This window comes from Ornithodoros turicata, chromosome 1, assembly GCF_037126465.1.
Source record: "Ornithodoros turicata isolate Travis chromosome 1, ASM3712646v1, whole genome shotgun sequence".
NCBI classification, from domain to species: Eukaryota; Metazoa; Arthropoda; class Arachnida; order Ixodida; family Argasidae; genus Ornithodoros; species Ornithodoros turicata.
In genome coordinates this window covers 205027827-205099915 of record NC_088201.1, presented here as the reverse complement: position 1 = coordinate 205099915, position 72089 = coordinate 205027827, and the positions used below count along the sequence as shown (strand labels likewise).

The 72089-nt window shown below is 42.8% G+C and overlaps 1 protein-coding gene across 1 annotated transcript; it reads right to left on the bottom strand.

The window, feature by feature from the left end:
• Window positions 1–61881: 61881 nt before the first annotated feature.
• LOC135393843 (uncharacterized) lies at window positions 61882–64018 on the bottom strand. Its single transcript, XM_064624155.1, has 4 exons — window positions 63989–64018; window positions 62773–62897; window positions 62492–62621; window positions 61882–62034 (listed from the first exon to the last, which is right to left on the bottom strand). Exons 1-4 carry the CDS (start codon window positions 64016–64018, stop codon window positions 61882–61884), a joined length of 438 nt encoding a protein of 145 aa, XP_064480225.1.
• Between the last annotated feature and the right edge of the window lie 8071 nt (window positions 64019–72089).

The following is a 72089-nucleotide window of genomic DNA, read 5'->3' as shown; positions in this document are numbered from 1 at the left end:
CATTAACGCGCTTCGATGATTGTGAACGGCACGCCGCTTTCTACAGGTTGTTTCACCTAAAGTGATAAAAAATTCTAAGTGGCGACGTACTCGCCGGGGGACTGTGGGACTTTCGGCAATTACCTTTTGGAAACTTTTGCCACCATTGAGGAAGGCTCTGGCCAGTTCTTAATTGAGGCAATTTTTTCAATCGAACTTCGAAAATTGTCAAGCAAACCCCAGTTTATTAAAGAAATAGGAAGTCCTCCACGGATAACCGCAGACCCAACAAAACCTATGCACAGTACCGCAAAGAAATAGTCTAAACAATTAGTAGAAAATCGTCTTTAGCCCTACCTGCTTGATTGTAGCAAAGAAGAGCGGACGGAAGTTGCGGGGAGAGTAGGAAGTGTTCCCGCCTCTTGTTTTACATTTCTTTCCCCCGCTTTGACCCTTTATGCTGGTGACAACCGGCTTATCACAAAGCAACAAAGGCCTCGACACAGAGAATGTGTTTAGCGTAGCGTACCGGTACAGCGTCATCGAGCTCGCTTTGATCTTAATCCTGGCGCAGGTGAACTCGAAGCTGCTGCGGCACCGCTTAGTACTCAGCGCGCCTCATGATGAAATGCAATGACCATTGCGTGCGATACACAGGGGTGGCATCCAATGTATTGCTCCGTTGACGAAAGCGTGCTGGGCGAACGCAATGCACCCTGGACAGGTCCTTGTCGCACGTCACAACAAACATCATGGCACACGTAACCTTAAAGATGGCGGCGCCCGTGATCGGCGGCCAAGCCGTTTGTAAACAATGCGGTTGTTGTTTCGCGCAACGTTTTGGACGTCTTTCGATCACGGTAATTATTTTTATCAGATAATCTCGCAGTAAAGCGCGCAGTTTTTGCTCATAATGCCTCTTACTGTTGACGACTTCCAAAGATGCGATGACAACCGCGCGTTAAGACTCACTGAGCCTATGCAATGTACTTAAACTAAGGAGAAATGGGCTACCATGTTGCGGAAGAAGCACCGCATAGTTTACGCTGGCAAAATACGTCCATCTCTTGGCGTTATGACGACGGAAATATGTCGCTAAGAGGCAGAACGGCATGTAAACAAAGTCACATGACCTCAAAATGACGTTTTCTGTGACAGGACAAGATGGCAGTTTTGGCAAAAGATGCGCTTGAGGGTAGTTACAACAATGGCGGGTTTGTGTCACCCCTGTGGTGCGATAGAATAATTTGTCCTCTCCGTACCGTTGCGACAGTCGCGGAGGAGATGAGCATTCGTCTCGCACCGTGAAGGGCATGGGATGGAATTCTAGCCCGTGACCAGTTTATTAGTGCGCTAGCATTAGAAGCGTCGTAGCAAGGAAAGTGTCGGTGTGTCTTGGCGGCGTGCCAGATACGCGGGCGAGTCTGAGCTTGCGGGACTGCAGGGCGCGTATGGGTTATTTGTTTCCTGTCCAGGTTACATCTGTGATGCCCCTGGCCGCTTGCGAAGTGCCGGCGTCTCTATTGGCACCGAGCGCGACATGTAGATGGCGCCTAGGAGCTCCCTGAAGGGTCATGTGACCCGGCGCTTGGGGGATAGCGTAGTATTCTTTACATGCTTTGCATGGTTGAAAGCACGCAAAATGCGCTATTGTAGTGTTCCTCAATGCAATAGCTATGCAAATGAGGAAGGAATAAGTTTGCATAAGTGTCCTCGTGACAAGAAAATTAGGAAGATTTGGCTCATAAGGCTGAGAATGGGAAAAATACCGAAAGACTTCACCCATTATCGTGTGCTCCAAATACTTTTGCGAGGGCGATTTCAAAGCGATGCCCAATGGTAAGTGTATTTCATTACCTTCTTAACGTGTTCTTGTATTTCATCTGTACTAATTCATATGTTTTTCCACACAATATTTGCCAGGCTCAAAGCGCCGCTTCTTGAAAGCGAACGTTCTGCCGTCAGTCAACCTTCCTCGACGCAAGTTCGACAGCGCCGAACGGCCAGTTCTAAGGGCGGCAAGGCACGACAGTAAGAAAATATTTTCGTTTGGACTTCGCTTCGGACGTCGCGTGCACTAGCGGGAGCGTGTCTTTTATCAGCTTTCTTCTAAACGCTTGCAGAAGCCCCATGTTAGCCATTGTCATACAGCGACACTGTTGGTGGGGAAAGTTTGACGTTGTCAAGCAATGGTAAGCCGATATTGATTCCAGTGAGATATGGAAGACCAAATAGAGCGGCATGTGGAAGGCCAATATCAATGTATGTAAACCTTTAGGAACAGTAACGAGCAGTGCAAGCATGGGTCTGCAAGATGCACCAGCAACAAGCAGTCCCAGGCGAAAATCTGGACTGGTCCCAGAATGGTTCCAGTTGAATCTGGACTGGTTCCAGTTGGATGTTTGATGGTCCCGGAATGGTTCCAGTTGAATGTGGATGGTCCCAGCTGGATTCCCAAGTGGGGTGGCTGGTTCCACTTTGGTGACATCAGTGGTACCACTCTGGTCTCAGATGGTTCCAGAAGTTCCAGCTGGAGCCTCACAGGTACCATTTTGTTCCCAGAATGGTCGCTGAGACTCCAAGTTGGGCAGCTTCCCAGCTTCCCCCTTTGAGATTTCATCTTGTCCACACTTGCCATGTTTTGTTTGATCTATTACTCTGATCTATTTTAGCACAGGCATGGTCTCTTTTTATTGCTGTTTATCCAGGTGCGCGCGTCTGCGAATGCTGTAACTCCAATTCGTGCACATCTCATCTGAGGTGAATATCATAACATATTAAGTACGAGAGAAATGTAAAAAAATACATCTCAACAACAACAAAAATTAAGCTAAATACTAGAAGAAAGACAACAACAAAAAAAAGAAAATGTAATTGCAGAGGCTGATGCAATGTGAAGACGCCACGGCAATTCAAACTTCAAACGGCGAGAGCCGAGAGGGAGAGGAGAGAGCGAGAGGCGAGCGACGGAGCGAGAGTGGCAGGTGGCAGTTGGAAGTTAGAACTTCGACGCGTCGCAGCAGGTTGGTTTTGTCTTCAGTAACCGTCGCAAGGATGGTGATGGTGTATCTCCTGGTGCTTGCAGTATTTACGTGTGTTTCAGTGCGCTTTGTAAGACAATGCGATGACAATGGTTCCTGTGCAACACATTGTCGATTTCCCGGAAGAGTTTTGACGCCAAGAAGACGTAAACGGCGTAGAGGCAAGAACGCACTGTGAAACGCCAATCGGACTGCACGTCGCGAATGTTTGCGGGTATGAGTGATGACCGTGATGTTTTGATTACTATTAATTAGATGTTTCATTTTAGAAACTTCGGAGGAACTTGAAGAGAAACAGGATAAGAAGATTCCAAACGTACGGTGAAGAGGAATGTGGTGTATGTCGCGACCTGCATGGAAAACAGGAGTGTTGTGTCATGTTCTCTAAGAAAATACAAGATGTGAGGTGGCCAACGAACGCTCCCTGTGGTCCGTGAGTGCATCGCACAGTCAGGCATATGCTTTCTCTAGACACAGTGAGTGATCAGACTTATACTACATGGTATGTAAATGTAGAGATGTATTGATTATTTCTTTCTGCTCAGTGTATGCTTTTAGCAGAATAAACGGTAATTACTTGAGGAATATGTGCATTTCTACGCATTATTTTCGGTCACGCATTCAGTGGCCCAGCTGCTAAGTGGCCGGATCCCGGACCACTTAGCAGAGGGGACCACTGGATCAATTCCACTGGTTCCACTTCAAGTGGGACCATCGTGAAGCTGGTTCCACTTTCAACTGGTCCCAGTCACTAAGTGGTCCCACACTCAAAGTGGGACCTGTCCAATAAACCACTTTGAAGTGGTCCCACTCCAGTTTTTTGCCTGGGGTACGTTCACACTTGGTCCGACCGTGTTTTTATTCACGCACTTAATGATACGCGTCCTTACAGAATGCTAATATATGTTCAAGCAGCAGCAAGCTCTAGTCAAAAGCTATCAGTCCACGTGCTTTATGGTGTGCCATTGATTTGTAAATTCTTACAGCAGGGGGAGGGGGGGAGGATAGGCGACTTGAACACACATATGCAGCGTGTCATCGTTCCTTGGAAGTCAATGTGCAGAAGAACCAAAACCTGGCAGATGGGGACAGTGCACCGTGGCAAGCTGTTGAAACCAACCTTCAAGGTCCAGATGTGTCATACATAGCAGGTAAATGGATACAGCAGTTATACTAAACAGCTGAATTCTACTGTACGTACCATAGCCTATGCTCACAAGGAAACTGGAATAAATGATTGCTGACTGACCATGGTACAGTCCGTGACTAATACATACACATTTTCTTTCAAGGAGGAGACGTTTATTTTATGCACCTGGGACTCATCAGTGTGTTGAAGTTATGGAGCTAGATCCTAACCAACACACAGTAATACAGGGTGTTCAAAATTAAGCTTTCACTAGCACTTTATAAATAGGCGTACGACAGAAAAACTGGTGCTATTTTTCTGTTCCTTGAGTAAGAAACAGGTGCTACATAATTAGCAGAACCTGTTTCTTACACAAGTAGCGTAAAGTTATCATCCGGTTTCCTGTCATCGCTGTGTTTGCGTAGCGCTCGTGAAAGCTTAATTTTGAACACCCTGTAGAATGCGTCAACGCTGCGTGTAAGTATATCGCTCAGTGGCTTAAACAGCCAGTGTTATAGTGTATTCCTTCATTAATTGTGCCTGTCCCACCTCATTTGTACCAGGCCCACAGGAATCACCAATGATCGAGGTGTCAACATTTCTCGAAAAGATAGCTAGGTCAACAGACGTTGCATGTCAAGCCGACAAAGCCAGTTTAGTAGGCGCTGCTTGCCAAGCCAACACCCTTGAGCGGTCAAATGCTTTGCCTCTAATATCTGTATCCCTCCTAAAAAATGAGCATGAGCTAGTCGCACTTACCTCTCTCCCATGCAAGCAACTGTTTGACAACATTGTACCCCTGTACACAGAACTGCGCATGTCAGCCTCAGAGAAAGGCTTTTCAATTACTGATGAAGATGCAGTCCTTCTAACTTTCATGAAGCTGTACCATAATTTATCTTACAGTGCATTAGCTGTACTATTTCGTGTGCATAGAACAACAGTAGCAAAACTGTATAAATTGTCTATTTCCATCCTATCAGAGATACCGAGTCACGCCATATACTGGCCGCAGAAAGAGGAAGTCCTGAACAATATCACAGCTCATCTTAAGGGCTACACAAAAACACGTGTTGTGTTAGATTGTACAGAAGTTCCTCTGCAGAGACCAATGGACCTGAACTCTAGGATTTTGACCTACAGTCACTATAAGGGCACATACACTTCAAAGATTCTAGGTGGGGAGACTCCAGGAGCCATGATAAGCTTGGTGAGCAGAGGTTACGGTAGAAGATCATCCGATAGCCACATTACAAATGAGAGTGGAGTACTTGCCCTGTGTAAGCCATACGCTGACGCCGTGATGGCAGACAAAGGCTTTTTGATCGACAAAATGTGTGTGGATGCTCGTGTAACGCTGTATCGTCCACCCTTCCTGGGAAGAAAAGCTCAGTTGAGTGAGAAAGATGCTCTACAAAACCAGTCTATTGCATCCGCTCGTGTGCACGTTGAGAATGCGATTCAACGGATGAAAGTTTTTAAGGTCTTGAGGGAGCCCTTTGGTGGTGAAATGCTACCTTACTTTGATAAGATTGTCATAATTATTGCAGGCATTGTGAACTTGTCACGGCCAATCCTTAGTGACGCATACCATATATGATATACTGTTTATTTGGACCAAAAACCCTTGCACATGAAAAAGCCACAAGAACTGTATATGAAATGTATTATATATGTGAATAAATATTGCACAAAAACTACAGCGTCAATAGGTATTTCTGTCCTCGATGAGCTATTGTAACAGATCACCCACAATTATTCATTTTTCAAAGCAGGGTACAAATAAGAACAGAACAGCTGCTTCATCTTCTTCAGCAATTCTTCATACTCAACTTCATTGAAAAGGCACTCAACATTTACGAAACTATCTGCATCCGTACCAACAAAAACGAAGAAGTGACACTTATGTACCGATGTCACACCCATTTGCACATTCATCTGTGTAACATATACATGCTTTGGAGCACGATTTTCAAAGTTTCGAAATGAATTACACAGCTTAGTCGGACATTTGATTCCCAAAAGTACTTTTCCCCCCAAGCAACAGTTGCACGAAAATGCTACTATGCCGTCAGGTGAACAGCCAACTATTGCCAGCTGCTTTGATAGTTGCAGCCCCACAGACCGAACAGTGAGAGTATGTCCCTGTTCCTCCATATGCTTAATGTATTGTTTTTTTGCTTCGGACTCCTTCACAGTTCCGTTTTTCATTGCGCTGCTGCAGAAGGATGATGTGTGTAGCACTTGCGTTCATGACACCCCTGAGGTTATAAGGTCTTGGTTCCTTCTTTAGTTTGCTTGCCTTCGTCAGGCATGTGTGCGCTACACTTGCTGTCACCAGCCTCTACGGTATGAGACCCACAGTTCTGAACTAGCCTGTGCCCTTGTTGATTCCTCGATGTGCTGAAGGTCAGTGTCTGCGTTAAAGTCCGAACAGTGCTGGAGAAGTTGTTCTGCAGTTAAGGTGGCTCCGTGCTTGTGCACCAGATCCATGAGGGTTGGTGGTAGCTGGTCATCTGTGTTAAGGTGATGGTCCAGTAAATGAACTCTGAATATGCTTGTTTTATGAGGGATGTTGTGTGGTTGCAAAGGTGCTCTGCTTCTTCCTCCTGTCTGCCAACTTTTCCTCTGCAGGAACAAAAGTAATACTTGTGAGTGCAGAGCAGAGTCAAAAGCACTTCTTTTACACTCCTTTTCTATGCAGCATTGCCTGCTGATGATATGAAAGGATGATGTAAATAGTAAATGAGTCAATAAACTGCAGAGTATTCTTGTCATCTAGCCGTCCTTGTGCATCAAAATTTGTTTTACAGAGCAGATGCTTTTCTGTTGCCTTGTGCTCTTTCATCGTAGGAGATAGTGTACTCTCAGCCCATGGAAAAGATTGAATTTGTGCAGCATTCCATTGCTGTGCACGAATAGCTCTTACTTGCATGAACTTCCAGCGTTAATTTCCCAACACAACATTCCTTTCGGCTGCAGAGGCGAGTGGGTAAAGGCGGGGCACCTGTATGGAAGATTCTTTACCAGTCTACTCAATGTGTCGGGAGGTGCAGAAAATCTCGGAAACTCTATCTGAAGGTAAATAGCAAACGGCTTGAAACACATGTTAACGGTTTGAAAGGTAGGGTGCATTAGATGTGCGACGTGATATAAAAGCTTAAATCAAGTCCCTGGGAGTTTGTCTCCTATTCTGAAAAAATGAGTACACAGCCCTGGTAGTACATTCTGAAATTAAAGGTCTTTGGTCACTTGGTTTGTGGGTCTTGTGGCGGCATTAAGGTAGACGCGAAAGTATTGTGGAATGTGCCAAAGTACCTGTGGGTTTGGTGGCAATCGGAATGTGTGAATGAATTACATCTATGTTGCACCTATGTCTTAGCGTATCACAGCAGGAGAGAAAACTTACGATAACTTTGATAAATTTACGATAATGGTCCGGAGTGGTACAGAACTGAACACACGGTCCTATAGACTGGGCTTTGGCTATTTGACAATAATTATGCTCGATTAACAGGTGCCATGACAAATCTTACTATCTTCACGCTCTCAACAGTCCTCCTTAAAGTTCCTTATTCGAGGCTGTGGCAAATATCTTATGTTCATGAGCCAGGAAGTAAAAAAGGAAACAGAAACATACCTGGCTAGCACATGCCATGTTTGTAACAGACCGTGGGGCAAACTTCTCTTTCAATGCACTTTTGTGTGGCTTTCTCCACTGCTGTAAAATAGCTGTACATGACAGCATTGGCAGTCGCCTGCGTTCCCTAATGTGCAGTAGCACAGCAATACAGTGTTTGCACGTTTGGGAAAGCCTGAAATGGGATGAAAATTTCTTCAGCAAATATGTCACCAAGGTGTAGTGGAGTGCCTGACATGGCCCAAAAAGTTCGATTCATGCGGTATCCAACATAATAGTCCTCACCCTGCTTTGCACGAATACTTCACTTCTTTCAGGCGTCCATTATCCAGTCGCACATCCACTTCATGTGGTTGGTCTTTCAGTGCAGACGTCCGCAGAACGAAGGCTATTATGAACAGATGGCTCCCCTTGGTCTCTTTTACACTGCATTCAATGACGTGTCCGGATGAAAAGACGTCGTCTCCTTCGATAAGACACCTTCTACGGTCGCCAACATGGTCCATTGTTACCGCTAATGAGACTGAAACTGAGAATATGCCAAAGTATTTACAGTGCACCTCACGTGTACTGTGCACGACACAGCGAGAAATAACAACAGCGTAACTAAACAGTATACATACCAGGAACGGTGTCTGGGTCCGTCTCCATTCTTCAGGTGATCTTTTAACCGACTGGATTCGATAGATTCACTCGATAAAACTCATTCGCACGAAGAAAGACAACAGCGCGAAACGAGAGCAAAAACATGCGATCCCTCAATCTGGTTACCACAAGCAGCCGCTAGAGCGGCGCCTAAGTCTGCGCTCGCCGCCAATTGCGAATGCGCTTTGGCCTCAGCGCTGTGCTTAAATGAGATGGCTCTGCGCTTTTTTGCAACACTTACATGGCACAGGTTTTGATGCGTTAACATTAGGAATGTCAAAATGGAAAACATTGTATGTGCCGTTTGTGTGTGAGGTGTACGAGATTGTGTAGCCTCACCGAGGTAGGGGTATAAATATGCATATAAAGGGCAGATAAGAGGGTAAATGATATGAAATTGAAGTAGTTGAAGGTAATTAAGAGTAGGAGGTAAGGGTAACTAAATGTACGAGGGGCGTTCAAGTCAAACCGGGACTTTTCATTTTTCGCAAAAGTGAAATGAAATTACAGGCGAGAAATTAGTTTTATTTTTCAACGTAATCTCCAGCTGCACTAATCCCCTTGTCCCAGCGTTTCACGAGGGCTTGGATGCCAGCAGCGTAGGAATCCTTACCGGCGCGTAGCAGCCATGATCGGACTGCATTCTTGACCTCATCGTCGCAGCTGAAGTGGCGGCCCCCAAGGAACGCCTTCAGTGGCCCGAAGAGATGGAAATTGCTGGGGGGCGAGGTCTGGACCGTAAGGGGGATGTGGCAGCAACTCCCAGCCAAGTTCCTGTAAGGTGCGTGTCGTGATATGCGCTGTATGCGGGCGTGCATTGTCCTGTAGGAGGAGGACTCCTTTGGTGATGAGGCCCGGCCGCTTTTGCTTCAGCGCCTTATGCACATCCCTGAGAACCTGGCAGTAATACGCACTATTGATCGCACTATATGCACTATTGACATCGAGACATGTTATCCGTCGGTCCTTGAGGATCAGGCGCTCCACAAGTTGGATGTTCTCAGGAACTCTGACACTGGGCTCTGAGCCGCCCCGGGCGGGGTCGTCCGGCACTGATGTACGGCCGTGTCGGAACCGTTTGCACCACTCAAACGCTTTGCTGCGGCTAAGTGTATCGTGGCCATACTGAGCCTGAAGTCTTCTGTGAATTTCAGATGACTTTACGCCTTCATTCACGAGAAACTTCATGACAATTCGCTGTTCGATGTACGCGCTGACCTCGTTGTCGGCCATCTTGTCCAGCACGTGCCTTCTGTTTTGCACATACTTTGGACCACCACGTGGTGAATACGGAGGCCTGTCGCGTGTGAAAATGACGAAAAAGAAGTAGCGCAAGCCATTTGTACACTCAGGAGACAGAAAATCCCGGTTTGAATTGAACGCCCCTCGTAAGTAAACCAAGAGAGTTGAGTTTAAAGGTGATGAATGTAAGGTACATGTAATTAAGAGAAAGATTAAATGAAATTAAATATTACCGAAGGTAACCTCCGGTTACCCTAGGTAATTAAATGTAGCTAAATGTAATTGACGTTAATTGAATGCAAATTTAGAGTAATTAAACCGAGTAAATGTAATTAACAGAAATTCAAGATTACCTCAGGTAATTAAAGGGTACGCGGAAATTTGACAGGTAAATGTCACTTTTTATCTCACCAATTATATGAAGATCGTGCAGAAGTTACTCAAATTAATGATAACTGACAGTGACACTGAGGAGCTATCCCATGGGAAAAAATAGCCGAACATCATGCTTGACGGAGCAACCAGAGCGTCCAGAACATAGCGCGCGGCGAATTTTTCAGCCCAATCGCTTTTTCTACTATTGCTCAAGTCCTTCGCCCCCTCAAGTCCTTCGAGCCCATTTTTATGCTCTCGTAGACGCGAAGTTTTCAACCTCTACCGCCGCTTACACCGATGGCGCATCTCGAAATGGCAAGTCCGCGTCAGCATTTGTCATCCCCGACGAAGGCGTAGTTCAAGGACGTCGCCGTTGGCATTGTACATCATCCACAGCTGCGGAACTCTACGCCATACTTTTCTTTCTGCAGCACATTGTTCCATCCCCCCCCCCCCCCCAGCATTGGGTGGCCTTACTGACTCAGCATCTGCGCTGCAAGCAATTGAAATGTATGGCATACGAGGCTCCTCCGCACCGTTGGTTCTGGATGTGTTAACCGCTTACAAACTTGTCTACGAAGCAGGACATAGACTCGCTCTCCAATGGGTTCCCGCCCATTGCGGTATCGAAGGCAATGAACTGGCGGACAGCGCCGCCGAAGCAGCTCTCTCGTCTCGGACACGGACGCGTATTGCACTGCTGAGAGGCGATCGGCGGTCCATACTTCGAAGCCTTGTGACTCCTCTGGCTACCCGCTAACGGACCGCCGACATACTACTCATACTATCTCACTGTCGTTTGGCGGACTGCCTGCAAATAGTGTAAAATGGACAATGAGAATGCATGGCACAGTCGAACATATTGCTTCACAGTTATATTAATTACACACCTGAAACGACAAAAATCCTGAATGCGAAGAACGATTTGGCTTCAGATCCAGGGCCGCGTCTTCACTCTTTCACATTTGAAACAAGACTGACGAGTGTGCTGGCGGTTTGCAGAAAAGCTTCCAGTTACGGACAGTTGCAATGTCAGGCAGGTTCTTAGAACGACAGCGACTGTTCAAAGCCTTTAAGCAGATTTAGTGCTCGAAATCATGCGGACTACATGTGGCGATGACAACCGCCCGTTACAGTCAAAGCAGACCGAATAAAACTGTGCATGCGCGACAGGCAGTGCTGACTGATGGCATGGTGAACAAACAAGGTCGCGCGAGCGCGTGTTGGCATGTGGTCATCGCTACCGCACCACAGCTGGGCGGATGGAATATGATGACGTAACATCGTAGCATCTCTTGAGCTCCAGGGTTCCAGGATATTTCGGGGGAGATGCTGCTATTTTGATGAGAACGACTGAATCTTGCGTTTGAATCTTGCAACTCGTGCGTTCGGTTGCGCAAGTCGGTTCCCGTGACATATGCGCTACTAAGAACTGTCTCTGTTCGAAATATACGCGGCTCTAGCCCTGAGGCGCTCCCTTCATATCAGCCACTACAAGTTTCGTTACACATGCACATCAGCACATGCCTATAAACCATACCAGCACGTATATAGGGATTCATACAGATAACCTATTATACACATTCAATTTCTCGAAATATTTAACGTCGTCTCTTGTCAGGAAATTTATCAGTATTTATCTTTGATATACAGGTGAATCACTAGTGAATGCAGAGCATAACGGTTTACATTTGCTGAATTGCGATAGCATGCGTTTAATTATCAGCAGGTACATTGGCATCATGAAGCAATATACGGGATGTGTTTATGTTGGTGATCACGATTGGGGCTTGGATGAGTGACTTGGACGTTACCATACCGATGTCAGACTCCTAATTGCTTTAACCGGTGTTACCAGCGTTTCGTGAAAGAACTCTCGCTGCCGAGGGCGAATGTTTTCTTCCTCCCCAGTGGGGTAATGGTCGATCTGAAGCGGATTCGCTTGTTTCGGACCAACTAGTTCCGCAGCGGAGTGCTCCTTGTCGTGTGTCCTTGTCTCAGAATATAAGGATCCTGCTGAAACTCCAATAGAGCACTGAGCAAGAGAGCACGGAGCATTAGTGCGCGTTGGGCGATACGCACAGTCCGGCGGCTCCAGGGAACGGCATCCGCAAAGATCTACATTGCAATGCAATTATTTTTCGCGAATAAGGTCGGTTCCTCCGCGCCAGACTTTCTTGCTTTGTAGCGGAATCGGATGCTGGCTCAAGGTCGAACACTGGTATTCACCATACATAACACAAACATCGTCGTTAGCTAATGTTGGGTGGGACTGGGAGCCTGATAAGCAACTTCTCGTTTCATAACGCGCGAAGAACGCGTCACTTCCCAGTGATTGGTCACCAGATCGCGCACGAGGGCCAATCGCAACGTACATTCACAATCCAAGCAAATGAAAGGATGACCTGACAAACCTCTCCTTATGGCCATCTAGAAAGAAACAAATAACCGTTTGCACGATCCGTCGAGTGACGCGTCAACTAAAAAAAATCGATAATGAACGTCATGTTCAGTTTACTATCCGGTAGGACGACAGTGACGAAATGTTTCCGCACCAGGTTTCCAAGCACGAGTGTGCTAAGGGTTCGGAACGAAAAACCCTTACGCTGTACTCACATTTCCTTGGAATGGATACTTGTGATAACATATGCGGAGCGTCATGCACCCAATGTGAAGTCCCTAAGGAAAAGAGAACATATCATTGTACAGACCGACTTTTTGACGGTCGTTGGAATGCACTTGCTCAACTATGTATGTGGCAGTGAAGAGAAGAGTGGCGTTGCGTGACCGAAACCACTGCCTCGCACCACGGAAAAAAAAAATATAGCGACGTGTGTACGCGTAGAGGATTGTACAGAACAACATAATAATCGCATGTGCGCACGTGACTCGGTGTAGAGTTGCAGGACGTACAGTCGTGGACAACAATTTCCGGAACACGCTCCGGGGCATTCCTTCCTCAGAGTGACAAGCTACACTCTTGAAACAAAGCTTCACTACATAGCACGCTGAAGACCAACCATTGTACAGAGTGATACCTCTATCACTCTTGATTTGTGCAAAGCGCAGGGCGTGCGCCTTTTTCTGACAATTTTGTGACAAGTGTCACGAAAAGGCGTGCGCCTCTGGTTTTCAACAAATCAGGCGAGAGGACGATGTCATTTGGGATGATGGTTGGCTAGGAGCGTGCTATGTGGCGAAGTTCATTTTTAAGAGTGTAGCAGCGAATGGTACCCTGCGGAGTTACAAACAGGTGACTGGAGTACCTAAGCACATGCCTAGAAGTAAGCTTCCGTAACTTCTGCAAGCTTTTGTACAGCACTGTGCGTGCTGTACCACGCATTATGCGTGCTAAACTTACCGAAAATCTAACAAATTAAATCCATGTGCAACAAAGTAAATAGAGTGAGCCAACTTTGCCTGTCAATCTCATGATGACAGTCGCTGAAGAGTTGTCTGCCCGTGCAAATACATTAGCATATCCCCAAGCAGCACAACATCTTGGCCCAATATTGGACCAATATTGGCAATGTCGGCCCTAGATTGGACCAATATTGGTCCAATATTGGGCCAGGATGTTGTGCTGCTTGGGTCGTTGTTGAACTCGCGTTTCGATTTCTGGACCTGTAAGTGCCCCTAGCGGTACCTAGATATTAGAGATGGGTCGAATCCAGAATTTCTCGAATCCGAATCCGAATCCAAGGAAGGTTCTGCGAATCCACGAATTTTTCGAATCCTTTCTTCAAAAAGAGTTTAAAAAGCCAGGGGAAAAAAAAACTATTCTACTGAAAAGTGTTTTGAAGGAAACTTTGATATTTTTATTTAATAAAAAAAACTAATTTCGGGAGAAGACATACCCACCCAGTCAGCACTAATTGTTGCAGTGACATTCCACCAATATTGCAATGAAATATTGATGTTATGTTGCTAATGGCCCCTTTCGTTATGCTGTAACGATGTTACTGAAACAACATTGCAAAAATGTGACATTGGTAAAGACAGGCTTCGCTACTTTGCAACAGTATTACAAAAACAACATTGCTGATGTTGTTACTGATGTTGATGATACTGTATGTTGATGCAACATTGCTAATGACCAGTTATTTTACAGTGTAGCATCGCTACAAAAGCAACACCGGAGAAGCACTGCAGTCTTGATGATGTATGCGCAAGTGAGCACAATATGCTTACATATTCAGTAATAGTCCTGCTCCTGGGCTGACTTCAGGGGAATGGTGCGGACATTCGTTGGAATTGGAAATGAAAGAAAAAACCTACCGCGAAGCCCAGGGAAAACCGCAGACAGCACAGTCAGAATTCGGACCCGTGTTACCTCCCAGCGTTTGCACGGAAGGCGATCATTCTAACAACTATCTCACGCGAGGGCTCAAGGGCTGTGGTCGCACTGACGCTGTGGAAGAACGCCATATCGAGGGTCAGCGCGCATTCACATGTGCGTAAGAATGGATTGTAATTAATTTCACGTTCTAGGTCAGATTAATTTTCTTTGAGATTATGTTGTCCTCGTCTGGATCCTTTTGTCCATAGTAATCTCCCATAGTGCGTCCGCAGTGTTGTCCAGAATATGGTTCTCACAGTCTGAATTAATTCTCCCCGTAATAGTCATACTGACTGTAATGTTCCCTCACATCCCCAGAAATTCTGGACAGCGACGTCTTGCGCCATCTTGTGGCCGCCAAGCGAAACTAGTCAAAAATACAATGGGGAAGTAAGAAAAACTGCTGTATCTGCCGTTCTACGTAACATATCCAATTTTTCCCCGGGATATAGTATCAGGGAGCCCTTCTGTGCCCATTTGAACAGAAATCACCGTTAGGTACCAAATGGCATCGGTTCGCTAGAGGTCGAGCATTTTGGACGGCTAATACATGGAAGGTATAGGAAAAGTGCGCCAACGCGACAACTTTATGAGTTAATATCTCGGGCTGTGATGAAGATATCACACTTTTCCCCGGGATATAGGTTCAGGGGTAAATGGGGAATTAAAATTTATTGTTACCTTTGCGGTTCCCTGGGCCAAAAAAGTCTCAAATGACAGATGTACACGAGAAGATATGTTTGGCTTGACCGCAAAGAGAGAAGGCATAGCGTGCAAGCCGCCTTCAAGGGTTGCTGATGTCGGCTGCTGAGCTTGCGGTATTGGTCGTGGTTTTGTTTTCCTTTTTTTGTGTGTGTGTTTTGTCTAATCCTCTGTTGATGGGCGCATGTATTGACAAATGCCGTAGTTAGTCTCAAGAGATGAGTTACGCTAAGCGACATTGGTGACCGTGCCTGCTCCAAGTTAATTAATTAACTGGGAATTCGTTAACTATTTATTTGATGTCACTTTCTGTTCACTAATTACTCACTTTAATCCGGTAAGTGGAACTTATGTGGACAATCAATGAATGAGTTCATAATGAAGTACTTAATTAACCGATCAGGTAGTTAAAGTAGTAATTAGTCACTTTAATTCGGTAAGTGATACTTACGTGAATAATGAATTAGTTCATAATTACGAATTAATGAATGGGCTACCTATTTAAATTAGTTAACGTAGTTGTCATTCAATTCATTACTAACTGTTCATTAATTGACCTATTCATTAGCTAATTAATCAATTGAGTACCCGCTATTCCGTCACAATCCTTACAAACTATTTGCTAATTACTGAATGAATAATCACGTTACTTATAATTAAGTGGCTAATTAGGTGCCAATAAATTAAATATGTAACTTAGTATCAGCGCACAAATATCAGTTTCGCGTAAGTCTTGCGTCTTCTTTTGCTCGTGTACAATAGCCTGCATAAAGGATTTCATATCTTTTTTTTATTAATTGACCCGCCTGGCAAGCTCATCGCACTTTTGCTCGCTCACATGACGAAAAATGCAACCAGCACAAAACGCTTTCTAGCTGTCTCCAGACGTAAAGAGACAGATAAGCGGCGTCGCTATCACCTTTTGTCTTTCCCATTGAGCTGTGCCTTTAGCAGAGCCCGAGCGCTGATAACAGCGACTGGAACAGAATATCGCAATTCATCATACCCCAATTTTTTCTGCAAGCTTAACTTTCAGAAAACAGCTCTTCAGGCTGCCAACACGCATCTTGTCAGTTTTGCGTTGGAATTGATGAAGTGCTCAGCGGAGTACATTGAATAATGTGGTCATACGCACTAAAATAAACGTACGAAACCATTGCGTTTGGTTATTATTAGAGCTCGCTATTAAACGTTTACACGTCGAAACGTGTAAACGTTTTCTTAAGAAATGCGTTTTGTAACACGTTTCCCAGATTAAACGTTTTCTTAAAACACGTTTAAACGCGTTCTGTTAGCTATACGTTCAACAGCACGTATACGTATTTAAACGTTTTCCCAGGATACGTTTAAACATTGCAGAAGCGGTAACCCAGTGCAGGGATGAAAAATTGGGACGGACGACAAGGCACTAACTAGCAACCACAGTTTACTTAGACGACAAGACACACAATGACACTAAACACAGGCACGGTTCAAACGAACCCGTCAGAAACCAGTAAAAACTTGTTCGGCTGCACCGCTTAATTAACATCGATAACATCGATAAAATTTTTCACCTTATCGGTTAGTGTTACAGACGTGGAACTGACACACTTTTTTTCCTGCTTTCGTAATCTCAAGCGCTTCTAAATACATTAACGCTCCAACCTTCTTTGATCTATGTAACACTGCAGTTTTGTTCCACTCCCCCCCACAGCCACCACAGTTAACCCAAATGCCTTCCCAAGCAGCACAATGTGCTGAAAGTCGAGTGCAATAGGGGTGGACGGTATGTGTCTTATCAATGTTCTTCAGTTCCACGGGTCTTTTCAAGGCCTTCCACATACCCGCCCACCCCCATTGCACTCGACTTTCAGTACATTGTGCTGCTTGGGTTCCCAGTGGAAGGTCCAGACACTTTTGCCGGCTGACGCGCTCCATTAATGTAATGTTAACACACCTTGATGTCTGGCCGATATAGGCCCTCCCACATTTTAGAGGTATACAATAAACAGCTCCCACACAACAATCTACATAAGTATTCACATGGTTGATTTGACATCCAGTTCTTACTTCCTTATTTACATTTTTCATAATGCTAGATAAGTTCCAACCTTTCTTAAAAACCACATCAACACCAAATTTTCCAGACAATTTCTTTAACCGATGCGAGGTATTGTGAACATACTGCACCACTCCGAAATTACGATTTCTTTCATTTTCGTCACTTGAACCCTCTTTCCCGAGCTTAGTTAACATCCTGCCAACCACATCTTGAACAACACCCTCCGGGTATCCCGCCTGCTCTAATCTCATCAATTGGCCCAAACAGCTGTTCAACACCTTATGCACACACGATTTTTTTTAATGCAGCCCCAAGAACATTTTGTGCGACCGCATTTTTTCAAAAGGCATTAGCGGTTTCCGGCACCTTTGTTTGTATTCCCAGCAGATGCCCCTCTCATGACACTCAATTTGAATATCTAAAAACTGAATGACACCTTCCACCAACTCCTCCAAAGTGCACATCAAACCCTTCCCCAGCTTATTAAACAATTCTAACAAAAGAGCGCCATTCACATTCTCCGTGGTCCCTATAAAAAAATCATCGACGTACCTGAATATTTTCTGTGCTCCCAATCCTTCCTTTTCAACCTCCGACAGAACTAAGCGGTCGAACTCCCAGACCAACCAGCCCGGTACCTCGCACTCTTCAGTACGTTTAAAGGTTTTCGTTTGCATAAACATATAGCGGCGCGTATACGTATATAAACGTTTTCCTAGGAAACTTTTATTATTATAAAGAAGTGAACTGCAAATTTTCGTTTTTTTTTTTTCTTTCTTCCTCTAAAGACTACAGCTTACTTTCCTTGAAAGACAGTGCAGGGTATTGTTAAAGTGGCATGTTACTTTGTCCCACTCATTTGTGATCGTCTTACGTTTAATAAAGATCAGTCACAACGAAGGGCGCATTTTATTCCGTTTCTACCGTTGCCACGACCCCGTTCGCAGCGTACACCGAACTCCGCTCCGCGTGCACTCGTGGCATTGGGACTGCTGACACTCCAAAAACGGAGGCTCATCTCATCGACATCGTCCGGCAGAATTACAATTCTGGCTGTTATCCTTTTCACCATCCCAATTTGTTCATAACGGGAGTTGTACGGCTCTTTGTGGGAATTCGCGTCAGTGCATGATGCCGCAAAAGTCGTGCTCATCTCTTTTTTCCCACTCTGGTGCAAGAATGATATCATTCGGGACAGTGATTTCTTTTTAATGCGTAACTGGCAAACGTTCTGGTTTTAGAGTGCAGTAGTGGGAACCACTAGGAAAGAGCAGGCTACGTGCTTCAGGCTAAAGTGGTCGCTCAAGGTCACAATTTTCCGCGTTGGTCTTTTCACCAAAATACTACTCGCGTAAAGAAGATAAATACAGAATGTTTAGTATAATCTGCCCAAAAGATTCAATCGTCATCACCGCCATTACAAGCTGGATAGGTTTTGAACTGCCGTGAAATACGTTGGTTCATAATGAAATGTACGACGAAAATGAACACAAATAGGGTTGCTCAAAAGCCAAATATAAACTGTAGTAATACGCTACTTATAAGACAGTGAGAAAGTGGCCTAGTTGGTAGTTACTGATGGGAACCAAGGACGCGCCAGACATAACGAGGACAACTTCTGTCTCTGTCCCCGTAACGCATGGCGCGTCAATGTTTCCCATTAATAAAGGTAAGAAGTTGCTTAAACAGCTATCCGTTTCGAAAGGCGTTGCGTTTCGTATTAACAAAGCGTTTAAACGCTTCACCTTGACATAACGTTGAAACGCTTCAGTTTAACAGAACGCTTAAACGCTCCAGTTTAACGTTTCACATTAACAAAACGTTTAAACGTTTCGCATTACACAAAACGTTTAAACGTCTCATAAGGAAAGGTTTTCCGGACTATACGTTAATCTAAACGGGTATGAAACGTTTAAACGGAAACGTTTAAACGAAAATCAGAAAAACGTGTTAGATGCCGAGCCCTAGTTATGATCTGTCAATTTAAATTTTCTCCTGTTCGTGCGAAGATGAGAGCGTCAGCAAAGGGTGGCACAGAACGAGGCCTCAGAGGGGCCGGCGTCTGCAAGGGATGTTGAAAAAATATGCGGTCTCCGGTGTGTGGAGATTTTGTCGCGTGTTAAAGAACCCTCAGGTGGGAAAAATTCACCCACAGACCGACCACTGTGGCGTCGATCATGATCACAGTTGTCTCCCGACGCAAGCCGTGAATTACCAAAAATTAGGTATTAGGTAATTCACGGCATTTACCACCACTGACGTTTACATGTTTGTTCATTGTTCTTGCGGACAGATACCAAAGTACCTCCCCCTAATACATTCCATCGTGTAAAGCCAGAAAAGTAAGAAGGAGTAACGTCTCTGCTAGTAATACCCAAAAACCCTGTCCTTTGAAAGCAACGCAGAAATCTGCTTTCAAGATAAGCGCCAAGTCTGTCCTTCAACGCTGGTTATCATCAGGCGGGACGCGCGGTTTTCTGTGATAGTTCAGTCTCACCCTTGCGAATTTTTCCTCCTTTCCTCCCCAACTGCCTGTGTGTAATGTTTCCCTGATTGCGCACGATTTTAGGAGCGCCTGTCCAGATTTACTGGCCAGATTTTCTGGCCATGCTGCAGCACGTGAAACATTGCCTGAGCAACATAATCGTAATGTTTCTAATATGCATTGTCTCAAAATGCTTGGCCAACATTGAACTAGAGGCACTGTGGTAACATTCGATTTGTGCGTGAAACATTGCTGCAACATTTGAACACGTCATCAAAAACAAACTGATAAATGACGTCCCGAATATTTCATTAATTGTTTATTGGTGTATTATTATTGGTGGTATTATTATTGCAGATAGTGCAAGATTGTGCAAACATTGTGTTACCGGAGCACTCGCACCAAGTTGCTCGACAATGTTGCATGCAAAATGTGCAACATTGCAGCAATATGTTTCTTTCGATGTTGCAATGTTTTACACGTTGCCTAGAGGTAACATTTCTATTACACATTGTAACTGCAACGTTTCCTCAATGTACCATGTGCAACATTGCTCTCGCAAGAGAATCACACTGTTAGCTCTACGCATCCTTTGAAATACAGCAGACACATTGATATAATGATAATGCTGCAACGCTGAGATTAGGTAGCTGGTGCACTGTTGTGAGCAATGCTATTTCAATATTGCATTAAAACTGATTGCCAAACACCACATCAGTAATGTAACTGCGACATTTCTTCAGTGTAGCACACGCACATTGCTTCGGAAACACAATCACACTGTTAGCTGTACGCATCTTTTGAAATTCGGCAAAACCATTGAAATACAATATTGCACAAACGTTGAATTTACGTTGCTGATTAAGCGTTTTGGAAGAAATGTAATTGCAACATAGCATTGACATTGCTTGCAAAACATTGCATCAACATTGTAAACGCCACATTATCTGAGTGTAACATATTCAACATTGCTTCAGTAACATCATCGCAATGTTTCAGAATCTTTGCAATCTTTGAGACATAGCATGAACATTGAAACAAGTATATTGCTACAACGACGAATGTCGGCATGAAACATCGCTGCAACACTTCAACGTTGAGGTAACATTGATGTGACACATTTGCAACATCTTGTGCTGTGTGGACATATACTTCTTCCTAAGTGAAACTTACCTAACATGTTGTTCATCGAGTACAGGAAATACATAAACTCAGGTGTCTGAGTTCTCTCCATAAAACTAAGAAACAATAAAAGCAAAACCGCATTACTTTTAAAGTTCTCATATCGGAGCTTTATGTTGTGCTGTTGGCGCTCCACGGGGGCCGCCGGCCAAGCAGGCTTCGAGGCGCCGATTTTAAAAAAAGAAACAAACAAACGTGGTTGGTGGATTCGAAAGATTCCATTCGCTGTTTTGGGCAATATGATTCGGATTAGCGAATCTTGATTCCCTGCCTAGGATTCGAGGATTCGGTTGGCACATCCCTACTAGATATGATTCCCCGCACAGCACGATATTGAAATCGGATAGCCTATTCTAATCTACAACTAGACCAAACTTGCGCCGCTATATTTATTTTGTGACGCTGAGTTTAGTTTATACTGACTTTTCTGTACTTTGGACACTTTTGACTCTTTCGGTATTCTATCGTTTGGTAAGCTCTCACGTTGTGTGGGTTCCAAGCAGGGGTAGGCTGAGATAGTAAGAAGGCATTGTGGAATGCGTACGAAAGACAAGGACGAAGGATGGGGACAACACCGGCGCAACTCACAACTCAGTTGAATGTGACCAAGAAAAAAAAAAGGTGTCGTCCCCGTCCTTCGTCCTTGTCTTTCGTGCGCATTCGATAATGTCTTATATATACCAGCTAGCCCAACATTCTTTTGTTATTGCAGATATAGTAATACTTTGTATTATACGGTCGTAGTCGTAAGCCCGACCTGCTGAGTGTCATAAATGCACTTTATCAGTATTTTTCGTGTCCCAAAAACATCTGAACAGGGACGAGGCCCCTATTATTCCGCTTCCCCAAAATTTTCCCAAAGGGAGTGACCTCCGGGCCAGAGGTTGTCGGAAGCCTCCCCGAATTCCTTCCAGTTCAGGGTCCGTAAGGATGTGTGCAAGCCCTTTTTCGTATGAAATAGTGCGTCCAGTCCAGTCAGCGTTGTACGCGGTCACGCTTTTGAACGGCCCACATTTTATGGTCCACACTGTGATCGATTTCATTAGCGCTATCTCACCATAATCAGAAATGCCATGTACTATAGTGGACAACCCCTTTGAGAACATGGTAAAAAGTAAGCACCTGAAATAAAACGTGATGGGAGAATGACTGCCTCGACAATTAATGCACAAATTGCACATATATTTCTCCTTCTCTTTTCCTTTCTTTCTCCCCAAGTTATGCATCGATGTATAACTAGTATTACCCCTGCAACACACACACGCATTCGTATTATGTATTGTAATACCGATTTCATGGAAGTATTATGTATTCGTATTATAATACAAAATGTCAGTATTACTGCCCACTCCTGCACGCAAGCAAGCAATATTACAGTGGGTTTCCGCAACATAAACGTCCAACTAACAAGGAACTTAAAGCGTCTGAAAGGTGGCCGTTAACGAAAAGACACTGAGTAACGGTGGCAGGATCGAACCCACTTACTAAACCTGCTCGATTACTGGTCAGTTGTGGGGAACCTGAGAGGGGGTGGGTTAGCCGAGTTTTCGTCAAATACCCTCTTGCAGATCATTGCTTGCACTTTGGTAGGCATACACTTTGTGATTTTCATAATTCTTTCTTCAGACTCTGCAATTTGCTTCGCTAACCTAAGACCCATCAGTTCAAAGAGACGAGCTCGTACTTGCCTTCTGTATGGTGTAAGCATCAAAAGTGTAGCGAAACATGATATCCTTCATGCATTTTTCAAATAGCCTGGTTGCCAAGAAACTGGCCTTAGCATTCGTGATGACGCCTACAAAGAAAACACAGAGTTCAGTCGACCCGTAGTAGGGATTCGTCCAGAGCGAAGCAAAAACATCAGTGCAGGAACCGCCGATATTAACAACGAACGAATCTTCTACTGTGCACTGTCCTTATCAATGGCAATGTGCACTAAGAAAGTAATAAAGATAGAATTCAATAGATAAGATAGAAAAAGATAGAACAATTGTTCCCTGGGGGGCTGAGCTGGCCCTGTAACCACAATTTTTTTTTTCTCATGTAGAACTGTAGTGGCAGAAACAGTTATTACAACAATTTTACTGCACTAACTGGAAAATATCATTTTCGGTGTATAGAAGGTCTACTTCAAATTACTATGCTACAAAGGTCGCTCTACTCCACACAGGGGAAGTCAAAAGCATATCACACGCCCCGCACACACACAATTTTGTTTTATTGTCGCCATATTTTAGAATACACGCATAATTTGACAAAGGGCATGCCGTGTCAAACAGTCCAAGGAAATAGTGAAATATATAATTAAGGGCATTGTTAGGTTAAGGTCATTGTTAAAGCAGAAAAAGAGAGGAAAAGAAACAAAACAAGGCGAAGTGAAATCATTTTCATTCTATAGTTATCATCCTCGCCACACGAAAGTGGCCATTCCCTACAGTCAAGCTCTTCGGTATAGGAGAATCTACTCGAATGACGACGATCTGCACATAAATTTAAAACAACTGCAACGAACCTTTGTCGGTCGTCAGTATCCACCCGATCTATAGTTCAAGACGCTCTCAACAGAGCTCGCAAAGCAAATGGCCTCAGCTTACTCGAGAAAAGAAAAAAAAACTCAGAAAGTAATAGTAGTACTGTGTCTGCCGTGGGAGACCAGGGATGAGTACGTTCTATGGACCCCTGGGCCCTGCCCTGAGCCCTGTGCGTATTTTTCCCCGCGCGGCGCGTGTGCGGAGGGTTGTCTGCGCTCTTATCGGCGAGGGGAGGGCTGCGTGCGCGTTTACCCTCTCACATTTTTCAATCTGTGCCGACTTGAATCGCAATTTTTTCCCGCTACAACAGGTGTGCGGTGGGCGGTTTACATGCAAAGGATAGCCATACACAAAGTACAAGTGAAAATATATTTATTAAAGTCATTAATGTCAGGAATCATGTTATGACTCTGCGTGAAGGAGAAAAACTTAGCAAAAAATATGATGCAATAGCATTGAAGGGGTATCACAATTTTTTATTAGTGATAATCACGCAAGTTTTCAATTAAGCAGAAGGAGTAGCACATTTTAATCAAAGAAGATATTTTTAATCAATACGATTACAATGAAATTTAAAAGTTTTATTATAAAAAGTCTAACATGACCACCATAGTGGAGCTTTCATTACAAGTGCCGATAGATGTAGTTAATTGTGGACAGCAGAGAACCTGGAAGACCACGGGACACGAATGACACGAACACAAGAGGAAGTAAAATCTATAACATTACATTTAACCAAACAACAGAGGAGGAGAATAATCTATCATTTTAACTATCATAAAATCATCCTCGTAACTTAATCTAGTCGAACCCCATACAATTTTCATTCTAAGAGACGCTACAAACCTTACTTTGTTTTATGAATCCAACACAGAAAATATATTAAAAAATGAACTTCACCGCATAGCACGCTCCTAGCCATCAACCAGCTCTAATAATATCTGCCCTGATTTGTTGAAGACGAGAGGCGTACACCTGTTTTGTGACAGTTATGAATATTTTCGAGCGCAACAGGGAAGATAAGTTGATTATTCCAAACATTACACAATTAATCAATTTCTTATTAAGTAAACAGCATAGACATACGGAAATAATGAGAAACAAAACGATCAACAGCTAATAGGGAACCAAAACCCATCACGTAAACAAGAGGTGCACAAAGGATTAATAATTGAAAAAGAATCTATCAAAATGATAAACATGCACGGATGAATAGCAGAGAAACACTTTGAACGGCACATGATGAATAATTTAATACAGCACAGAGCTAACGCTGAATAGCAGAGAAACACTCTAAACGGCGCATCTGTCAACGTGTAAACAACAGACAGGAAAATATTATTGAAACAAGATTAACAGCTAATAGAGAGCCAAAATCCAACATGTAAACAAGAGGTACACAAAAGATAAATAGTTGAAGAACAATCTATCAAAACGAGAAACACGCACGCACTTAACACTGAATTGCAGAGAAACACTCTAAACGGCGCATCTGCCAACGTGTAAACAACAGACACATGCAGGAAAATAATTGAAAAACAATCTATCAAAACGAGAAACATGCACGGATGAATAGCAGAGAAACACTCTAAACGGCGCATCTAGCCAACGTGTAAACAACATGCAGGAAAATAATTGAAAAAGAACCTAACAAAACGAGAAACATGCACAGATGAATAGCAGGGAAACACTTTGAACGGCACACCATCCACACGTAAACAATAGGTACATGCAATGAAATAATGAGAAATACAATCAACAGCTAATAGAGAACCAAACAAATGCACCAAAGCAAACAAGAGGTACACAAAAGAAAATAATTGAAAAAACAATCTATCAAAACGATAAACATGCACGGATGAATAGCAGAGAAACGCTTTAAACGATGCATCTGCCAACATGTAAACAACACATAGGAAAATAATAGCGAAACAAACTATCAAACATTACAAATTCAAATGGAAATAATATATCTTTTGAACTATCATAAAATTATCCTTGCGACCTAACAATATACAATTTTCATCCTACTCAGGCACTATAAACATTACCTTGGCGGAGGTATCCAAACACGCAGTACAGACAAGCTTTACACAGTACAACCAGACTCGACCCCGGTGGGGTCACTCTCTCCCTCTATACATCCCAAAAGCAAAGAAACCGTATATACTTTGTCAATCTATGGGGTGCGGAAACCCTCTCTCTTTTTCACATTCTTTCCTCCAAAAGGAAGTATTCTTAGGACCGATGTACAGAGACGATTTTTTTTTATTGATCGCAAATAGACATTGGAATTATTCGATTCTCAAGAACACAATAAGGATTCTATCAGCAAACAATAGCACGCAGCTTTGGAAATTTCGCTGCACAGCCGTAGCTCAGAATAGAAGAAACCGCCTGATGCACCCTAGACTCTCCATGGTGACTCAACTGGTGACAGACTACTTAGAACACAGACTGTTTTTGTTGGGTGAGCAGGAGTTCTTGCGACAGTGGTCCTGCCGCCACGTTGCTCTTCACAACGGACGTGTACGACTAACGGGCCTCATCTATACATAGTATAGTTCTCTTTGTTAGGCAACCACAACTTAATGCACTTCTGGTACGTACCTTGCATTTTTTGTATACTGGAACTGGAGAAGGTAAATGACAGTCAGGCTTTGAACATTTCGTAGACAAGTGAAATAAATATTCTATTCAGCAAAAATCTAAGAATAGACTTTTATGTCAGTGCAAACTGGTTTTAGAGAAACATTATCTAAGCAAATGAGACATATTATCGACGCAAACAATACTCAACCAAAGCGAGAAACGATGCATTTTAATGTATTTCAGATCTGACACAACTATTATGCATACATTATTCTCAACTCACAAAATATCAATCGAGTGAATATCTGAAGCTAAAAGAGAAAGTCAAATTTATTCAATGATAGAAACAATACTCATTCGAAAACGATAATCAAATTTAATTACATCGTTTTATGATAACTTTACAATAGTAATTTCTACACGCAGAAGCCGCAAACAACTCATCTGAAATGCAAATTAATGTAAAAGTTTGCTACAGCGAAAATCAACGCACACAACTTAAAAATACTTTCCCAACTAGTAGAATATTTTTATTAATATCAATCGAGCGATCATCTGAAGCAAACTCAAAGCAGTAATTAATTTAGGGAAACACTTTCTGACCAAGCAGGGCGATACATCACAGGAACACATCTTTTTCATTCAGAGCCCACTAAAATATATATATATATATATATATAAAATAAAAAAGTGAGAGAGGGAAGCTGAGCTCCCATGCACTTTTGCCAAGGTTACGCCCCGCAGGGAGAAGGGGGATCCCACAATGGTGGTGGTCAAAGTCATAAACTAACTCCAACAACTCAAGCCGGGAATTGAGGGTTCTTCTAGGTTTTTCTCGCTCATCACATCTTTTATTGTAAATTGACTTTCATAAGTCTCACGTCAGGTGGAACATTCTAAATGCGATAACATAATAAATTTTTAATAAATAAAATTAGCATCGATATGATTTAATTAAGTGTCGAGGCACACTGCAAAACAGAACACAGAATTGCTATACATTGAAGAGATGGACGGATTTTGTACTCGTTACCATATGTCATGGGAGTACCTGATAAAAAGTTGCTTCGAAAAGGAGGAGCATGGAAACGATTCAATTATCGCTGCATTTCAATACGTTCTAGACATGGTCGTATTCGGAGATATGGTGCAAATTATGGAATTCAAGATGCGAGAACTTGTATGCCGAACCTACAATAGTTATAAAAATCAATAAGAGACTGTGCAAGTTCATCGCGACAAAGTGCAAGTTGCTGAAGCAATACAAACACGGCGACATCATATCTCCTGCGTTAATCAACGCTGGATTCAAGCGCCCAATAATCAGAATAAACTACTTGATGTCTTCGGAATTCATCAGTCAAGACAACAAACGAAAACTTGGAAAACAGAGTTTGGAATAGAACTGTAATTTATCGAAATAAACAAGTGTATAACTGAAATAATAAATGTATTCTTTGTCATCATTGTAATGTATTCTACACATCGCAACGAAAACAGCTTATGATTAGATTGAAGATTGCTAAGGAGACGTTTATTCCACACTATGTACAAGGATCTTCGCATGGAATCAGCGCTGGTAATAAAAGAGATTTTACACGACCACACTCTATACAACACCAACACCCGCACATGCTGTAGAAGAATCGCTAATAGAAATTTAGAGACATTTACACCAATCTTTGTTTACAAAAGAGGATCACTAATATTTTGCGAAAGCTTATTTTATGAATTAAATTGCACAGTGTATATATTTTCTCAGACGATTGGACAGTTGACATTTACTATATTGAAAGGAATCTATTATCAAATGACGCGCAGGCGGAGTCTACAATTCTAATCATCATAACCTGCGGCACACAGTTCCAATAAGATTTTGGGAGAATCGAATCACACAACTGTCATCAGAAGTGTTTAACCAATGAAGATGAGCACTATGCATAAGATATGTAATTATAATAAGTAAATATTCCTTTTGCAAACTTAACCAAAGCAGCACACATAAACGTTGCTCCAATTAACAGAATGTACTCGAGGTTTTTCATTAGCCATACTGAAAAAACTATGAGTCTATTCATTGTGTCGCGGCATATGAGGCACTACAAATGGGAAGGGCATACTTTAATTTTAGAAGATTTTAGCTCATAATGAAACAAAACGCAAACTCCAACACCAAAGGCTCTTGTTTAAATTTTCAAAGTCAAAACTGTACGCTCTTTCTTACAAAGTATATCTTCAAAGTCAACGTTTAAAGGCGGCGGGACGGATGTTACTGCACAGACAGCGGCAGGTCACTCAGATTGTAGGCTGTACGCTAACCCTATCTGTTCACGCAGGTGATAACGCGTAGTAAAGAGCATCGAAGGCGTCGTGGAGCGAGATATGGCATCATCAGGGAACTAACGCCCACACTTTTGATCTGGATACGTTTCCACAGCAAGTTTTTCCGCCAGGGCATCAAAAGTCAACGTTTAAAGGCGGCGGGACGGATGTCACTGCACAGACAGCGGCAGGTCACTCAGATTGTAGGCTGTACGGTAACCCTATCTGTTCAAGCAGGTGAGACTGTTTTTCTTATTGTATTTCTTAAGCCTGCCGCTGTCTGTTTGTATAAATCGAAAAATGTCCCTCAGTGACGATGTTTGCCTGGCATGTCACATGCCTATCCACGCGGATACAATTATGATTAAGTGCATAGTATGCAAGTTTGAGTATCACCTTGGGGAGTGCTCTGATATCCCAGAGGGAATATCAAGGTCTCGAAGGATAACGTTGAGCGAAAAATGGCAATGTAAGACTTATAAATCTGGCCTGGGCAAGTCCGCAAATGCTACGAGTGTGGAAGTTAATCGATTGGATTATTCCAACCAAACCATTCGGGATCAGTTATCACAAATCATGGGTACTCTGGCAGTATTGGCACCCATCAAGGAAAAGGTCGATGAGCTTGTATTGATGAAAGATACTGTAAATGGAATTGAAAAATCCGTGCAGATGCTTTCAGACAAGTACGATGTGATTCTTGAGAAGATTGGAGGTCAGCAGAAAGAAATTTCTGAAGTTAAGCAAAGGGTTGTCAAACTGGAATCCAGTTTAGGCAAGATAGAAGAGCTGGATACTATAAAAGCAGATTTAAATAAGTTGGAACAATACGGCAGATCAAATAACCTTGAGGTTCATGGCATTCCTGGGACACAACATGAGGATCTTCTTGAAAAAATTGGAACCATTCCAGTAAAGCTGGGCATACCTAAACCTGATAAGGATCGAGTTGAGGCTATACATCGCGTGCCTTCTAAGAAAGGGAAAACGCGTTATGTGATTGTGAGATTTGTTAACAGGAGCGATAAAATGCAGTGGTTAAAAAATAAACGTAAACTGCGTGAAGAAACAGATAATCAGATAAAAAAAAAACATTTCTGTTTGCTTGTGTCAGATTTTCATGAATGAAAATCTGACACAAGCAAACAGAATGTTTTTTGTTTTTTTTTTCAAGCAAGGGCTCGAGCGAAAACCTTGCAATATAAATTTGTGTGGACTAAAGAAGGAGTTACTTATGTCAGGAAAGTTGAAGGAGCTAAGGCTCTGAGGATAACGACAGAAAATGAACTTTTAAACATTAAATAATGCTGAATCAATCCTTTTCATCCATGAGTGAATGGTGGTCTAATATTGTGGCCAATCAAGATTCAGCATCCTGTATTGCTGTTGTACATACCAATGTTCGAAGTATAAAATTGCACTCAGATGAACTAATAGTGTTATTAAAATACTTCTTAAATGAGATTGGTGTGCTGGTACTTACTGAAACGAATACATGTGATGAGGAAGTGACTATGTATAGCCTTGAGAATTTTGAACCTATTTGGTATAATAGAAGAGATCGAAGAGGTGGAGGAATTTTGGGACTGATAAATAAAAAATGGAATGTTACGGTAAAGCGTGTTGCGTTTTCGTGCACTGAAGCTTTATTAATAGACCTGAAACAAGACCGAAGATCGGTAACTGTGCTTGCAATATACAGACCTCCACAGTCCTCCACTCAAGACTTTATTTTTGAGCTTTCTCAGTGGCTTGAACTTAACAAACAACGTACTGTGTTTATTGTTGGTGACATCAATATTGATACTAGGAAAAACAACAGTACTGTAAATGAATATTTGAATGACATGTCGCAGTTTGGGATGTATCCCGCAATCAGTGATGTTACTAGAGAAGAAGTATACAGTGGAAATGTTACTGCTATATGTATTGATCATATTAACGTACAGCATGCTAATGGGCATTGCACTGGAAGTGTTATTAGGAAAAGAGTTGCCGATCAGTATTTTGTTACTCTTGTTATGACGGACAATGTACCGTGTCGAAAAAACGATGAAGAAAAATAACACTGAACAATGGAAAAGTGGACAGATTGATAAGGGACACCAACTGGATTGAAATACAGAATTTAAGGGATCCTGCTGTTATGTATATCCAAATCGTAGATACGTTTAGGAATATATACAGGCTTGCCGAGGAGAAAGTTTTAGTTAAAAAACGGAAGCCACAGAATGTATGGGTAAACAAATAAATAGAAGAGTTGATAAAAGAACGGCAAAAGGCATGGGCTGAGTACAAGAATCAGCATGGAGATCCACAGAAAAAACAGGCTTACAGGATTTTAAGAAATAAGGTTAATTCCCTGGTCAGGCTCGCGAAAATAAATTATTTCTGGAATAAATTTGCCGAATCCAAGGATCCGGCACGACAGTGGAATTTAGTCAATCAATTAATGGGTTGTAACACTAAGCTAAGTGTGGATTAAACTATTCTAAAAAACTTTGGCCAAGCTGAGAACGTACCTAACTTGGCCAGTGAATTTAATATGAAATATCTGGAATCTATTCATCAGTTGTGTGACAATATAAAATCAGATCATACAGGTGTGAACAGAACGTCGATTAGTAATTCAATACATTTTCCTGAAATAACTCGGGAAGATATTTTGCACATAGTGAAACGTACGAAAAATAATAAAGCTGTTGGTTATGATGGCATTAGATCTCGTGATATTAAAGAATACGTTTGTGTCCTTTTAGAATGTCTATTTCACTTGTTCGATGATATTTTCAAAACTGGTAAGATACCTGATGGTCTTAAAACAGCAGTAATAAGACCCATTTACAAGAAAGGGCCTAAAGATCATATTTTAAGTTATAGACCTGTGTCTGTTTTGCCAACCCTATGTTATATAATGGAGAAGTATGTCAGTAAAATAGTTGCTGATTTCTTGGAAAAAATGGGAATACTTAGTGATTCTCAATATGGATTTCGGCCTAAGAAAAGTTCAACAATTCATCTGTTAGAAGGCTTTAATGATGATCTAAATAGATTTTTGGATCGTGGATGGGTTGCTATCTCTCTTTTTATAGATTTCTCAAGGGCATTTGAAACGATAAATCATGAAATTTTGCTGAGTATGTTATATTCTGTTGGAATAAGAGGAAATATATATGATTGGTTTAGAAATTATTTAGAAAACAGATGTCAATCCGTGAAAATTTACAACTTTTTTAGTCCTAAGTTTCTTTTGTCACATGGTGTCCCGCAAGGCTCTGTGCTTGGGCCGCTCTTATTTATTATATATGCTAATGAAATTTCCAAGGTACCGTTGCAGGGGACATTATATCAGTTTGCTGATGATACAGCGCTAGTGGTTGCAAATCATAGTTATGAAAAAGCAGTGAGTGTTATTAAAGGTGATCTACAAAAATTAATGGAATGGTACAGACAAAATCAAATCGCGATGAATGTAGAAAAAACTAAGGTGGTGGTCTTTAGACATCCGCGAAAAATATTTAAGGAATTACCCATAAAAATGCATGGTGATTTTTGTAATTGTACTAATTGCCCCCTGATTGAGAATGTGGATAGTATAAAGTACCTTGGAATGTACCTAGACTATAATATGAAATGGCATACGCAAGTTGATAAGGTCTGTAAGAAACTCCGCTCCGTTTCGGCACAATTGTACTTCATTAAAAGAAATGCACCATTCAGTATTAGATCTATCTATTTTGCGCTGGGTATGTCTTCATTAAACTATGGAATAACATTATATGGGAATTGCGCGCAATACTTAAAAAATAAAATAGAGTCTGTGCATAAGAAAATGTTACGAAACATTGTCCCCTACAACGGTTATAATGATGCAGCTCGGAGTATATATGTAGAGTCGGGAATATTAAAGTTTAGCGATTTATTTAAATATAATATTTTATGCAAATATTACTTTTCAACTCTTTTTAAGATACTGGAAGAAAGAGGCATAGCGTTAAGATCTGGTACACATTATAAAATTCCCTTTTGTAAAACAGAATACGGCAAATGTGCTAGGAACTATATCGTTCCCCATGAATTTAACAAACTATCGGATGAACTCAAAAAGCTGAAATCTATCTCTAGTGTCAAAAAAGAAATAAAAAGGAGGCTGTTGTACATGTAAAACACTCCTAGCGTTAGCATGTATGTTCCCTACAGTAAGTTTAAGTTTTGAGTTGTGGATTAAGCTAGTAGTTAGTTTGTATGATAGTAGTAGTATATAGTAATGGTATGTAGTTGTAGTGGTGTGGTTGTAGTAGTGGTGCATGTTAGTACTCTATTTGTGTTATATAATTCATTTTGTATGTTAGCTTGTTGTTCATATGACCTGTATCTTCCTATTTATTTATTTTTAGTTATGTCAGAAGAATCTGGCAAAGAGTATTAAGTATGGTGCTGTTGTCTGCAACCTGCAAACAAGCCGTTTGGCTTAAGCAGGTGTTTTTGACTTGTAAAAAACTGTGATGAAAAATAAATTGTTATTATTATTATTATTACATTTTTTAATATATAGATTAAAAAGCTGTCTATATATTCACATATTGTATACAAGATATTTGTTTGTACTTTAATTGCTAAAATTTATCAGATCACATTCCGGAGCAGTGGTGACTGTCACACATCAGTAAGTGTTTAATTAAAATTTGAACTACTGCCGCAATTTACGAACTGAGTTGTAGAAAGTGTAATTTCACAGCTTTAGCTGGCTCACTTTGATACGCGATGGTTTTAAGAACTCTTTCACGATGACAAAGAATTTAATCGAGTGTATTGATATTTTCTATGTACTCTATAACGTAATGTGAATTCTCCATGTCGCGGATAGTAAAAGTTACGAATATTTTTCGAACAAAATTTACTTAAAACTCGAAGAAATGGTCATCCGCGTCGTCGAACCCGTTTCCGGAAAAAAGCAACACACTCGCGTGGGGTGCCACGTTAACGCGTCGGGCGCCGAATCGCGTTCGGTTTCGGAAGGGTGTCCGGGAAACGCTGCCCGGCGTGTTGCCGAAACGCATTCGCCGACGCGAATGACAATTTCTTCGAGTTTTAAGTAAATTTTGTTCGAAAAATGTTCGTAACTTTTACTATCAGCGACATGGAGAATTCACATTACGTTATAGGGTACATAGAAAATATCAATACACTCGATTAAATTCTTTGTCATCGTGAAAGAGTTCTTAAAACCATCGCGCATCAAAGTGAGCCAGCTAAAGCTGTGAAATTACACTTCCTACAACTCAGTTCGTAAATTGCGGCAGTAGTTCAAATTTTAATTAAACACTTACTGATGCGTGATAGTCACCACTGCTACGGAATGTGATCTGATAAATTTTAGCAAATAATGTACAAACAAATATCTTGTATACAATATCTGACTATATAGACAGCTTTTTAATCTACATATTAAAAAAATTGTAAGAAAGAGCGTACAGTTTTGACTTTGAAAATTTAAACAAGAACCTTTGGTGTTGGAGTTTGCATTTTGTTTCATTATGAGCCAAAATCTTCAAAAATTAAAGTATGCCCTTCCCATTTGTAGTGCCTCATATGCCGCGACACAATGAATAGACTCATGGTTTTTTCAGTATGGCTAATGAAAAACCTCGAGTACATTCTGTGAATTGGAGCTACGTTTATGTGTGCTGCTTTGGTTAACTTTGCAAAAGGAATATTTACTTATTATAATTACATATATTATGCATAGTGCTCATCTTCATTGGTTAAACATTTCTGATGACAGTTGTGTGATTCAATTCTCCCAAAATCTTATTGGAACTGTGTGCCGCATGTTATGATGATTAGAATGGTAGACTCCGCCTGCGCGTCATTTGATAATAGATTCCTTTCAATATAGTATTGTCAACTGTCCAATCGTCTGAGAAAATATATACACTGTGCAATTTAATTCATAAAATAAGCTTTCGCAAAATATTAGTGATCCTCTTTTGTAAACAAAGATTGATGTAAATGCCTCTAAATTTCTATTAGCGATTCTTCTACAGCATGTGCGGGTGTTGGTGTTGTATAGAGTGTGGTCGTGTAAAATATTTTATTACCAGCGCTGATTCCATGGGAAGATCCTCGTACATAGTGTGGAATAAACGTCTCCTTAGCAATCTTTAATCTAATCATAGCTGTTTTCATTGCGATGTGTAGAATACATTACAATGATGACAAAGAATACATTTATTATTTCAGTTATACACTTGTTTATTTCGATAAATTACAGTTCTATTCCAAACTCTGAATTTTTCGTTTGTTGTCTTGACTGATGAATTCCGAAGACATCAAGTAGTTTATTCTGATTATTGGGCGCTTGAATCCAGCGTTGATTAACGCAGGTGATATGATGTCGCCGTGTTTGTAGTGCTTCAACAACTTGCACTTTGTCGCGATGAACTTGCACAGTCTCTTATTGATGTTTCCTTTCTTTGTATGAAGATTCTTAAATGGCGTACAAGAGAGTATTAGATGAAAATCGTCCGGTGGTCCACCGCAATTGATATGTTTGTTGAGTTTCAATAAGTGATGATACATCAGACCTTGCACGACAATATTGAACTTCTGTTCATTCGACATCATTGTCTGGTAGAATAAAATAAATGTGTAGAGGCTCTAGTGGAATATATCACGTGATAAGATTTTTATGTACTTTTCATTTGAACCGTTAGGCGTAATTTCAAGAAATCCGTAATGAATCGTGCGATATAAACTGCTTGTATATGATAATTTGATCTGATTGCTTTCTTGATTAATGCAATGCCCATTGCAATGATTACAATTACGTTTGTCTAGTGTATTTCAATTCTTCGTTAGCAAACCTCAAAAACTCCACCATCAATCCCAGTGGTCCTTCCGATGTTGACGTGCAAATATTTTTATAACTATTGTAGATTCGGCATACAAATTCTCGCATCTTGAATTCCATAATTTGCACCATATCTCCGAATACGACCATGTCTAGAACGTATTGAAATGCAGCGATAATTGAATCGTTTCCATGCTCCTCTTTTCGAAGCAGCTTTTTATCAGGTCCTCCCATGACATATGATAACGAGTACAAAATCCGTCCATCTCTTCAATGTATAGCAATTGTCTGTTCTGTTTTGTAGTGTGCCTCGACACTTAATTAAATCATATCGGTGCTAATTTATTATGTTATCGCGTTTAGAATGTTCCACCTGACGTGAGAATTATGAAAGCCAATTTACAAAAAAGACGTGATGAGCGAGAAAAACCTAGAAGAACCCTCAATTTCCGGCTTGAGTTGTTGGAGTTAGTTTATGAATTTGACCACGACCATTGTGGGATCCCCCTTCTCCCTGCTGGGCGTAACCTTGGCAAAAGTGCATGGGAGCTCAGCTTCCCTCTCTCACTTTTTTATTTATATATATATATATATATTTTTAGTGGGCTCTGAATGAAAAAGATGTGTTCCTGTGATGTATCGCCCTGCTTGGTCAGAAAGTGTTTTCCTAAGTTAATTACTGCTTTGAGTTTATTTCAGACGATCGCCCGATTGATATTAATAAAAATATTCTACTAGTTGGGAAAGTATTTTTAAGTTGTGTGCGTTGATTTTCGCTGTAGCAAACTTTTACATTAATTTGCATTTGAGATGAGTTGTTTGCGGCTTCTGCGTGTAGAAATTACTATTGTAAAGTTATCATAAAACGATGTAATTAAATTTGATTCTTGTTTTCGAATGAGTATTGTTTCTATCATTGAATAAATTTGACTTTCTCTTTTTGCTTCAGATATTCACTCGATTAATATTTTATGAGTTGAGAATAATGTATGCATAATAGTTGTGTCAGATCTGAAATACATTAAAATGCATCGTTTCTCGTTTTGGTTGAGTATTGTTTGCGTCGATAATATTTCTCATTTGCTTAGATAATGTTTCTCTAAAACCAGTTTGCACTGACATAAAAGTCTATTCTTAGATTTTTGCTGAATAGAATATTTATTTCACTTGTCTACGAAATGTTCAAAGCCTGACTGTCATTTACCTTCTCCAGTTCCAGTATACAAAAAATGCAAGGTACGTACCAGAAGTGCATTAAGTTGTGGTTGCCTAACAAAGAGAACTATACTATGTATAGATGAGGCCCGTTAGTCGTACACGTCCGTTGTGAAGAGCAACGTGGCGGCAGGACCACTGTCGCAAGAACTCCTGCTCACCCAACAAAAACAGTCTGTGTTCTAAGTAGTCTGTCACCAGTTGAGTCACCATGGAGAGTCTAGGGTGCATCAGGCGGTTTCTTCTATTCTAAGCTACGGCTGTGCAGCGAAATTTCCAAAGCAGCGTGCTATTGTTTGCTGATAGAATTCTTATTGTGTTCTTGAGAATCGAATAATTCCAATGTCTATTTGCGATCAATAAAAAAACAATTCGTCTCTGTACACCGGTCCTAAGAATATTTCCTTTTGGAGGAAAGAATGTGAAAAAGAGAGAGGGTTTCCGCACCCCATAGATTGACAAAGTATATACGGTTTCTTTGCTTTTGGGTGTATAGAGGGAGAGAGTGACCCCACCGGGGTCGAGTTTGGTTGTACTGTGTAAAGCTTGTCTGTACTGCGTGTTTGGATACCTCCGCCAAGGTAATGTTTATAGTGCCTGAGTAGGATGAAAAGGTATATTGTTAGGTCGCAAGGATGATTTTATGATAGTTCAAAAGATATATTATTTCCATTTCAATTTGTAATGTTTGATAGTTTGTTTCGCTATTATTTTCCTGTGTATTGTTTACATGTTGGCAGATGCATCGTTCAAAGCGTTTCTCTGCTATTCATCCGTGCATGTTTATCGTTTTGATAGATTGTTTTTTTTAATTATTTTCTTGTGTGTACCTCTTGTTTGCTTTGGTGCATTTGTTTGGTTCTCTATTAGCTGTTGATTGTATTTCTCATTATTTCATTGCATGTACCTATTGTTTACGTGTGGATGGTGTGCCGTTCAAAGTGTTTCTCTGCTATTCATCTGTGCATGTTTCTCGTTTTGTTAGGTTCTTTTTCAATTATTTTCCTGCGTGTTGTTTACACGTTGGCTAGATGGGCCGTTTAGAGTGTTTCTCTGCTATTCATCCGTGCGTGTTTCTCGTTTTGATAGATTGTTTTTCAATTATTTTCCTGCATGTGTCTGTTGTTTACACGTTGGCAGATGCGCCGTTTAGAGTGTTTCTCTGCTATTCAGTGTTAAGTGCGTGCGTGTTTTTCGTTTTGATAGATTGTTCTTCAACTATTTATCCTTTGTGTACCTCTTGTTTACATGTTGGATTTTGGCTCTCTATTAGCTGTTGATCTTGTTTCAATAATATTTTCCTGTCTGTTGTTTACACGTTGACAGATGCGCCGTTTAGAGTGTTTCTCTGCTATTCATCCGTGCATGTTTCTCGTTTTGATAGATTGTTTTTCAATTATTTTCTTGCATGTGTCTGTTGTTTACACGTTGCCAGATGCGCCGTTTAGAGTGTTTCTCTGCTATTCAGTGTTAAGTGCGTGCGTGTTTTTCGTTTTGATAGATTGTTCTTCAACTATTTATCCTTTGTGTACCTCTTGTTTACATGTTGGATTTTGGCTCTCTATTAGCTATTGATCTTGTTTCAATAATATTTTCCTGTCTGTTGTTTACACGTTGACAGATGCGCCGTTTAGAGTGTTTCTCTGCTATTCATCCCTGCATGTTTCTCGTTTTCATAGATTGTTTTTCAATTATTTTCCTGCATGTGTCTGTTGTTTACACGTTGCCAGATGCGCCGTTTAGAGTGTTTCTCTGCTATTCAGTGTTAAGTGCGTGCGTGTTTTTCGTTTTGATAGATTGTTCTTCAACTATTTATCCTTTGTGCACCTCTTGTTTACATGTTGGATTTTGGCTCTTTGTTAGCTGTTGATCTTGTTTCAATAATATTTTCCTGTCTGTTGTTTACACGTTGACAGATGCGCCGTTTAGAGTGTTTCTCTGCTATTCAGCGTTAGCTCTGTGCTGTATTAAATTATTCATCATGTGCCGTTCAAAGTGTTTCTCTGCTATTCATCCGTGCATGTTTATCATTTTGATAGATTCTTTTTCCATTATTAATCCTTTGTGTACCTCTTGTTTACGTGATGGGTTTTGGTTCTCCATTAGCTGTTGATCGTTTTGTTTCTCATTATTTCCGTATGTATATGCTGTTTACTTAATAAGAAATTGATTAATTGTGTAATGTTTGGAATAATCAACTTATCTTCCCTATTGCGCTCGAAAATGTTCATAACTGTCACAAAACAGGTGTACGCCTCCCGCCCCAATTCAACATTGCAGATTAAGATGGCTTCTATGGCTGCACGCAGAGAAGCCATCTTAATCTGTAATTTTGAATTTCAAACACGTCTAGTGTCATTTACTTGTTTCTTTAATGGCTTTTTTTCCCTCATTATAATTCGCTGGCTTGCACTGTGGTATTAAGGAGTGCTCAGTCACCCTCCCAGCTGTATATCGCTCGCTGGGCGACCCCTGGTTTGCCAATTCCGAACGATGCGCAGCTACCCAGAGCTGACGAGCCGCAAACACGGCGAAACATGTGTCCTCTGGAGCTGTCGCATCGTTCCATGAGTATCTGTTTCTCTGCGTGCAGCCATAGAAGCCATCTTAATCTGTAATTTTGAATTTCAAACACGTCTAGTGTCATTTACTTTTTTCTTTAATGGCTTTTTCCCTCATTATAATTCACTGGCTTGCACTGTGGCATTGAGGAGTGCTCAGTCACCCTCCCAGGTGTATATCGCTCGCTGGGCGACCCCTGGTTTGCCAATTCCGAGCGATGCGCAGCTACCCAGAGCTAACGAGCCGCAAACACGGCGAAACATGTGTCCTCTGTTGCTGTCGCGTCGTTCCATGAGTATGTGTATATATATATATATATATATATATATATATATATGTAATGCTCCTTCCCGAAGGAACCCAACACTCAAACTGTCTAATCTTCTTTCTTGCTCGTGGCCCCGCCCTCTCGTCTTCCTCGTTGGCACCTTACATAGGCCTCTGGGGTCTGGCGTAATCACTCCTGGGATTGTATTTCAGAATATTGCTGATAGAGGCAATGTGGAATCGGTCGTCTTCCGGAAGTCTGTACCCAACAGTCTTTAGTACCCCCTGCTTCGAGGCGGTTTGGACCACCGTGAATGGTGCCTGTGGCGGCGCCTTGTCCAGTGTGCCTTTATGAATGAGGACGAGGTCGCCCACGACTATGTCTGGAATGCGGTTGCTGTGACGGCGATCGAAGTGCTCCTGCATAGCCTGTCTGTATCGATGAATCTGTGAAGGGGTCCTGCGTTTCTCGTTCAGACAGACGTTTTCGGCGATGCCCAGCAGTCGGCCGGCCTGCAGGATAGGTGAAACACCGTACATTGCAAAATGTAGGGAGCAACCGATTGCTTGGTTGTATTAGCGGTTGTGGTGGTGCGTAGCCGCTTCCAAGCAGGTCTTCCGTCCTCCGGGGAAGTCTGGATAGAGCTGAACGAATTGCTTCGCGTCCCGAATCGCGCGTTCAGCCATGCCGTTTGCCGCGGGGAGGTACGGGGATGTGAACTTCAGCTGGATGCCCTTCTGTTGAGCCCATGTCGCGAGGCGTTTGCTTGTGAACGCAGGGCCGTTGTCACAAACGATCACCTTTGTGTTCTTGAAGACATCCCTTGTGAGCATCGTGATGGCACTGACTGAGTCTTCCCCCCCTGGGCGGGTGTTGACTATGCGGGTGTGTTCATCGATGGCTAGTAGGAACGCTTGAGTTTTCGTTACGATGTCGGATTTCTTCCTGAGCTCGGCAAAATCAAGATGTATTACTTCGAATGGCCGGGATGAATGGTCTGGCAAGATCATCCGGTCAGCTCTTGGGGTGTACTTGGCCTTCATTTTTTGGCACATGTCGCAGGAGGAGTTGTACTCCTTGACGTCACTCTTCATTTTCGGCCACGTAAAGCATTGACAGAGCTTGTGGTAGGTCCTCGCAATGCTGTCATGTCCACCAGAGTCTCGGCTATCGTGGTACAGGGAGAGAACCTCTTGCCCGAGGGTGGGGGGAACAAGGTAACGGTTGCCTCTCAGTTCCATCTCTTGGGTGCCCTCCCACAGGCGCGGGTCGGAGATGGACGCGGCGGAAAAGTGCTCGAGCCCTAGACGAGACAGTGCGTCCACGTCGACCATAGTCTTACCCGGCTTGTAGTGGACTTGGATGTCGAACTGTTGCAGCTCACAAGCCCATCTGGCAAGTCGTCCAACAAGGTTTGCAGTTCGCAGAATGTTGGTAACGGGTTGATGGTCGGTATAGAGCTTGAAAGTGCGCCCGTCCAGGAATGGTATAAAGTATCTTGTCGCTTTAACTACTGCCAGCAGCTCCTTTTCCGCTGTCGCGTAGTTGAGCTTGGCCGTGCTAAAGGTGTACGTATAGTATCCAATAACCGTCAATTGCTGTGGGGATGGACGGCTGATGTCCCGTTGGTAGACAACCACACCGGTGCCAAAATGGGAAGCATCCGTGTATAGCTCAAAGGGCAGTCTGAAATCGGGTAGGTCTAAAATCGGGTTGGAGGATATTGCTTCAACTAGGTCTTGGTATGCAGACTCGCACTCCTCGGTCCATAAGAACGGTTTTTGTTTCTGCAACAGGGCCGTGAGGAACTTCGTTCGTGAAGCGTAACCCTGAAGGAAGGCACGGAAGTGCCCTGCGAGGCCGAGAAACACTCTTAGCGAGTGCACATCGTCCGGCTTTCGCATGTTCCTGGTCTTGTGTACGGATTCCTCCTTGGTGGTCTTGGTTTTGCCATCGATTAGCCGTCCAAGGAATGCTACAGTACGTTGGAGGCAGACGCTCTTTTTCACGTTGATCTGGAGGTTCGCTTGAATTAATGCTTGCAGAACAAGGTGGAGGTGTTCCAGAATTCCTGCTGTGACCGTGAGTATCGTCCCAGTAGAGATTCAGTTTGAGGCGCTTCATGTCTGGGCGTGATAGCAAAACGTCGTAGTCCACGTCGTAAATGACTAGGGCGTGGGTGGTGATAGTGTGGCCGGAGACCGTTATAGAGACAACAGCCCATGTGTTGAAGGTTTTCGAGGCACCGTCAAAGCCCTTGACGTTTATTGGTCGGCCAGATGATATTAAGTGTGGCTGGAGCAGGTGATGGTTAACAAAGGTGCTGGAGGAACCGATGTCGACCAGTGCACGGGCCGGTGCACCGTTTAGGAATACGTCAATGTAAATTAACTTCGTTGTAGTGAGGTAAACAGTTTCGCATTGTGTGTTCAGGTAGAAACCAACACCCTGTTTTATTGGTTTTTTTACGTCTCATTGCCAAAATGGCCGTCTACTGCAGCTGTCGTTCTGTGGTCGGGCGCGGTCGGCATCTGCCTTCCCCGCGTCGCTTGATTGTTTGTAAAACCGTACTTTTGGCGTGGTAGCTGCGGGGCTAAATCTTGGCCAGGTTCGTTAGCGCCGATGTCTTGCAGGCATTGCAGAAGAGCCTCGGGATGCTTTGTTCCCTTTTATCCTCACCATGTGCTGTACATTTCTTGGAAGTCTTTATTAGACTTTATTCAGCTTCACAGTCCCTTTCTTTCCAGCAGACTCGACGTCAGTGTTGAGTTTGTCTGCCACGTACTGGAGGAGAGTCGGCTGGTCTGGGCGGTTGCTGAGGTCGAAGACCTCCTCGCCGACGTTGCAGCACCGTGCTCGCGGCACCTCCGGCAAGCTCTCTAAGAAAATGTCTACCCACATTTCAAATGATTAGAACTGTCGACTGCGCCAATTGTAATGTTCCTTCCCGAAGGAACCCAACACTCAAACTGTCCAATCTTCTTTCTTGCTCGTGGCCCCGCCCTCTCGTCTTCCTCGTTGGCACCTTACAATATACATGTCGTACTTTGCGAGATAAAAGCACTCAACAGATGCTGAGTAAACCGCAGATGTCACAGACTTCAGCGCTACAGTCAATCCCATTGGTAGCCGTAAGTGCAGTGACGCAGAGCTGCATGAGTTTCAGTATTCACAGTACCCATGTCTACACTTCTATTCCTCTCGTGGTTGTAAAACGCATTGGTACCAAGAAGCTTCTGTTACGTTGATGTATGATGACGGTGCTGCAACCACTCTCACTGATTTGTGGGGAATGACCTCATTTTGCCCATAAGACTGACCACAGAACACAGGAACTGCACTGGGGCTTTGTCTATCTTGCAGCGTAATTGTTCACCGGTGGAGAGCATTATGCAGGGCAGTCTGGCAGTGATATGACTTATGTGTAGTTCTGTGGCAATTCTCTGTATGCAATAAAATTATGGTCCGTTAAATGTTACGCGTAAAATTACAGTATCTGTGGAATGTGTAGAAACGTGCGTTGTTACTAGAAGTTACCTGGCTGCAGAAACCAACATCCAGATCCAGATGTAATAATGGTGTAGCCAGATGATGTATGCAACCAGCTCATCTTTTTCTTCTTTTTCTTTTTTAGTGGTTGATTAATGTGTTGTCGCATGACTGCATTGATCCTGTGCTCTGACCGTACTCCACGGATCCCTTAACGAGCTGGACTCTCGCCCCTTCTCTCTCACAAAATTGCTTGATCCCTGGCCGCATATAGCACACCAACGCTCTGCCCTCAGAGCTCTCTTCACCTTTCTGGATACCATAAGACATCGATCCTTATTGTGAAGGGGCTCATTATATCCTTCCCCGCATCACCACCAGCAATGGGGTAGAGTATCGCCCCTGGCGATGAAACTCACCATTTATCATCTCATAATAAAGTTGTTGTTGTTGATATTGTGAACCAGCGGAAGTGAGGTGTAAAGATATCTCTGATAATTACACTTTCACTGCCTATTTGTACTGTGCAATGTGTTGTACCTTTTCCCCTTTATTTCTTTCTTGTGTGCTGCACGCCTTCCGCCTTTTTGGCGTACCGGTCGACTCTTCATCTGGCTACAAGACTTCCTTACGAACCGAACTGTCGCTGTCCGTACGTCCCAAGGCCGAAGCCCTAATCATTCTGTTCATCAAGGCGTCCCCCAAGGAAGCATTCTGAGGCATTCTGCCGGCCACCACCACACTTTAATGTGGTGGTGGCCGCCTACAATCGGTAATTCCTCCCAAAGTGTCGGTTTCCGTGTACGCAGATGACGTCGCCCTTTGGGCAGTAGGAAAATCACGCCCAGCCATTCGCTCCGCTTGCAGCTGGCTTTAAATAATGTCCATACGTACGTCACTCAACTTGGGATGGATCTTCCGCCCGAAAAGTGCGTCGAGCTTCCTTTCACAAGCGAGGCTATAATAAATTTCCGTTTTCAGAAGAAGCAACCAAGAAGCTTCAGTCTGTACGTTTCCGTCGCTTCCTTGGTGTTGTACTCGAGTCGGACGTGCGCTCGGCTTGCCGCCATATTAAGCACCTTCAAACCGAAGTGCAGCGATGGCTCCCTGCAATTCAACATATTTCTGGCTCAGGATGGAGCTGTGATCAGCGCTCCCTTCTCGCAGTTCACGCGGCGTTGGTGAGGGCGATCGGGCTTTACAGCCTTCCCATCCTGCACAGGATCTCATCATTATAAGTACCCTTCGGACCCTGTTTGCTCGAAGCCTTCGTCGCTGCCTTCGAGTTCCAAGAATAGCTGAAACACTGCAAGTCCTGGCTGAAGCTGGTGAACTCCCGGTTGAGGTTCTACGCGAACGTGACACGGCTCGGCACTTCTTACTTTTGCGTGCTCACATTCCCTGTCACCCGCTCCTCAGAAAAATTCGATACCGCCCTGAATGCGACATCTATCGAGTAGCGCAGAGGACACGCCAGGGTCTCACAGGCTTCGTAGCTAAGAACGTCATATCACAGGAAACCCTCTGGTCTCTGCCGGTAAAACCGACCTTCGTAAGCCTTCCGAACTTTCTGGAAAGAAAATATCGCGTCCCCGCTGAAGTCCTTCGAGCCCATTTTTATGCTCTGGTATACGAGGAATTTTCAACGTCTACAGCAGCATATACAGATGGCGCATCCAGAAACAGCAGGTCCGCCTCGGCATTTGTCACCCCATCCGAAGGAGTAGTGCAAGGACGACGCACTTCGCATCCAACCTCATCAACGGCTGCGGAACTCTATGGCATCCTTATCTTTCTGCAGCACATCGTTGATTTTACCCCACGGGAATGGGCAGTCTTTACCGACTCAAAATGTGCACTGCAAGCTATTTAAAATTCTGTCATACGAGCCTCATCCGCACCCCTAGTCACGGATGTGTTGATGGCTTACAACCATGTGTACGAAGCTGGCCACAGTCGGTTCTCGAGTGGGTACCAGCCCACATCATTGCTCATTGTGGTGTCGTGGGGAATGAGCAGGCAGACAGCGCTGCAGAAGTAGATCTCTCGCATTGGAAGCGGACGAGCATTGTACTGCTGAGAGGAAACCATCGTTCCATTCTTCGACGACTCGTGACACCCCTGGTTTCCCGCGAATGGACAACGGACATTCTCTGCCCCCCCCCCCCCCCATCTATGCTGAGCAGAGTTGATCCAACACTCGCTTTTCACATGTCACGAAAGACCTCTCGTCAATATGCTACGTTAACTCCTCGAATGCGACTCGATGTGGCTTTTACTGCTCAGTGGCGTTACCGCTTGAGCCAAGTTGACTCTCCCAGATACTGTCACTGCGGTGCTCTAGAAGATCTGCAGGGCATTCTTCTTCATTGGCCACACTACCAACCTACCCGAACCGCATTCTCCGGGTCTCTTCGTCAGCTGGACTCTCGCCCCTTCTCCCTATCAAAATTGCTTGGTCAATGGCCGAATTCAGCCCAACAACCCTCTGCGCTGAAATCTCTTTTTATCTTTGTGGACACAATCGTGTGGTGGCGCGACTACCGAGAAGAAGATGCGCGAGAGCACGATTCTACTCTGGCGTGTACCAGTTGTTGTTTGAGTTCTTTGCCTGTTGCAGCCATGTCTGTTACCTGCTCAGTCTTCTATTAAAGAGGTTTGTTGAACCCATCCTACGGTTATCTCCACTGGCGACGAGCGAAGGACTTCACGGAAGGTGCTGGGGGATGAGTTTCGAGTTATTTCAACCGGAGCACGTTCGGACGATGGTCTTCGGCGCTTTCGCAGCCTTGGAACGTTTGATCCTGACAAGGAAGATTGGAACCTCTATGAGATCAGGTCTCAATCTGCTATACGTCCCTAGTGAAAAGACCCCTCAGGTCTAATGTGTTATGGGACTGAGAGGTCCTCTCAGCCTGAGAGGGCCTCTCAGGCTGGTGAACCTCTCAGACTGACAGGACCTCTCATGACCTCTCAGAAGCTAATGCCCAGATCTGACATCGGAACATCAATGTTCAATTTCGCCGTCTACGCTGCACCTGTCGTCGGAGCGGTAGAATCATACAGTGCTATGATACACCAGAGATAGATACAGACAAGTACATGTCACAAAACTCCACATATATTGAGTTCCTTCGATTGTACAGATACACTCAAGGTATGCACACTGCTATCAGATTATCGAACAGTTATTGCAAATGCCTTGCAGAATTATGAATATATAATATTTGTTGAAGGATCGCTCGCAAGAAACTACACGAAACGGTAAATAGCAGCAACAGAAACTAGATTTAGCACTTACATGTCTACGAAAGCATACAGTCATCACCAACACATACTGTCGTATTCCACAAAGCGTGAACTCATGGGACACATATTCGCAGTGTCCGTACAGCGGCGATGAAAAATATTCTTGAGGAACTCTGCTTCTCTGTGATCAACTTCGTCTGTTTTACGTATACTTGGGGACTCGCGATGCACCGTCTAGTTTCCCTTGCTTGCGTAAGACGCCAACTAACTGGCGAGATTGGGTTCTCTCCACCTGTGGCTTCGTACGAGAATCATCTGTATGAAATACAATTTCAAAATGTCACTGTAAGTCAGTGTGTAGGCATCGAAATATATAACATACCGTTTGGCACAAAGCGCCGTTGGTAACCTAACGTGGTTGGTAATCTTCGTATCGGCGCTCATAATGCGTGTCTGCGAACAGTGGTAAAAGCGTAAAGTGAACAGGAATGCATGTCACTTACAAAAGCATATTTGACACATCGTGTACATACCTCAAAAACAGTTAGAGTCCCGAAGACAAAATGCAAATTACTTGAGATCAACGGCCGACGTCCTCACACTTCAACGTTTCAAAACAGACTGATTTAACCGCTGGCGACTGGCCGAAACGCGAAACGCTTCCACTTACGTGCAGTGCAATAATGCACGGATTGCAAGAACAATAGCTTCAAGGGGGAACGGCAATACAAGGTTATCACGACACGTGTTCCTTGGAGGAATAATGCACAAACATGTGAAATCTTGCGAACTATTTTCCAAAGCGGACGAGGTAGCATGTCCCGCGGCGCGGAAAACATATAGCAACTTGCTCTGGGAGGTGTTGCAAGACGCACTGTCGCAAAGCTGTCTGAGAGGTCCCCCAAACCCCTCAGGGCTACATGAATGATTCTACAACGTCTTCCAGATGTTCTCTAAAGGTCCTCTGAGACCCCTTTGTGCTGCCTGAAAGGTCCTACCAGACATTTCAGAAGTGCTAAAGGGTCCTACCAGACCTTTCAAGATTTCTTGAAAGGTCCTCTCAGACCTCTCAGGAAATTTTGAGAGGTATCTTAGAGACATTTTCGATAGGGACGTGTGGCTCTCGGGAATGTCAAATACGTTCATCGGGAATCTAAGCCATTAAAGTTGTCACTCACGCCTAATTCTTACGTACGTACCTACAGTGTGTATGCGGTACCATGGCGTCCGTGGCGTGGTGTATTTGGCGTTGCCAAATACAACTCATTCGCACGATTGTAATGTCCTTAAAGGAGCCTAAATACTGTTCCTGGAACGTCAAACGCCGTGCATTCGAGATATGTGCGCAGTGCACGACTTCGCAAACGGCAAGTGAATGCAGCGTTGTTGACCCGTAACGATACGAGAGTGAAGTCTTGCAATCAAACAAACAATGGACTTGCTTTATCAAAGATAACTGCAATTCCTAGAACAATATATTTTTCGTATGTCGGCATACCATAGCTGGGTTGAGAGTACGTGACGTTGATGGTGCTCTTCGCCAGTTAGCCGCAGAGCCGGCAACGCGAAAGCATAATTGCACGAATGGTAACCGCAGAGGTGGTATCAACAACGTGTCTCGACATCTGCAAAGCATCCCACAAATTAAAAAAAAAAACACCGCAACCAAGAAGCCTACGTCGATCGAGCAGACGCTCCTTGCAGGGCTGGCGTCTACAGGGGGGGGGGGGGGGATTGCCTCCCCCAGACATCCGGCGAGTGGCGCAAAAATGACGGCCGGATGGCTGGGAGTTCACGCTGTTTAGAGTCCCACAAACCGATAACAGTAATCTGTCGTCTGTAAAGCTCTGCTGCATTGTTTGCCGGTCACAAGTGTGGTCTTTGCAAGGCATATATTGACGCATTGTGTACAATCATATCCTTTCAATGGAATACAATAAATAAGAGGTTCCATGGATGCCGCATGGTAGCTTTTCATTCATTCCGTTGTGCCGTGTTTCGTTTCGTTGCGTTATGTGCTTAGAGATCACCCTCGGAACTCACGGCGAAAGAAGTTGTGTGGTACGAGCGGGGGGAGGGGGCGCGAATCTCGGAGTGCGCCCCCCCCCCCCCCAGGACCACAAAGTAGACGCCGGCCCTGGCTCCCTGCCACCATGGCCAGTCGACATTCCCGTATACTCTGTAGAGAGGGAGGGATGTCTTGAAAGAACACTGATATCACTTACGTCAGTGGTATACACCTGCAGAGCCACTGCCGTCATGAAAATGGAGGCCTCCATGCCTGTTTTGGAATGGTACGTTAACGAATGTTTAAAATATGGGGCAGTTTTCCGGAAATGAATGGTGCTTTCAGACAGAGTTTGATATATATATATATATGTAATATATGTATAATATATATATATATATATGTAATGCTCCTTCCCGAAGGAACCCAACACTCAAACTGTCTAATCTTCTTTCTTGCTCGTGGCCCCGCCCTCTCGTCTTCCTCGTTGGCACCTTACATAGGCCTCTGGGGTCTGGCGTAATCACTCCTGGGATTGTATTTCAGAATATTGCTGATAGAGGCAATGTGGAATCGGTCGTCTTCCGGAAGTCTGTACCCAACAGTCTTTAGTACCCCCTGCTTCGAGGCGGTTTGGACCACCGTGAATGGTGCCTGTGGCGGCGCCTTGTCCAGTGTGCCTTTATGAATGAGGACGAGGTCGCCCACGACTATGTCTGGAATGCGGTTGCTGTGACGGCGATCGAAGTGCTCCTGCATAGCCTGTCTGTATCGATGAATCTGTGAAGGGGTCCTGCGTTTCTCGTTCAGACAGACGTTTTCGGCGATGCCCAGCAGTCGGCCGGCCTGCAGGATAGGTGAAACACCGTACATTGCAAAATGTAGGGAGCAACCGATTGCTTGGTTGTATTAGCGGTTGTGGTGGTGCGTAGCCGCTTCCAAGCAGGTCTTCCGTCCTCCGGGGAAGTCTGGATAGAGCTGAACGAATTGCTTCGCGTCCCGAATCGCGCGTTCAGCCATGCCGTTTGCCGCGGGGTGGTACGGGGATGTGAACTTCAGCTGGATGCCCTTCTGTTGAGCCCATGTCGCGAGGCGTTTGCTTGTGAACGCAGGGCCGTTGTCACAAACGATCACCTTTGTGTTCTTGAAGACATCCCTTGTGAGCATCGTGATGGCACTGACTGAGTCTTCCCCCCCTGGGCGGGTGTTGACTATGCGGGTGTGTTGGATGCTGCCTGCTGCCTCCATGCCTGTTTTGGAATGGTACGTTAACGAATGTTTAAAATATGGGGCAGTTTTCCGGAAATGAATGGTGCTTTCAGACAGAGTTTGATATGAGCTTCCAGAATATTGTTACAGTTTAAAAAGGTGGAGGTACCCCCGGAGCTGACCATTTAAAGGGGCCGTAAACAGGTCCAAAAGGTGCACATTTCTTTGTGTTATATTATTGGAACTTAGGCAGTGAAAACTCCTTGCAATTACTAACGCTCAAAAACAAAAGGCGCTTGCATACGGATGAAATATTCACTGCACTCTTTCGCATTTTAGCTCCGCCCCGCGCTCTAACTTTACGTCATTTTGACGTAGCGCTTTCCTCACCAATTACGATGGAGTGTTCCACGTATGATTTTATTTCAAATGCGGAATTCGACTAGATGAACGTGAATCCTCTTCTATTCAAAATCTAAACAGTTACAGCCTCAAACTGAGAAAGAAATGCGTTTAATTTAAGTATCATACGCGCACTACGTTTTCTGGGCAGTAGCACGAAGCACACCACGAGCGCGAATGAATATCCGGGACTACAGTTCCGGAATCTTAGGTAGGTGCGCGATGGAACATCTTCGTCATCTTCGAATGGTTCCGACAACTGGGCTGCCGTACTTTGGTTTGAGCCACGCGGCATCGCGTCACCAGCTCGCGTGGTACAGTGGATAGCGTGCTGGCCATGTCACGTCGTGACTGGGAGGAACCCGGGTTCGAATCGCGTCATGTGATAGCAGCCCAGCTGTTGACGTTTGCGCCAGCCGGGGATGTTGAAGATGTCATGACGTTGAATTGCGGAACCACGGAGCGCAAAACGTCGTTTCACACAAACAAACTGAGCGCTCCGACTCACAGCTGATAACGAAGTATGTTTATTGGCTGGTAATTTGAAACGTCATGTGCGCAGCTCGGCCCCCCGATTGGACGGCAAAACGCTACGTAGCCATGTGACGTATGCGCTGTGGAGAGAGGCTCGCTGGTTCTTTGAAAGCTGTTCTACGGGTCAATGAGCTGGCACGAGCCGAACGAAATGTATATTTGGGTATTATGAGCTGCGTTCTTTCATGGGGTATCATTATTTCAGAAATTTTTGGTGGCCTGTTTACGGCCCCTTTAAGTAAGATTACATCATGACTGCATCGCGATCCTTGTGACCTTGTTTGTTAGGGAGGTTCTTTCTTGTTCTCGTCTTTGTTGCATTAAATATACTTCATCATGTACTGACAACATCGATTTCTGGTATGACCATCTTACACATTTATCTGCCGGAACTGGGACGGAGTGTCGAAGCTTTGATGTACTTACTGAACTTTCCCCCGCAAATCTGGAATGGCTCTATGCCTGGCTTCGCAGTCTCTCCGGGTAGACCATGGACCAGGAACAGAAGAAAATATGGAAGCGCGGTCATATTGATTGCGAGACACGTACAGCACTGAAGAACGCAGTTGCGAAAATCTACTGCCGTATCCTCATGGAAATACAAGTATTATTGAGGAGTGGCTTTGTTTAAACATCTGCGATGTATGTTAGCCGAATTCGCCCAAGGTTTCATACGTCATCGATGCACCTTGTACCACATAAATATAAAGGAATGATACAGCTTGCACAGGCACCGTTAGTACCTTCAATTTTGCTTTTATATGATGCCCTTGGCGCACTGTCAACAAGAAGAAGGAAGGAGGAAAAGGGGTCTCCAGTAGCGCACACGAAGCCTCGTCCCGCCTTGTCTGGGACACATTTGAGGAAGCAGAAGCAGAAACAGCTGGGCCGGTTGCTACATATTCTTTGCACGTGATGGAACCAACATACGGACTAATACAATAAAGAACACGAATAGTCACGATTTCCAATCATTGGCTTCACACCTCTTCAACCACATACAGGGGTCGCAGAAAACGTGTCATTGAATTTTAATAAAAAAACTACGCCACCTAGAATCATGCGGTCAACGGCATTTGTTCTTACTAGGTTTTTGCCAGATCCTGATGTGCATGTCATGTAACCTGAGTTTAATTCTGTAAATTTTTGCGAACTGAACTCGGAAATTTGCCATGTAAAGGTCACTTCTTTAGCCCGCCAATGTGATGAGCGTGCCGAATTTACTCAGATTAATGATAATTGACAGTAATATTGAGGAGCTATCTTATCGAAAAAAATCGCCGAACATCATGCTCTACGGAGCTCGCATAGGATAGCGCGCAACGAATTTTTCAGCGAAATCATTGTCAGTCCGACGAAACTGACAAACAACTGACAACTGCAAAGTGATGATGATGATGATAATGAATCGTGTTTTAATGGCGCAGCGGTAACTAATATACACAAAGTAACTGAAGAACAGTTCATCGCCTAATTGTCGAAGATTGGAAAGACCACATATCTCCCCCGAATCACAGCGCGCAGAGAACTGCCAAACCTTGTCACTTAAATATGCGACCTGTGGTTGGAAGTTGCGACTATTCGTGTTCTTTAGTCTATTCGGCAGTATGTTCGTTCTCTCGCCTACAAAAGACATTTAAGTAAGTTCTGTCAACTCAAGTTGTTCTGATATACAAATCGATGTCGATCGTTCAGATTCTAGGCTGATCACTCAAACTCAATGAAACCCACTCAAGCGGTGTGCTTTGACATTTAAAGGGACTATCGCATCCGGGTACATACGTATGAGACCTATATGTTAATGATCGTAACCTCTTCACAGTCAACTTGGCCAAGTTTCTCCTGCGCAAACAGCTTACATATTAAATAAGTTTAAAAGATTAGCACTCCCTCTGCAGCTAACGCCATGATTACGTCAGCCAGGCAAACGAATGTGGATAGCAGCGCAGGCGATTGTCTTCGAACTCTGCTTGACGTTCGCATGGCAATATACTAAGTGAAAAGCCCTCGGTAAATACGCTGACTTTGACTTATCAGGGTGAGTTCCGACGTGACCGTGTTGGGTGGAACACGGTGTTCCCCTCCTGGCTGTACGAATAAGACCGACGTTAGCCAGAAAGAAACATTCCACAACCCGATGAGATATTCCACGACCAGACCTCCCTGTCCCCACGTATTCTCGCTCGCCCACCCGCGTCTCGCTCCCCCAGTTGCCAAGGCTACCAAGGCCCCTCCAGCCGCTCTCTGGTTGGTCTTCTTCGTTCCAAAGGGGGCTCACTGATTGGCCTTGCCTGGGTGATGTTTCCAGAAAGGGAATTCCCGAGTACTCTCAATAGGTGTCTTCTGCGCTTGTCATGTGTTACATCAAATAGCGCAAGAACAACGCCAGCAAATTCGCGTCAGATTTTCGGCGTTATTATCAGTGGTGGAAGCGTAGCAAAAAGGCACTATAGTTTCGGAATCGACCGGGACGGATGCGATAGTCCCTTTAAGCCGACTTACACCGCTACGCACTTAAACATGATTACGGTTATTGTACCACCCACAGAGCAAAGAAGCGTATTCCAAGCATTTTTCGACAATTTGTAGGCCATCCAAGGCGGTATGAGTCGCTTTACTCCTAATGCGCGGCAAAATCAACCTGTAACGCTTCACGAGATGAAAGTTGTGCACCGAAAGAAATGCGCTGCCTATTTGTGCTTCGCAAGCCAATACACCTGTGTCTTTGTCTCGTGTCTGTTTGCTCTCGCACTCACCTCATTCGCCAATCCTCTCGCCAGTATCGCTTTGTCTGCCCGCCGGATGCGGCGTTTACAGTTTGTCTGATATGAACGCTTGCGAACGGAAGCTAAAATGCGCCGCAGTATGGTTGACGGAATTTTTACAACTTGTCGACTTAGCGTTCAGGCGATATCCCAGTCAAGTACGACTGAAACGAAGAGGCATGGAAGGGGTCGGGCGGGTCGTTTGCATTCGAAAAATGTAGAGAAATTTACGCTGTGCCGGTCGCATCAGTTACGTCGAGTACGTCGTTGACACGCTCAAGGTAAACAAATATGTATGTTATTTTTTAGTGGTGTACCTAAAAGTAGTGAATGTCAAAGAGCAATCAACACATTAGAATGGTTATGTGTTGAAGTGTAATGTTAGTGCTGTCTATGAATCGTTCTGCATATAACAGAGAAGACATTTTCATTGCCAGATTCTCTTTGTGGACACTATGATTATTCTTAAAGGGATCGAAAAGTGAATATAAACCTATTGAAACTTTATGTTCAGAGAAAAGCTTTAACCTTCTAAACTTCAAATGTCTAAGGATTCCGCTGAAATCGCTGTAGTTTTTCTTCAATCCAATTTTCGATGATTGCATGTCCAATGACCTTGTAGGAAACCGTCCTCACCAGTAGCTGAACGTGCCGGGAACACGGATTGGTTAGTGAAATTTACATGTATCATGAGAAGCACTTGTGTAACCCGAAACAAGCGCTGTTTTTTCGTCGTGCAGGTGTTCATGTGGAAAATGCAAGCCGATGGATACTGCGGACGAGTGTTTGTGCTGCCGAGAGGTAGAGAATGCGTGTAAAAAGCAAACAGACAATTGCATCACAAACAACGAATATTTCGAAATACTGTGCCCTGACACCGAAGTCCTGCAAGTGTATTTTACATACATCTGAGAAACCGAAGAGTAAGACAACATACGCGGCAGCACCCGTCTTTACGCGCTACTTCAACAGGAAACTGAACGGAAAACCCTTATTTCAGCGGGAAATTCCGTTATATCGCCTATCGGCAATTCACAAGTTGGATATGGGGTGGTCTGAGAAAGCACCATAGAAAGATCCTGCCTGCCTGCGTCGTGCATGCTGTTAGGGATGCTTTCCCATCAGATGTCTATCAGGGCTTTGTACCTGTACCTGCAGACTTGTAGAAATGTATATATTGATGAGAGCAAATTTTCATTTCTTGCTTGTTGCAACTTTTTTTTTTTTTTTTTTTCAGTCACAGAATATTATAATTATTAGTTTGCTCCTGGACGGTTAAGTAACCTGAGGGCATATCTGTATTTGTAGATTATACTCGTGTCTGGTATATATGGGGAGTAAATGAAATAATTTACATCAGTGGTAGTACAGCTGAACTGTGTTCATAACCTGTTAGATACTTGATACTGACCAGGTTTCCAAATGCCAATTACTCTTTGAACTGAAATTGGGATTTAACACTTAACTCTGTTTCGCTAAAGGGGTACTTGTAACTGATTCACTATCATGTCACCAACTAACATTTGTAAAGAAAGACTTGAGCGCTGACTTCATGTATTAGCAACCCTTGATCTCGGTTCAAAGTTAACTACGCAGCATTGGTGTGGGCAATAGTACTCCAAAATGACTAAATAATTTATTATGCAGTAACAGGCACTCTCTATCTTTGCAATTTTATTTAACATGGAATACATTGACACTTTTCCACACGCAGTAAAGCCACCCCATAACCAAATTAGCCCGAAGAGTGTCTGTGAATGGGAATGGCTGTACCCATGTACTTTTCTGCGTAAGTTATCTGTTCTGAAGTTCTCTGTTACCGTGATTGAGATGTACTTTTGTAAAGTAATTTTGACAGCCCTGCAAATAGAAACTGGCTTCAGTGTACACAACAGACGTGTCAGAACATTTAAGTGAAATATAATATAAGAGCAGAAGCAATGTTTTGTCACAACTCAAACTATATTTTTCGACAGGGATTGCACTGTAACTCTTTTTACATATGTTACCTTATTATGTGCACTAAATGCTGCATTCAGTATATCGGAGAAACCTCGAACACCATGAGGGAAAGGTTTTACGGCCATAAATCCGATATTGTGAATAACCATCCTACACCCGTGTGTGCACATTTTAACCTTCCTGGACACGCTTTGGGTAGAGACCTCAAAATCGTTATCCTTGAATCGGGTTATAACAGCGACATGAAGCGCAAAAATCGAGAATCCTTTTTAATAGCGAAATTCCAGTCTCTGAAGCCTCACGGTTTGAACATCCACGCAGGCCCACTACAATTTTTTAACCCGTAAATATCATTTCTCGCATAAAATAAAATAAAGTAATGATAAACACACACACACACACAAACTGTAAAACAACTCTCCATTTTTCTTTCCAGATTCTCTTCGTTTGACTCTCTCCTGAGACCACCTCTGTCTTCACGTTCTCACGGTACACTGGTCACCTTTGTACTCCGCACGTGTGTCCTCATTCCGTCGCCATAACCCCCCTTTTTATCCTTAATTCCTGGAACGTCACCTACATGCGTTCTCGTTTCCTGTGTAATCCCTTGGACACGCGTTATGTTGCGCTTCTGATACCCCTGCGTTTGTATTTATGTTCTTTTCATTTTTACTTGTATTTGCATCCTTTCCACCACCCTGTTACCCTCTCATGCCAAAACTCCCCCGTCAACTGTACATATGTTCCTGTACCATGCTCATATTTTTGTAACCTGAAGAAGTGCAGTCTCGTGCACGAAAGTCCTGTTACCATGTGTAAATAAATAAGTTGCTCCTACCGTTTAATATCACTCTTTTATATTTTTCTTCTTTATTGTCCAGGGATTTAGGAGACAGAATAGGACTTTCTGCCCTCTGATGTTTTGACGTACTTGAGAGTTGTAAAACCTGAAACAAAATAAACAAGAGAAGTATAAACAGTTTTGCCTTCTTTTGAGTTTAACAAGCAAGTTATATTTACCATTTGTGTGCTTTTGTATTATCTGTTGATGGAAAGAGTACAGGAACAATAATGCAGCACATAGATCCAACAATGACCTGTCATCTTGATGAAGATGAGAACTTTTCTTCTAGTGCGCTAATTGTGACAAAAGAAATATACAATGAAAGTTGTACAAAAGCAGCAAATCTCCGTCGACTAAAATTTTAGATATGTGGATGTTACCACATCGTGTAGTTTCCGTCCAAAAGTATGACTACCCGACACTTTTCACTCGTGGCAGGGTGCAGAGGAAAACTATTTGAAGTTATGATTTGTGGCAACAAAAAGATTTGGCATGTTGACAAGGACTGTATAGCACATCAACACAGATGAGGGGGCAAACACAGTAGACAGCATGATGGCTGCTAACTCACAATTGAAGACTTATTCAACAGAACATTTGAATTTCAATTTGAATTTCAATTTATTTAAACTTTACAATGCTTAATGAGTAATACAATTCATACAGATGGAAGACCCAGAGGGAAAAGTATCCCGGTTAAAGGGTCTTCCGTGTGACATACAAAGATTAGAGCCATGAAAACAAATGCAAAGGTAAAAAACAATACACAAGCATAATACACGAAATACATAAAAACATAATACATGAAAACAATGCAAAAATGAAAAACAATGCACAAAAATGATACACATGTAATAGCAAGGCACGCATTAGACACAGCTGCACATCTTTGTGCCCCAAATCAGTAATATTACCATATGTAATATATAGTTAAATTAATCTTGATATATTTTTGACAGCAAAAAATATTTCGCTAGTTTTTTAAATTCAAAAACAATTTTGACGCTTTTTATGTTTGGTGGTATGCTATTCCATTCATTTACACTTCGAAACAAAAAAGTTAGTTTCCCGTAGTTAGCAAGGTAAATATAAATGGTAGCGAAGGCGGGAAAAAATACGAAATCTGTGTTAGCAACCCTGCGCCCTTCATGATACACATGCGAGCGTGGTTGTTGAGGGGCAAACTACGAAGGTAAACAAAAATAATTTAATCGGAGGCGCGAATAATGTGTGTACTAATGCAATATGCATGTTTTAATATAGCAATTCGCGCAATCTGCCAGTAATACGTAAGATTATAGACAGAGCCGAGTACGCTTCCGGTTCCTGTCCCTCTCCATGTTGTTAGCTACGAGTTTGCCGTACGTTGACTGCGCACTTTGTGACTGTTCATAGCCGTTTTCTTCTACATCGTCATCTTTTCAGTTTGAAACCACCAAGTCCAACATGGGACATTCCTCGGAGGAATGCCACGTTTCAGGACAGTAGCCAGCTGTTGCTTTATTTGAGTGTCAAGAATGTGGACAGTACTGACTTTGGAGCTGTCGGTTCCTCTTCCTGCCTTTGCGACGTTTGTGGGTGCGTGTGAGGAAGCCTTCAAAGCCAACGTCAAGACATTCCTCACCTCCCAAGGGGTCAGGTCCAAGCTGTGTGAAGTGTTGGACACACTTGTGCCAAAGACATTGAGTTTGTGTTCTCCATCGGTGTATGATGACCTATTTCACTTTTTTCTGAGGGTACGACTGTTCCGGTTTGCACGACAAAGGAATGAGGAAGTACGAAGTAGTACGTTACGTCTGAAGGCACTGCAGCAGGCAGCGAGACTAAGTTCGTAATTTCTGCACGTTGTTGTGATGTAACCAGAAGTTGTCTTTCCATGCAAAAGGATATGCATGGTTCTGTTGTCTATCCAGTGCTTTCAGTTGTGACCTCGATTACACATGATGTCTTGTAATTCTTTCGTTCCTGTGTAGCATACGATTTGTCAAAGTGCACTTTTGCACATAGCTCCATACCGTGTTATTTGTATTTTGACAGCCATGCAGAGTTCAGTAGTCTGTGCCTATTATTTATATATTTAGTGTGTGTATACCTGTGTACATAGATACCTAGCATACATTTTCTATTTTGAATCTTCAGCAGATTGCATATTCTTTGATATGTATTAAGTGTATACCTGTGTAAATAGATCCCTAGCATGTAATTTTATATTTTGAATCCTGCGCTGACTTCAGTAGTTGTGTGCACAACCGCCAGTGTGTAGGCGCAGTTATGTGCAGGGCTAAGCACCTTGTGCAGCTTGAAAATCTACACCACATGGCAAAATGTGCACAAAATAGCAGAAGCACAGAACATTGTCGATGCTTTGACATGCCTTTAATACAAAAATGCTGTTGTAATCAAAGTAGAAGTAGTCATCAGCAGGGTGTGTACACACTGAACAAGGTTGTCACTGCTGGAAGCTGATATTATTGTGGCTGTTTTGCAAGATAAAGTATCACAAACTTCTAAACTGAGCTAATAGACTTGTGCCTTCTTATTCCCCCATAGCATTCGTTACAATGCCAAAAACTGCGGGCAGACATAGCACCACACAGTATGGAAATATGTTCACTTCCACCTTCTTTGTACCAGAGATATGTGGAAAGTTCCAGATGTGCATGAGGACAGCTATAGCACCATGCATTGGACATTAAGGTCCTGGGCCCCACCTGTGTTTGCTGGAATTTGTACATTATCCTTTCGTGCTTATTCAGTACATGGACTGTCATACTGGTTATTTTGCACATTATTCTGTCGTGGGTATTTATGATGAAAGATGAAAGAAAAGTCACTGTGTTCCAGCCTCAGAACATCAATTGTCTCATGTGGGTATTTATACTGTTTACAACGGCATGGCGAATTTACCTGTGAGAAAAGAAAGAAAGCCCCCACTTGGTCTACTGTGTCCTTCGTTGCACGCATGTCGCTAGTGTTGATTCTTCTCTGTTTACAAATTATTTATGAGTTTTTGCTCTTGGATTTGCTTTCAACAGCGATTGTGATATTCCGCAGCTCGACATCGCGATGGAGGGAACGCGCAGCGCGAGCGCCCGGCCCGGGCTATACGTAATGGTGACGTACCAGGTGACGTCATTATGACGGAATTTGCAGTTTGCCCCGCAACGGATGCATGTCCGCTGACGGTCTTTATCACGAGCGCCCTTGAAGACGTGGTGGCCAATGCTTCGCTACCATTTATATGTACCTTGTAGTTAGTCTTAACGGTAGGGAAGTTAAAGACACCTTCAGCCCCTGCTCTCGTGTGGTGAACAGCTCGAAGTTCATCGTAGTTCATGGCTACAGAAAGGAGGTGTCCGCTCAAAATGCCAAATGTTATATGTAATATGTGTTGAGATATTATTTGTTTAATAGCTTGTATCTGGTGATCGCGCATAATTGAAGCAACAGAAGACAAGTATGGTAATCGAAACATAATCCTTATAGCACGATTCTGAACAGTTTCCAGTGCACGTAAATGGGTGTTGTAAGTGAGGCCCCAGACGCTTGCACAATAAGAAAAATGTGAGTGCACAAAAGCGTAGTAAAGATTTAAAACAATGGACTCAGGAAAGAAGTGTCGAGTTCTAGTAAGAACGCTAATACCATAAGAGGTTTTTGCGTATGATGCTTCGAATATGGGACTGAAAACGCAAATGATGGTCGAAAAGCACGCCAAGAAATTTGACCTCTTTGCTAAACTGAATAGGGGCGTCGTGAATGGACAACGTAGGGCAAAAATCCAGGCTACGCTGAGGGCTGTGGAATATCATGGAAACAGTCTTTGTAGCGTTTAATTTTAGACCATTTACATGGCACCATCCAATCAAGTTGTCAATGTCGGATTGAAGATCTGAAACCATTTGCATGACGTCTCGGCCAGTGATGAGCAGAGTAGTGTCGTCAGCAAACAAAAAACATGTGAAGGATGAATGCATAAGGGGAGATCATTTATATCAACGAGGAAGAGAAGTGGGCCCAATGTAGAACCTTGTGGGACACCAGCATGTAACACAGCAGGGGATGAAGTACTATCTTTAAATTTGACAACCTGTATTCTGTCTTGCAAAAAACTGTGTATAAGTGTTAGAGCTGGACCGCAAATTCCATAAGCTGTTAATTTGGAAAGGAGTAATGTGTGATGCACGCAATCAAATGATTTAGAAAAATCAACAAAAACCGAGAGGGCTATGCCTCCGCTGTCCAACGAATACTTAATTCTATCGCAAAAATTAATCAGGGCAGTTTCAGTCGAGTACTTGTTACGAAATCCGTGTTGATTGCTGCATAGTATATTAAATTTTTCGAGATACTTAACAAGGCGGCTGTAGAGTAACCGTTGGAAAATCTTACTAATCGCCGGCAAGATAGAAATCGGCCGATAGTTATTTACATCAGAGCTGTTACCCTTTTTAAATAGAGGAATAATTACGGCATGTTTCAGAGCCTTAGGAAACGTGCCGTGTTTGAAAGAAAGATTGATAATGTGTACGAGAACAGGGGAGATAACGTCACGAACAAGTTTCAGATTTGCCACAGTTATGCGATCGTAACCTTCGGAAACGTTACGGAGCGATGATATCACACGCGACACTTCCAACAGGCACGTCCCAAGCAGCACAATGTACTGAAAGTCGAGTGCAATAGGGGTGGACGGTATGTGTCTTATCTATGTTCCTTAGTTTCACGAGTCTGTTCAAGGCCTTCCACCTACCCAGCCACCCCTATTGCACCCGACTTTCAGTACATTTTGCTGCTTGGGGTAGGTTGTAGGAAGAAAGACTGAGATACACGCGGTAGGGAACAGGAGCAAAATGTGACTGAGGTGATTGTGATATATCTGTTAAATTCCTAACGGTAGAAATGAAGTGATTACCGAAAGCAGATGGCGATGTCATGTGAATCATGATTAGTTACACCATTGGAAGTAATCTTATCAGGAAATGACTGACGGCTCTGTCTATTAAGGAAGGAATTGACGATTTTCCACTTATCTTTGACGTTTGTGCAAGATGCAAATCTTGAATGAAAATACTGTCTTTCAGCACTGTGTAGTACTCTGGATAAATGTTTGGAATACAGCATATATCTCGCTCGCAAGTTAATATTAAATGGGTTACTCTTAAGTTTCCTACTGAGATTATGCTTCTGCTGCATTGATATAAGGATGCCACGGGTAATGCACGGATTTCGGCCATGCAAGTACTTATTCCTAGATAAAGTCGTGGTTGTGTTACGATCAATAGCATGAATAAGACAAGCAGAAAAAGTGTTATATGCTTCATCAACGTGCTCACACCTTATAAATGGTGGTCCAATCGACACCGGCTACGTCACAAACAAAGCGCTCCGAATTAAAACGCACGAAGGAACCCCTATCATTGCCACAGAGTCTGGACTTGAAAGTGGCAGATACGGCATAATGTTCTTTGGTGTCAATTTCAATAACCTCAGCATGTGACAGTAAACAGTCTCTGACCCATATGTGGTCTATTAGAGTAGATGTACTGCATGTTACTCTGGTAGGGGACGTAATCGCGCATGTAAAACCGTAACTAGTAAGGCAACTAGAAAAGGCTACAGTAGTAGGTGAAATAGTATCTAATAAGTTTATATTAATACCACCAGTAAGTACAACACACTTATTTTCCAAACTCAACTTGTGTAACAACATATCTAAAGAACCAGTGAATTGGGTGACACTTACAGATGGGGAACGATATAACATTTCTATGCGCACCGGTCAAACAGCTCTTATCAACTTCAACCCATACGCTTTCACAACATGGAATATCTAAGACAATATCATTGCGGACAATATACTGTATTTGTGAAGCAATAAAGAGGCTTACTCCACCACCGACATTAGTGCCAGATTGATCAGGGCAAACATGCTCAGAAACATAGTTTGTGTACTGGTAAAGGGAGGACTCATCGCTATTTAACCAATCTTCGCTGATTGCAACAAGAGAGTACGGCGATGGCCTGCAGCACAAAAAATCGTCTATGTCATGAAAGTGTCGTCTTAAACTTCTCGCATTAAAGTGCATTAAAGAAAATTCCATCAACGCAAAAGGGGAACAAAACAGAACACAACCTTAGTCACCAGTTCGCAGCAAAGGGCCTATCTTCGCAATATCTGCTTCGCGTCTGATTCGGAGGGCTGAACTCTCCGTCGAAAATCGTGCTTTAATCTGGACCTGATCCTAACTTACAGAAAAGAATGAGAGAATATTACTCCACCTTGTAGTTATAAAACATGGATCTTCCATGCTTTGGGGCTTCGATCACGATGTGCTTCCCATCTACAGCACCAACGCAGTTTGGTAATGCCCACCTCTCCTCAAAATGCTGGGCGGACTGTACCCACACCTCTGGTGTAGGGTTCTGTAACATACCAAGCATTGGCTTGAATATAACACTACCTATATGGTGGCAATGGCAACGTGAAAGTCAGTCCTTCAGTACAGAAAGATGAACAGCAAGAAAGGCATTTGCTTTTCTGCAAACTCCTGCACTCCTGTCTGACTCTGTTCGTAAGTAGGGATTGCATTATGTGGTAATACACGGCATGAGATCATCAGATATGGTACTCGACAGGTGAACCACATGGGCTGTCAAGACAATGCTAAACAGATACTATGATAGCTACTCCATAATTTTTCAACACTGCAAGACTGTCATTCCAAACTAGGTTGTTGCCATCTTACAGCTACACCGTTGAAGAAAAAAAAGTAGAATGAGGTAGTGAACAAAAGGCAATATAGCTTTGAATGGCTGCACAATGTTTATGAGTACATCTGCATTTACAAGAAGCAGCATGCAAGTATGATTTGCAACTTACAGGCAGGTAGACGGGCATTAGTTCCTCCCACAAGGCCGTGCATGTTTCATAAACAATCATCTTGATTGTTGTGGATCCTATGCGGAAGCTGTATGCCACACTACTGAGATAGCTTCCATGCGCAAGATACCTGAAATTACAAAGTTAAATTCACACTGATCGGTGGGCAGTACAGTTAGCAAATGAGCACTCTGTTAAACCAGCATAGGAGCAATTAACCGCAGTCATTTTTTTAAGCATGAAAGGAAGAGCCGCTTTTGAGTAAACAGGACAAAACTTACCTCAGAGTGATGGCCAATCGATGTGCTGGTTCCAGAGCTGGACGGCCATGGGGATGCTTCTGCAGCCTGTGTCTGATGAGGTTCAACAAATAGTCAAACTGCTCAGGAGGTACAAGGACATATCTCTGCACGTTGTTGTGATGTCACCAGAAGGTTTCTTTCCATGCGAAAGGATATGCATGGTTCTGTTGTCTATCCAGTGTTTTCAGTTGTAACCTAGATTACACATGATCTCTTGTAATTCTTTCATTCCTGTGTAGCATGCGATTTGGCGTACATTTTCTATTTTGAATCTACAGCAGTTTGCCTATTCTTTGATACGTATTAAGTGTATACCTGTGTACATAGATCCCTAGCACGTAATTTTATATTTTGAATCCTGCACTGAGTTCAGTAGTTGTGTGCACAGCCGCCAGTATGTAGGCGCAGTTATGTGCAGGGCTAAGCACTTTGTGCAGATTGAAAATCTACACCACATGGCAAAATGTGCACAAAATAGCAGAAGCACGGAACATTGTCGATGCTTTGACATGCCTTTAATACAAAAATGCTGTTGTAATCAAAGTAGAAGTAGTCATCAGCAGGGTGTGTACACACTGACCAAGGTTGTCATTGCTGGAATCTGATATTATTGTGGCTGTTTTGCAAGATAAAGTATCACAGACTTCCAAACTGAGCTAATAGACTTGTGCCTTCTAATTCCCCCATAGCATTCGTTACAATAAACTGTGGGCAGACATAGCACCACACAGTATGCAAATATCATATAATATGATCTTCAGGTGCAAATATGATGAAAGGTGGCAGTCACTGAAAAGCTGTAGGACTCGAACCCAGCGGAACTGTTCCAGCCTCAGAACATCAGTTCTCTCAAGTTCAAATATGTTCACTTCCACCTTCTTTGTACGAGAGATATGTGGAAAGTTCCAGATCTGCATGAGGAGAGCTATAGCAGCATGCATTGGACATTAAGGTCCTGGGCCCCACCTGTGTTTGCTGGAATTTGTACATTATACTTTCGTGCTTATTCAGTACATGGACTGTCATACTGGTTATTTTGCACATTATTCTGTCGTGGGTATTTATGATGAAAGATGGAAATCACTGAAAAGTCACTGTGTTCCAGCCTCAGAACATCAATTGTCTCATGTGATTATTGATACGGTTTACAACAGCATGGTGAATTTACCTGTGATAAAAGAAAGAAAGCCCCCACCTGGTCTCCTGTGTCCTTTGTTGCACGCATGTCGCTAGTGTTCATTCTTCCCTGTTTACAAATTGTTTATCAGTTTTTGCTCTTGGATTCGCTTTCAACCATAGCTCGGCGCAATCATGATCGCAATGCCTTATCAAAGCCTGATGATCGCGATCAGGAGTTCGATCACGAAGCACTGGCAAGGCTGCCGCGATCATGATCGCGCCGAGCTATGCTTTCAACAGAGATTGTGATATTCCGCGGCTCGACATCGCGACGGAAGAAACGCGCAGCGCGAGCGCACGGCAGCGCTATAGGTAATGGTGACGTACCAGGTGACGTCATTATGACGCAATTTGTAGTTTGCCCCGCAACGGATGGATGGCGCTGACGGACTTTATCATGGCCGCCCTTGAAGACGTTGTAGCCAATGCAAGCTTCGCTACCACCTTGGCCTGTCTGCTGAAGAACCTGATGTTGGAAATCCCTCCATTGCGTCTCCTTTGGCTGACTGTGTGCCCTCTGAGACGGTAGGTTTTTGAGACTGGAGCTCTAATTATTTCATATGCCTCATGTTTTCCATTTGAGATTTCCCATGAGTTTCAGTACGTGCGAGGAGCGAGGATGTTAAATGAATTGCTAATGTGGCCTGTCACAATGAGAACATACTTAAAAACAAAATAATGCACTGCTGGCGTTCGCACAATTACAACGAATGCGACTGTGGGGCTGGAATTTAATATCCTTTTGGTAGCTTCGTGAGCACCAGCTAATATAACCACTGTAGAGAAAAATCAGCATGCAACCAGAATTAAACACAAAAAAAGATTAAATAGCAGAGGGATTTTTCTGGTTCATTCATTGGTGCTGCACGAACTAAACGCCTCTGCTCAACATAAAATGTGTCTGCATTGTGTATTGAAAACAAATTCTGTATACCCGCATGTCATGAAGAAAGTGTTCAATTGTGTTCTTGTGGTCAGTGTACTGTACCTATACAGATTCTGAGATTTCTTTTTTAAATTCTGTATTGGCACCACAAAGCAGCTGTGGCTGTGAGCACCGAATATTCGTGGGCAGACAGAGACTGTTTCATCTTGCTAAATGTTTCCCCTGTGTTCATGTTGCATGCTAACCGTTTCACATTTCTATTGATTCAGATTCAGATTCAGATTTTATTTATGCACAATAAACAATGCATACACAAAATACCAACTAGATTGCGAGGTCAAAGCCTGTAAATGCAATCCATCTAACACAACACAAAAATGAGATAATACACAGTACAGCTTTGTGCGATAGAATTAAATGTCAGAATACACATTACATTTAAGCGTATAGTGAACTGATGTCAAACAAATCGGTAACTTAGATGCTAAAATCAAGAACAAAACTAACAATACCCACAAATTAGGAAGCGTACATACTTTACAGTATCAACTAACTTTGCTCAGAACAACAGCGCGCTAACAATAAGCAAACATTCAAACATTTAAATGTTCTGTGTCTGATAGGTTTTGCAACAAATATACTTTAAGACTACTTCTCATAGAGTTAAATTTAGCATTTTCCTTAAAGGTAACGGGCAAGGAATTCCAAGCCTTCCCACCGTAGAACTCTAGCGTAAATTTCCCACAATTTGTTCCTGGTTTTGGTAATTTCACGGTCCAAAGAGCGCGTCTCAAATCATTGCAAGCAGAGTAAAAAAATAATATCGAAAGAATGAAGCACGATGTCAGAGTAACTATTTAATACGTGAGCTTTCGGGCAGAGTCTGCCCTTCTTCAGACAAAAGAAGCAGTTAAAACATTGCTTATATAAGGATTGGGATAGGTGAGAGAAAGAATCAAAGAACAAGAGAGAAGCAACGCAAGGATGAAATCACAAAGAACAAAACAGAAGGCTATACATTTGATAGATATCTGACGCCAAGACCGTTGGAAGAAACGTACACCACTCTTTCTGTTTGAATTTCTGCCGGCCGCGTTTGTCCGTTGAAAAGAAGAAAACGGTTAAATATAAGTTGCTTACAGCTAATGTGAATTCCGCGAAAAAATTACTTGTGCATTCAAAAGTTGGACAGTGACATGTTGTAGAAACAATGCATACACATTAAAGGGACCGAAAAGTGAATATAAACCTATCGAAACTTTATGTTCAGTGAAAAGCTTGAACCTTCTAAAGTTCAAATGTCAAAGAACTCCGTTGAAATCGCTGTAGTTTTTTTTAAATCGAATTTTCGATTATTGCATGTCTAGGTACCTAGTAGGAAACCGGCAGTCTCTCAACAATGGCATCACACCGCGCCATCTGTCGAGGACGCAAGTAATACGCGCGCTTCCACTCGCTAATCCGGTGAAAACGAAAGTGGCTGTGAGCGTCTGCAACCACTTTCTACGTCGAAAATGTCGAGTCTCCCGAACCTGAGTGCGCTAGAACTCCGCATTCTAGAACTATCGCGCGCACAGAACTTCTGTTCGTACGATAGCATGCCGGAAAGTGTGTGCGTCGCAGCAGAAGATTCATCGTCCTCAGATATACCGGAGTCACCGCCGTCCTCACCAGGATCTGATCGTACCGGGAACGCGGACTGGTTAGTGAAATTTATATGTATTAGGGAGAAGCACTTGTTTAAGGTGAAACAAGCGCTGTTTTTTCGTTGTGCAGGTGTTCTTGCGGGAAGTGCAAACCGATGGATACGAGTGTCTGTGCTGCCGGGAGGTAGAGAACGTCTGTAAAAAGCAGACTGTCAACTGCATTACAGACAACGAATATTTCGAGATACTCTGCCTCGACACCGAAGTTCTGCGAGTGTCTTTTACGTACATCCGAGATACTGAAGAGTATGGCAACATACGTGACATCGCCGTGGACAAGTGAGTACGTGTTTACAAGCTACTTGAACGGCAAACTGAATGGAAAAACCTTATTTCTGCAGGAAATTCCGTTATATCGCCTATCGGCAATTCACAAGGTGGATATGGGGTGGTCTGGGAAAGCACCATAGGAAGATTCTTCCTGCCTGCGTGGTGCATGCCATTAGGGATGCTTTTCCATCAGATGTGTATAAGGGGTTTAAACCTGCACACTTGTAAAAATGTATATTGATGCCTGCAAATTTTCATTTCTAGGTTGCTGCGAATTTTTTCATTGCTTTTTCCTTTCAAATAGTCACACAATATTGTAATTATTATGTTTGTGCATGGATGCCTGGGGGCATATCTATTTGTACATTAGTGTACTCATGTCTTGTATATATGGAGAGTAAATAACAATTTTTATCATTGTACTTCACCTGAACTGTGTTTATAATTTTTATACACTAGAGATTGACCAGGTTTGCAAATGATAATTAACGGTTGAAAACACTTAACTTATTTCACTAAAAGGAGCACTTGTAACTGATTCATTATCATATGACCAACTAACATTTGTAAAGAAAGTCCTTAGTGCTGACTTAAATGGTACTGCACCTCTTCATCTCAGTTAACCATGCAGCATCGGTGTGGGCAAGAGTACTCCAAAATGGCTACATAATTTATTATGCAGTAACAGGCACACACTACCTTTGCAATGCTATTTTTTAAGATGAAATACACTGACACTTTTCTGCACACAGTATTCGATTCGCCACCATTCGACAACAAAACTACTGTGAACAGTCTCTGTGAATGAGAATGACTGTACCCACGTATTCTTTTTTTCATAAGTTCTCGGTGACTGTGACCGAGATACTTTTGTAAAGAAATTTTGACAGTCCTCCAAATAGAAACTGGTTTCAGTGTATGCAACAGACTTCTCGGAACAATTAATTGAAATATAATAAAACAGCCGATCAACATTTTTTCACAACTCTGTGTTTTTCTTTTTTAATGTCCAGCAATTTAGGAGACAAGAGTAGGACTTTCTGCTCTCTGATGTTTTCATGTACTTCATATAGCTGTAAAACCTGAAAAAAAAAAAGATAAGATACAGAATGGAAGTATAAACAGTTTTGCCTTTCACTTTTGAGCTTAACAAGAAAGTTACATTTTACCATATATGTGCTTTTGTATTCTCCTGTTGATGAAAAGGGTACAGGAATAATAATGGAGCACATAGATGAAGCTGAGAACTGTTCTTCAAGAGTGTGCTAATTGTGACAACAGAAATATACGATGAAAGTTGTACAGAAACAGCAAATGTCTGCTGACAAAAGTTTTAGAAATCTGGATGTTACTGCCTCATGTAGTTTCCGTCCAAAAGTAGGACTACTCGACATTCTTCAGTCGCAGCACGGTGCAGAGGTGGAAGTTGTGACTAGAAAAAGATTTAGCATGTTCACAAGGTCATTAGTGCACACCAACATACATGACAACATAGACAACATGATGGCTGCAAACTCACAATTATTCAACAGCACAAGAAACGGAAAGCATGAGTAAAAAAAGATGGCGTCCATGCAGCACGTGTAGAACCACATAATCTCAGGGAAGGTAGAATCGGGAGAGCAATAAATGACTTGAGTCCGAAATTGGGTAACTTGGCATAGTTAGGATCAAGGATATGGGCTGCTCCAATACACACTCTGTTTCTATTGTACCCTTTCAATTGTCTCGCATGTATTTTTCTGCTGCATCGAGCGAAAGAGCATCAAGGTACCTAGATTCACTCTACATTCAGAATTGCAATAAACATTATGGGGCTCTACCCCATTTCTTGAGGTAATGTGCTGAAATGGAGTAATGGGTTGCCTCAGAGCGATGACGGAAATCCTATGGTGTCCAAAAGCGTTAGAAGTGCTTTGACAACTTGTGTGGGGCCAGTGAATAGTACTGCAAGGCATATTTCCTTGAGCTTGACGTGCAGAAGCTGCATACATGCATCAGTGCATAATTGATGTTAAGATACAGAAACTATAAAGCTACGACCTTAGGGTGTTTGTATGTCAAATGAAGTCCTTTGGTAGCAGCCCAAAATTCACATATGAGGTCTTTACCAACAATATGCATGTTAGAAGTGTCCTTGTTTGAGAAGAAGGGTTCTGCTGCAATTGTCCCCCTCTGTGCCCTGGACTACGCCATTCTCTTCATGATCTGTGGTTAGGGTCCTGTTATGCACCTGTGCGAAGACTTGCAACTGAAAGACAAGGGGAAAAAAAGAGAAAAAATACTGGAATTACAATCTGAAAGCATGATATAAAGAAGAGTGCAGCTACAGCCACATAGCGCGGACAATGACAGTGATATTTTAAAATGCTGTGGTACGTAAATGGCTGCAAAGTTTTCCATTAGTCTTGCCATGGTCACTTGACAGTTGGTTAAAAGTAGAAAAGCTTTTCATGCATGACACCAATCTCCTTTTTCATTCTCCCAAGGAACCTACCTCCCCTCACTGTACAAAGAGTTGCGTGGCATGATGATGCCACAGACGGACACTTACAAAACATATGAGCAAATCTGTCTGTGCAGTCCTGTACTTCTCATACTATAAAGTACAATGAAGTCAAGTCAATAAGTCACATTGCAGTATAGTTAACTTCAATGAACAAAAATCTCAGATAAGGAGTCGCAACACTTTATATGAGTAAAAAGTTATGCTGGCCACCTTATCATCACTGGCGTCACGTAACAGTATATACATATCCATGGATAAGGAAGCATTAGGTGCACCTTCATGCACTTTGTGAGTATGGAGATAGGAGGTAGGTTGTGGAACACACTTTCATGGAGAAAGGATTAAGATTTCAAAGAAAAGCAAGTAAAACAATATCAAACAAGTCTGGCATTCTACAACAGGCAAATGAACAGAAAGCAAGAAAAAGCGTATGCACTGCAAATTGCAGTGCATACAATTAAATTGCATACAAACTGCAGTGCAAATTGCAGTGGACAATGTGCTGGCAGGATCAGTAGTGTCATCCGATACGGTGACTTCCACGCACAAGTCCATGAAATCATTGCAGTCGACCTGAAACAGTTTTAAAACTATTTCGAAACAGAAATTTTCAAAAGATGACCAAATGATGAGATCTCTACATACTACGAAGCAGTCCGGCGCCACTTCAACACCGGAATGTCCCTAAAATTAAATTTGTTCATGTTCACAATGCCCAGTAGGTAGGATAACACAAGTTAAATGGTATACGTCATCGCTATATTATAATTTATACATGTGTGACACCTGTACATACCTGAGACGTTGTGTTGAGCCCGTCACCAATGCGAAGCAGAATAACAGGTGACGGAACGGCAGTTTGCTTCAGACGTTTTCGCACTTCGCCAACTGCGGCATCTTCGTAGTCAAAATGGGATGAGCACACACGACATAACTGCTGTATCTCATAGCCGAGTGCTTCGAACCACTTTCGTATTCGCGCATTGTCCTGTGGAATCTTGTGGTAGAAAACGCCCGTCGTCGAAGATGAACGATTTCCGCAACGCCACAACGTACACCAGGCATTCATAAATACGTGACACAACAGTGACAGACAAGTGATTTGATTACTTTCACAGACTTTCACTTTATGCTTCGCGCTGCCGGTATGACCACCCACGGCGTAGACAATAAGCGCGATAACACAGACGGCCTTGCAAACGGCACGGCGCGTCGTAGCTGAATGTTTTATTAGTGTAGAAACTATGTTCTTCAAATGCCTGGAAGTGAACGTCATTTTTAAAATGACGTTTAGTTATAACGATAATGTGTGTCAACTTTGTTCTGTGGAAACTAATTGTCACGTGGTACAGGTTGACCAATCCCGGACGCCCTGGACCTGAAACCCAAGTTACTCTTTTTTGCCGTTTGTTGGCAGCACCGTCCATGTTCCGGCAACCATCAAAATATTTATACGTAAAAAATATTCCGATTTGTGAGGTAATGCTTTCTCTGTGTTATCAAACAATGATAATGTGCAGGATGGTGGGCCAAAATATGGGGGTTATTTTTCACTTTTCGGTCCCTTTAACACCTGATCTGACAACCCCTGGCTTTTGCAGTGTCTTATGACTGCTCTTTGTCGTTATGAGTTTTCATGACTATTTTCAGGATTTGTTCCAATAATTTATTATATCGGATTACTGTTGCTTCAAACAGTGTCATACAGTGTTTTATGACTGTCGATGGTCATATTGACATTCCACGACCATTTCCATGCCATGTGTCATGAATCGATTTTATGGGACTAGCGCTGTGTCGAACAGTGTGATAGTGTTTTATGAGTACCGATGGTCATTATCACATTCCATAACTATTTTCATGATATGTGTACCGAATCAATATTATGGGACTACCACTCTTTCAAACAGTGCGATACAGTGTTTTATGACTATGGATGGTCATTATCACGTTCCATAACTATTTGAATGACATACCATGAATCAATTTTATGGGACTACTGCAGCTCCAAACAGTGTCATATATGTGATCTGTGACTACTGACGGTCATTATGACATTCCATGACTATTTTCGTATGTGCCGCCACGAATCAGTTTTATGGGACTACTGTTGCTTCAGTGTCATAGCTCTTTTCCGACTATCAGTGGTTGTTATGACACTCCATGAGTTTATTCATGAATTGGGTCATGACTATGCTTTGTCCGAACACCGTTTTCCATGCCGTGTTGTAAGTGTTTTATGACTTCAGACGGCTGTTATGATATTCAATAGCCAATTTTCATGGTTCTGTGTCATGAAACGTCGTTATGGGGCTATTGCTGCTTCACACAGTGTCATATAGCGTTTATGACTACTAACAGTCATTATGACATTCCATGATATTTTCATAATATCACAATGGCCTGACTCAATGCAACTCAGCTTCTTCAGATCATGTCATGCAGTGTTTTATGACCATCTACTAACATCTTAGTGACCATCGGCAGTCATAAAAAAGTGCGTGACACTGTGTGAAGGAGCAGTATAGCTGCATAGAGTCATGACCCGCATTATGAAAATAGTCATAGAATGTCATAATGGACAACTGTAATCGTAAAACAATATATGGCAGCGTTTGAAGCCGTGGTAGTCCCATAACATTGTTTCATGGTACATATCATGAAAGTACTTATGGAATGTTATAATGACCGTCGTTCATCACAAAACACTGTATGACACTGTTTGAAGCAGCGGTAGTCCCTTAAA

Coding starts and splice junctions, on each gene's coding strand:
- LOC135393843 (XM_064624155.1), bottom strand. CDS start 64,018: ATGCGTGCAACAAAGGACACAGGAGACCAG. Junction 62,622..62,772: donor CGATTGGCCATCACTCTGAG/GTAAGTTTTGTC, acceptor TTGTAATTTCAG/GTATCTTGCGCATGGAAGCT. Junction 62,035..62,491: donor TAATGCCCGTCTACCTGCCT/GTAAGTTGCAAA, acceptor GGTATGTTACAG/AACCCTACACCAGAGGTGTG.